A 71,661-nucleotide genomic window follows, 5' to 3' on the forward strand; every position below is an offset into this window, starting at 1 on the left:
AGGACACCATCCAGGTTGACAAACTCCTAAATTACCCTACATTCAAAAAATTGTTTGAAACAAATGGTCACCTCCTACTGAAAGATTCATGGCCCTCGGCCCCAGCAGATCTGTCTTGCTTTTAAAAACCACCAACACTGACCCAGGCCTTGAAGTTGTTGGGACAATTGGAAGACATGTCTCCTGGCTTTCTCACATTGAGACCCAGCAGGATACCTGCACGATTGAAATCCTTGCACAGTATATCTCAGCTCCCCTGCGGTTGAATGAAAGGCAGGTTAATTTGGGAGCCTGTTAGCTTTGGAAGTGTCCTCAGTAAGTACTTGAACGGCAGAGATGTAGTAGGGATGAGCCATCACCTAAGTTCTATCTGCAGTGCCGGACTGCTGCTCCCTGTAGCCTCCGACAGTCTCATTGTACATTAACACTGCATTCTCTGAGGCTTAAGCAGTCAGACATGAGAGGTAGGCGCATTCTGGGAATTTGGAACAGATCATAAACGTTGGCATAAGGCACAAAGCTGAAGGGTAAGTAGCTTTATCCACCTGAGAGGTGCACGGATTACCCTGAAATGCACAGCCCGGAGCATCTCAGTCCTACTGTGAAACTGAATTCAGATGTGAAAAACAGAGACAGACTGTGGGCAGTTCCTGGGCCTGGTTATGACATTACTGACAGCTCCCACACTGGCCAGAACTCTCCACCTATTTCATGAACTAACCGAGCCATTGGGGAAAATGTAACTTTGCACGTGGGTTTGAAAGGCAGCGAGACCAAGGCAAAGTGAGAGATCTTGAAAAGCTGAAGCAACGTGGGTGGGAAAATACCATCAGCCTCTTGCAAGAGATTTTGGGCAGGCTAGGGGAAGAATGGTCTCTCTCCCAACCTCTGGTAAGCAGGAAGAGAAAATCAGGCAGCCACCAACTACTCTCCAACTAGCGCTAGAAAGGAAGTTCAGGTTTGCTCTTGAACATCCTGCTGCAATAGAACTTAGCAACGCCCATGCGGCTGTAGCTCCTTTCTCCACTGAAACCGTTCTCTCAGTTGTAGCACTATCATTGCCTCTATGGTAATCAAATGCCCCAAAGGGGGAAGTCAGGAAGGAAACAAGCAGCAGGAGCAGAAACTAGTTTTCATGCTGTTGTCATCAAGAACAAAACCAAGACTAGAGAAATACAGAAATACTGTAAGAGGTATTGACTCTCACCGAAAGGGGCTGCATTTTCCAAGAAGTGCAAACTGGTCTAGACAGAAAAAAAAACATGCTTGCATACGTTTCTCTTCTCCCCTGCCCCTCTTAAAAAAAAAAAGTGACCTCCCTGTCTTTTCTATGTGAAATGTATGTATTTGTCTATATCGATACAATTGGTCTGGCCTTATTGCTCCATTTAAGGATGTGTTTTGCTATAAAGGAGCACAGAGTGCAAAGCAACCACTTCCTTAAGAGTAACATTTTTACGTCATGATAAACAAACCTATAACTTATACAAGTACAATTTGCATGAGCACATGAGCAATGGCAGATTACTTTTTTGGCTTGTAAAAACAAAATTTAAAAAAAGTTCTATTCCAGCAGTTTGAAGATGGACTGTAAGGTTTCTGTTGTAAGTGTATATAAATATATATATATTTATTGAACCATACATTCATGCCGATTCCAATTAAAAACAAACAAAATAAAAGTTTTCTGAAATTTGCTTTCGGTGGATTTTTAGTACCTGAGATGTCATTTTAAAGCCAGTGCTAATGGCTGAGAAATGCTGCGCTCCTTTAGTGTTTCATAGACATTTAAGTAGTAGGATCATTTTATTGTGTACTCTAGGTTTTGGGGAGGGGGGGGCAAAATCTTCTCATACTGCTTCCCTTTGAGCCTTCATCTACACTGCAGTTCTTCAAAACAATGATAGGCCTAGCATTTGCCCTTGCAGTACAGATAGAACCCAACTATCCAGATCCCCAAACCTTTTTTGCTGCTTTGGCCATAAGTAGGACTGTAGCAGTTCAGGAATAGTTTGTGATGGGATGTTAGATGGGGTGAGATCGGAGTTACCCAGGAAAGAATTTTCTGTAGTATCTGGCTGGTGAATCTTGCCCATATGCTCAGGGTTCAGCTGATCGCCATATTTGGGGTTGGGAAGGAATTTTCCTCCAGGCCAGATTGGAAGAGGCCCTGGAGGTTTTTCACCTTCCTCTGTAGCATGGGGCACATGTCACTTGCTGGAAGATTCTCTGCTCCTTGAAGTCTTTAAATCACGATTTGAGGACTTCAATAGCTCAGGCATAGGTGAGAGGTTTTTCCGCAGGAGGGAGTGGGTGAGATTTTGTGGCCTGCATTGTGCAGGTCAGACTAGATGATCAGAATGGTCCCTTCTGACCTTAATATCTATGAATATCTCTTTTACACTACACAGACCAACTCTAGCAGGTTTTAGGACAATGGCTGTTATTAGGGCCCCTACTAAAAGGAGTAACTTTTTACACTGTTGAACACAGGTGAGCGTGCCCTGTACTGTTAAGTGTCAAAATGGCTTTGCTTTTGCAACTAGCATCAACTGGTGTCCAGAGGGCAGATTGGGCACATTTTTCTTGCCTTTAGAATAGGTTAGAGCCTAAAAACAGCACTTCAGACATGATTTAGTAGGAAAGATATTTCTTTCATATTGCTCAATGCCCTAAGTTCTCACGGGAGTTGAAGTATGGTTCTTGGCACTGCAGTATGTTACCTACTTGTTCTAGGAAACCGTTTCTGCATGGGCACTAAACTCCATCGACTTGTGGGGGGAAAATCGCTTTTTAGCTACCCTTCTGAGAACTGTTGCATTACACTGCTTGTACAGAGGATTGGATGAAGTGATCCCTGCAGCACCTAAAGCTTTTTAAAAGACCCGATTCAAGCAATTTCCTCAAACTGGAGACTGGGAGAGAAACAAGACAGGAGGGACACAAAATATTCTCTTTAATGCTTGATAAGGCAACTAAGGATTGAATTTCTATTCGTCAGGCAGTACATGGTACGTGCTTAACCAAGACCAGAAATAACTGTGAAAAAGAGGGCCATGGCCAGCTCTTTATACTTCTACAATGCACTGTTGCTTCCCAATGCAGGCCATTTTCAGCCTCACCCCCCGTTTTAAAGCCTATTTACATTAAAATATATTTCTGATTAGACAAGTCAAGAAGTTCACTATTAAATCCAATTATTATGTAGCCAGCCTTAACCAGAGAATATTCAAGTAAGTTTCCCAGAAGCCCTAAGACGGTAGTTTTTCCAGTTACCAGGCAGGCTGAGAAAGGTAGTGCTGGAAAGAGAAACAAGGACAGGTGTAAGCTGGAAATGCTTTAGCAGGAAGTGATTAGGCAAGTTGCTAGTATTTTTAGCCATAGGCACCAGCATGTAGGGAGAGCTACATGCAGCTACAAAACACCAAGTCTTTACCTTGAAATTTTCTGGCTCTCTCTGAGACATGGGGAGGAAATGAATGCCCAGATACTGTAACTTTTCCATGACTAGCCATCCTGACAGAGAAATCCTTTCCATGAAGTGGAGGAGGTAAGTGAGGAATATTCAGGATCAGCTATTTCTTTCCAGTTCAGTGCTGCAGTTGTCCCGTTCCTCCCACCACCATGAACATTGGCAGCAAGAAGCATGACAGGGACTGCTGGCTGTTTACTCTCTGGAGGCTCACGCTACAAGGCGCAGACACAGGTAACAACTTTTTCTGAGCCAAGACAAATGTTAGCCAGACACATGTTGCGATTTTATAGCTCCAGCTGCCTCTCTTCAGGACAACCATTCTATTCATTCACGGCACTGCACCTTCTACAAGCAGAGGTAGCACAGCCAACATCAGTAAGAGTATCAGGGACAGCGTTTCATGCACTGAAATCCATCTCATCACTCAAGGGACCAACAAAAATTTTTGGCATACGAGAGGTGGTTAAGCCTCTTGGCTATGCTTGTCCACTGAAAACAGGGGCTGCATATTAGAGAGGGCCTTAGCACAGTTGTGGACTATAAGGTTCATAACAGCAGAATCATTTATAGGAACAGCGTTTAGCCCACTAGTTCTCAAACTTTTGTACTGGTGACCCTTTTCACACAGCAAACCTCTAACTGTGACCCCCCCCCATTATAAATTAAACACTTTTTTATATATTTAACACCATTATAAATGCTAGATGCAAAGCAGGATTTGGGGTGGAGGATGACAGCTTGCAACCCCTCATGTAATAACCTCCCAACCCCCTGAAGGGTCCTGACCCGTTTGAAAACCCCTGCTTTAGCTATTCATCAGTTCCATTCCTCTTCAGTTAGAACTCAAAGTTGAACTCAGACCATAGCTTGCTAGTTTAATAAAACGTATTATGTTTCCCCTTCAGCAGAGGGGAAAAAAAATTACAAAAGACCAAGACATTTGACTGATGTGAGAGTTTAGAGAGTTGACCGAAAACCTTTATTCTTGGGGGGGATTTACTGTTCTCCTCCCGCTACTTCTAGAAAGCTCTGATTCAGGTACATTTATGTACAGAGATTAGAACTGAAGCATGGGGACATGCCCTCCATTCCTTACAACGTGGACTTGATAATACAGTGATAAATGCGTATGGGCTAGACCAGCAGGCAGAAGGCAAAATAGGTACCTTTATACTCTTGGCACTAGTGTTAATTCTACACAAATGCCTGCTCCCTGGGAAAGTGACTATGCACTTGTTACCTCTAACCTAGAGAAAGGAAGGCTGTTTAACACCCCACTTCATTTTTGTAGCAGTCTGGAACCTCAGGAACCCTTCAGAGCAGGGCTTATGAAGGCCTGCTGCTGCCTTACTAAGCGAAGGGGCCTGTTCACTTGGAACAAGTACTTCCTCTCTACCAGAAAGGCATTGGGAGCAGACATATGTGGTCACAGTGCCACTCAGGTTTGGCACATTCACCCCGCCACAGATGAACAGAGGAGCGGACATGCCCGAACTGGGTGACACTGCAACACGTACCAGGTCGCAACACTTAGAGGGAGGAGCCGGACCCACACCCATGGGACAGAAGCCATCATGAGTGCAAGGTGGGCTCATCACAGACTTCATTCTGATTGTTACAGTGAACATTGTGACCTCCATGTGAAAATTGGAGCCTTAATCATGAATTCATATAGTTTGAGATGCTGTCGGCAAACTTTTTAAGAAGTAACGTTTCTCCGATCACAAAAACACATGAAAAAGATGCAATGGATTAATTTTTCCATTTCATTCACCTTAGACTATGACAAAAATCTGATCAGTTTTGCCTCCTGGCTTTCTTCTGGCACTATAACAATGACGTGGTTCATACCACATAAGACTGGCTGTCTAAACAGAGAGAGCAAACACAAAACCCATTTCAACTCACTTAGGCTTTGCAAGTCTTCTCCACTGCCTTCCCGAAATTATATTTTGAGTCAAAAACTAACAAAATCCATTTGAGGAAGTACTCCTTTAACGAGTGGAGAGGTGTTCACAGCTTTGGCAGGTGCAAGGCAAAGGTGCTGTTTACTGAAGCTCTGATAATCTGAAGTGCAGTATCTGTTGCTAGAGTCTGATTTCTCTTCAAAGGACGTTCTCCTTCCCCTCCAAAGTATATTATACATACCCATCATTATGGAGCTGTAGGTATGAAAAGCAAAGAACAAACACCAGCGGGGAGACTTCAGAGAAGGACTTGCACTTAACCCCTTAGCAATGGTAGACACTATGTTTTCCTGATCTGAAGTTGGGAAAAGCATTTAGAACAGACACTACCAGTTATTACCGCAAGAGGGAACTGTACATTTCCTTTATGTCTGTATACCAAGGTGGCACACTGCCAGGATAGCCATTACAGTTAGCTCTGCTCAAGTGCCAGGACATGCCTCTATACTTTTGGAAGCAGGTGAAAAAAAGTCAAGTCAGTCCGTAAAACGTTTGAGGAGAGGTGGGTTGAACAACAGTTTTTAAACAAATATTGAAGTCTCTGACAAAAGCTTCCAATGACTTTAGTGAGGTCTGGACTGTTTAATTACACCAACTACAAGCAACTTTTCTGGTATGGTTTATAGTGACCTCCCCCCAGCCACAGACAGCTCTGTTCTAGTTTGTAAAGCGGAATGTGTCAGAGGCCATGAGATATGTATATGCCATTACATCAGATCTGTACAGATCCTGCATTAGAAAACCCAGAACTTAGACACACTGAATCCTGGTTCACATGAAAGACAATTACTAATAAGCTCTCCGAGGTGCCCACTGTGATGCAGATACTGCAGGGGGCATATGAGCTTGATGTACCATCCAGTCACTTCATATCAATGCAAGGTGGTGGTGCACTGAGCTCTAATCAGACCCCAATGGCTTCTGGTATTAAACTGGACACAAGATTGCAATTTTCTTTCAGATATTTTTTCCATACAATGGAAGTTAATTATCAAAATAGTAAGCTGTTCCCTAGAATCCTTTAAGACTGCTGTAATAAAAATTGTACACACAGTCTTGCCTTTTATTTTCAATTTTAGTTGAATCTGAGAATGAAAAAGATATTTATTCAATACCAGGAGTATATACCAGCAATTGATAAGCAATCAGTACACCTCTAGCATAATTGTCAGAGGCTGCATCTGATCTAGGCAGTTTCACCTCTGGCAGAGGGGAGTTTCTAAACTAATGCCCAAACTGCAAAAGCCCCCCCCATAATAAAGTATACACGATCCTAAAAAGCTCATTTACATTTCAACAATAAAGATATCCACAACCACAGTTTTCTAGTCACAATGGGAGTTGTTACAAAAAAAAAAAATCACATAACTTTTCAGTCAGCTGGATAAAGCAAACATTCAGCCAACCACCAGCATGCTTTATAATAGACGTCTCTACCTACTGCCACAGCAGAGATTGGTTCAGTTTCCAAAGAACCTTTTGTCATTATCTTAGACAAAGGTAGTGATGGGAGGAATGGAGGGGAAACTCACCCCTCCACAAGAATTCCAACATACTCCACTTGATAAAGCAAATCTAGACTTTTTTTATTTTTTTAACAATTTGCCAAGACTGGAATGAGAGATAAATAGAAGGCACAACAATTTTGCTTTTTTTTCTTTTTTTTTTCCTTTTTTTTTTACAAATACAAACTAAAACATGAAAAAAACTCCCTATTTCAATAAAAAATTTCACAAGTTCAGGAAAAATGTTTTAAGAGTCAAGTTCTAGACATTTAAAACCTATCCCACAATCCAAAATTTGTAAGTGGTAAAACAGTAGTTAGAATTCCTTTTCGTGATCATGTATCAAAAGAAAAAAGATTCTATGGATACCCTTTATTCCACTTTACAGCGCCACAGAGAGAAGAGTGAATGTCAATTTTCCAAGTGGCAACATGGCCAGACCAGAGGATGTGCACATGACCCTCAAGGGACAAAATATTTTCTCCTGCCTTGAAATGCTTGCCAAGTGCTAGGTTTTCCTACAGGCTCTTGAACACATGCAGGTGAAAGGTTATTCCACTGACTGAAATGCACCCAATTTCAGTATAGAGAGAGGGGGGGGGGAAAAAAACCCACCAACCACACATTCCTTTAGGAAAGGCCACTGGTACCAAAAAAAAAAAAAAATCCAGTCCGTAAGTTTGCAGTGAGCAAGGAATTTCAGTTCTTTTCATTTTAAAATCCACTTTTCCTAAAATATTGTTCACAAAGCTGGAATCTGGGACAAGGACTAGGAAGAAAAAAAAAAAAAAATCACAAAACCATAACAAACAAAAAGGGGCCAAAATAGTATCAAACGTAGCAGTCTATAACAGGCTAGGGCCACATTCCAAGATACCCAAGGCTGAAATTCACAAATCTGCAGGAACAAGGGTTTGTGCCACCATGCCAACATCCTTGATGCATTCACTGACGTTGCCCGACGCCCCTTCCAGCTCCAAATCCTGGTTTCTGAGACATGCCTCCACGTGGAGGCCCTCGAATCCCACCCCCCAGCCCTCCCCGGGTGCCTCCGGGTCCACGTGGTCTGTTGTCTCTGCGGTCACCCTCCCTGGCAGCTCGTGTTTTCTTCTCCTCCACGTTCAAACGCACCTCCCCCCTGAACATGATGGGCTGCAAGAGAAAGAAAAAGATTTACCAGCATTAACAATGCAGCTCTCCAACAAACTAACTTTCCAACAAAGCCTTTCACCTGGGTAAATTTATGCTGTTCCCTTCAATGGGATTAGTATTAGGAACGGGAGCAAGACAAGAAAGAAGGAAATAAAGCTCATGGCAGCTACCTATTTACAGGTTAAAAAAAAAAACAAAACACACTACATCAGTTGTGTACTCAGCCACACGTTTTTGGGGGTGGCAGGAGAAGGCTATGGGGGAAGGGGAGGAAAGAAGTGACAGTTGATCCATCCTTCCAATTGTTTGAATAGTGACTTCTCAGGCAGTTGAACACTTTACATGCTCCGCCTTTCCTAGCAAGTGGTTAGATAAGATGAGCTTGTTTCACTGACACACTTTAATACAATGAAAAAATCATTAAGATCACTGCTACAGTGTTCCAGTTTACTTTTCTTCTGATTTGAAGCAGCTCCGAGGCCCATACTGCACTCTCCATGTTTCTGGTGAAATCCTTCACTTTCAATAAAGCAGCATTTTGTATTGCTATGATGGTGAGTTACTGAGGGTTTGTCTATATGGCAGCAAGAGAACAACCACAGTACACACAGCCACACTCTGGGATGTTCAATGTGCTGCAGCAGCGTCCACATGGTGAGTTAGCGCACAGTGCGCTGTAGATTCGCTGCCTGGCTTGCCACGCAGTAACTCGCTGTGTAGACAAACTTTGAGTTAGCAAATTTCACTGAAGGAGAGAAGAGGCCAATCAGAACACATGCCCCGTTAGCATAATAAGTAAATAAGCTACTGCCACATAAGGCTGAGGAATTAAGTCTACAAAAAGCTAAGAAATTCAAGAGTGAAGGTTCCTTCATACATATATCAATTATACCTCATTAGAGACCATGAGGTATTCTGAATGCTGTAACACATAAAGGGGGGCTTGAAAATTCCTCCTGCCAGTGACAAGCAGAAAGCTTTTCAACTAAGATTCCCACTTGATGATCAGTTCTCACGGAGCTGCCTGAGCCAATACCCTGGCATGAGGAGTACCAACACCCTTCCCAACAACCAGGTATGGGAATAAAGTTTAAGTATCTCTCTGTCACTTTACCCCTAGACTCCACTGGCAGGGCCTCCCTTTCACACAAACTGCTAGCAAGCAGGTTTAGCTCTCTGGTTGATAAAGATTACTAGTAATCTTTAAATTCTAATATGCAGTATTTGTAATGTAGCAAAGACAGTATTGTTGCAAGAACTGGTCTAGAATTAAAGGAAACGTGCTTGTGTCCAGCATACTGTGCATGATCGTTGGAGAAGATCAATACAGATAACTTAAGTTAAATTACAGATGAAAATAAGGGTTTGAATTATTAGAAGTAAAAGATATTTGAACTGTTCAGCTGTGGGTTAAATATACACATAAAGCCCCACTACTGTCTTGTATTACCAAGAAGGAGAGCATCAGTTAATTATACTTTAAGTCTGACACAAACATTCCCTAGAGTCCGCAGATTTGAGACTTGTAGAAAAAAAAAAAAAAGCACAAAATGATATAAACAGATATAATACAAAAAGGGCCAAGGACTGGCCACTCCTCTCCAAAAGCCTGTAAATGTGGGGTCACACCGAAGGTGTGAGGGAAGAAGAGAAGTGCCTGACTGCTGCGAACTACAACTCTCTAACGGCTGGCTGTACAGGCGCAGATGTGTGTAGGTGCAAAGTGTTTAGATCTACCACATACATAACAATCTCCATTGGATCACTAGCTATAGCCTTTTACATTCATAGCGGCTGTGGCCAGGCTGAAAGCAGGAGACTCTGCACCCAGCCTGTTTAGGATGTAAACTCCTTCTTCAAAGCAAACACAAACATTTTTTTTTTGTGGTCCCTACTTTTTCAAGCTTCTTTATTTGGGCTCTGTTTTCTCCATGGCAGTTTTCTCTCTCTTTTGGTTTGCTTTAGGGATGTAAATATCCATTTTAAAAGTTAACTGTTTAAACTATTAAAATTATGTCATTTAAATGGTTAACCGATTAAAGGGAGAGGAACTGCTCCCGGAGCAGGCAGCTGGCAGGGCCTGGGGCAGGCAGGCGGCCAGCTGGGTCCGGGGGCTAACAGTTAGGTTTGGTTAACCAGTAAGACATGCTTACTGGTTAACTGTTTAGGTTTGTAAAATACTAGTTTGCTTCAGCACTAAGTTTGGCCAACTGCATGTGTTAATTTCCAAACAGCGTGAACACGTAAATCACACTTATTCAGGAGTGGTTCATTTATGGACGTAAACTGGGGGCAGAGGAAGAAGAGAGGGGCTAAAAGAACATGCCTTCTCCTTAAGGGTCAGACAGACATTGCCCACCATTAACAGAGAGGAACGGATTCAAAAACATTATTTTGCAGAATCAAATCTCCGCTGGTCCAAACACCGCCACCTTACCCTATTGCTAAGGATCTTCTGAACTGGTTCAGGATCATCAAATACCACAAACCCAAAGTTAGGGAGCTTCCCACCACTGTTGATGCGGAGTTCCACAACGTTCCCATAATCTGCAAGAGAGGAGCCAAGTTCTTTGGTCACACATTAGAATGTTCTGCAGAAACAGACATGTGCTTATGGTTGCAGCCCCTAAACCGTGTGGTGAACAAAGCAAAGTCAGCAACTTACTTTGGAAGAAGTCCTTCAGTTCAGTTTTATCCACATCATGAGGAAGGTTCCCAACAAATAGCTGGTGACTGTCTGGGTACCTAACAATCCGTCTAGTTTCCATGTCACCCTGCTCACCTTCACGAACTTAAAAACAAACAAACATACTTGCTTAAAGCCAAAACAGCATGCATAATACCTGAACAGTTCTAATCATCAGAGTAACTGGCAAGCAATAAGATTCAGTCTCAAGTTTAGTGGAATTTCAATAATTTTCACAATAGCCATGCATTAGAAACTCACACTGATGAGCAAACTTAAAAACAAAAAAAAAAAAACACCTAAATACTACAATCTTTTTTATATTTGTGAAAGTTCATTTCTAAAACAGAGGTTCAGGTCCAGATCAGCTAAAAACAGCAACAGTAGCAGAAATGACTTAGAATATCTATCATTAAGAACTGAAAAACCAACACTAATCAGCACATGGTACATTGTGTGCTTCATGACTCCTTAGGCAATTAAAAGGTGGTAGAAACGGGGGAAAAAAAAAATGAAGTACTTGTGTTCTTCTAGCTTTTCTTACTTGGTCTAGGCCCTCTTTGTGGTGGGATACTTGTTCGCTGCTCCCTCACCCTCTGATCCCTCTGAGGCCTCTGTGGTGGAGTCTGGGATTCAGGCTTGGATTCAGGACGGGGCTGCAGAAATGAACAAGCAATAAGTTATATGTAAAAATAGGCAAGGCTAGTAGCAAAGTTCTTTTTTCGGAGCTTACTATCGAATTTTAGATTATAGTGAGATAATTTCCAATTTGTAAAAGATTAGCAGTTCTTTTCATCACTGACAACAGAATGCATTTCAGCTCAAGTTATACTTTTAACTTCAAAATGAAATGCTGTTCTGTTTTTACTGTGTAGCGCTAGACTTAATAGTTATCCCTCATTCAATAAAATGTACCCTGGTGCTATACACAATGTTGGAAAGGGAGATGAAGTGTATCTTGCCTAATCATGGCTGAAAGATTTTAGTACCTCTAACTTGGCAAGTTTGCCCAAGCTCTGTGGAACCGCCCTCACTAGATTTTTACATATGTTTTTCAAGGAAGATACACTCAATACACACTGTGAACACATTTGGTCCATATTGATGAAGGTTTTCTTCCCAGCTACAAGGGTTACAAAATGTGATTTTTGTTTAAAAAGGTTATTTACAAAACCCCTAACAATTCCAAAACCCCATGAAGAATCCTAAAATCCATGCTATAAGCAGGGAATTTCTACTGCATATTTTCCCCCAGGTCACCAAGTATTCTGTGATTAGTGCAGTATTCCTACTTGCGAGGCTGGTACTTTCACAACATGAGGTGGTATTCCCAATACTGGAACAGCTCCACTGGGTGGGAGGTTCTTGCTGGTTACAGACGCCCACGAAAATGTCTAAAGGAATGAACAGTGTTACTAAGTAACTCAAGGCCTGCAGTTCTACTTCTAGCAACAGGCCCAGACCCTGAGCTGTGCCTCTCAGGAGTGGCAGCTGAGGTGGTGGTAACAGCTTTAAAGCCACCTTTGAGCCTTCCAAGTTCTGGATCCAGCCCTCAGCAGTTTCCCCACAGCTGCCTATGAACCACCCCAACTCAGAAAACCAGAGTGCAGAGCATTAGAGCCACACACGGTCTCATTCCTAGGGCTACTATATTAGACCTGTGGCACCCATGGATCCCCCTCCCCTGCTGCAATGGGGGAAATCAAGCTGTTTCTAACCCCTGAACACTGCATAAATAGGCAGGGATGCAGCACAGAATTGGAGCTATTGTTAGACTCATCACTGCAGGGGTTACACCCTAATCATATTTGGAAAGATACCTTCACAGCTGTAAGTTGGCTGGGCAGAGTTTGACTTTAAAAGAAAAAAAATTCAGTGGCTATCAATGCTTATTAAATTTTCACAACTGCGCAAAATGCATTTTAAGATTCCTTGTATCCATTTAAATTTTCCCAGTTGTGGGAAATTACGAGGGGAAGACGCTTATTTAATGACAATAGACGTTGAGATTCAAAGAGTTCAACTTAATAACATACAATATTACATGTCAAAATACAAAAGTAACTATGCTGAAATCAAGTTCTAGTAAGTTCTCAAGCAGTATTTTTCTTACTTTGCCTAAATTTCGATTATTAACAACCAATAAAAACCTAATTCTTCCAAGCCTCACCATAAGCATTCAATTTAAAAAAAAAAAAAAAAAAAATTTGAACAATAAAGGACAAATTCAAGCCAATTTCTGGAGCAAACTGAACAGGTACAAAATAGAGGGCCTTAATAACGTGTCCTCATATTGAGATACCAGCAACCAGCTAATTGACCCATTGCTTTTCTGTGAATAAGCTCAATTTGAGGTGAAAAGGACAATTCAGGAGCAGGAGAGAAATCATATGCAAAAGAATTTGGATACCTCTCATCCAGCTACCCCCATCTTCCCAGAGCAAAGATGTTGGTGTGTTATACATAGTGAAGAGGAGAAAAAAAGATGAACATATTGATTAAACAATACAGTGAAAGTCACTCATTTCATTACCCTGGAGTCCTCTTGCACCACAGGAGCAGGGTCTGCAGGGACTGGAGAAGGACTCTTTTCCACCGTCTCCTCAGGAACAGTTTCCTCCAATACCGGCTCAGATTTTTCTTCCTGCACTTCTGGTTCTGGCTCCTGTTCAGGCTCTGGTTCAGGCTCAGGTTCTGGTTCCACTACTGGCTCCTCCAGCTGTTCCTCCAAGTCATTGCTATTGAAAAACATCATGATTGGGAACAATCTCTCTTTTCAATTTGGATAAAGAACCATACTGAAGGCATGCTTATAACCCAGGTATGCAAGGTACAATGCAAAGTACTGAGGCATAGCAAAATTCACTTAAATAGGCGTATACTTCCGGGGGACGCGAGTTGCAGGTTATTCGGTAGACTGTCAGTCTCAGCCTTGCAGCTAATAGTGTATCATTTAACAATGTTTATGCTACAGCTCCTGCAGCAGAAGCCCGACTTCTAGAGATAAAACATGTTCATTCCTGACTTCTCTTCACATTTGACTCCAGACCTGGTCCTTAAAGAGATCACAACGCACAAGGTTTGACTTCAGAGTAAAAGTACAGTCTTGTTACCTGACAGACTGCTCGTAGTAAGCACCGGGATCATCAACAGTCTCAGGGGTCTGCTGTCTTTCCTCAGGTTCCTCCACCTCCTCCTCAGATTCTAGAGTGGGTTAGGGAAGAAGAACTCAAGTTACACCTATTACACTGTCCAAGCTCAACAAAGGGATTCTTTCATAAACATATACATTTTTGGGAAGTTTTATTTTAATATCACTGCAAGAAGAAGGACTGTGACAGCAACTGTAATAGTGTGTATTCCACAGCCCATGCTGAAGTACCAGCAGTAGAGACGGGACAAGGGAGTAGGGGGGAATATACAGGAGATAATTTGAATTTACTGCAAATATGCCTTCTCATAACAGAAGAATCTCCTCTAGTCTGAGAATTGAGAGTTGCTTACCATGCCCACTAATGCCACAAAAGCTGCCACCGGTAGAATTCTCCAGGCTCCTGGTACTTACTTACCCTCTGGAGGCTCAGTGTCCGAATCACCAAAAACCTCATCTTGGTAGCGGAAGATGTCGTTATGGACATAAAACTTATTTGCAACAGAACCCTGGAGGCAAGCAGGAATAAGAAGTTGGTTCCATTATATTTAGTCCCAGAGCAAAACATTACATGATTATGAAGAGTTTACAGCCACAGTGACAGATCCTGGTCATAGTTCTGCCTCTCCTGTGACACTCGGGGCAGTTACTACTTCTGCACTGCCAAACAGAGGGAACCTCTGGGTGGCACAAAACCAGCAAAGTTGCTTCTACACTCAGCCCCCAAGCAAAAGGGACGTTCTTGGGCAGGCCATGAGGGGAGAATACTAGCATGTGCTGCACTCCAAAGAATCACCACACTAAGTGATGCAACTTAAGCAAATTTGTAGTTGAGGGTGTCCTAAACTATGATAGGACTGGTTTGGCCTCCCATAAAGCAGAGGATCAAGGGAGTGGAGAGGTTGCTTTGTACCACTTTTTGCCCCCCATTCCATGTACTGCACTAAGCAGTTTGGCCAAACCTAGGGATCTGGGCCACAGTGATTGGCAAATATTTCTTATTCTATGAAGAAAAACCTATAAACTCATTTCCAATATGGAAAATTCAAGTACTAGGTTCATATTTGCTTTGACATATACATTATTTTTAAAAGAATAAAGGTTTGACATGCCTGTCAAAATGGAAATACTGTTGCAATCCTAACAGCCATTCTACCATAATAGCAAGCACACACCTGTAGGCAACAGAGAGGACTATGACTTAACCCATAAAGCTCAGTAGAAAGCAATGAGACACTGTACAGCTTTTTAAATGATTCCTGAAGCAGAAAGGAAAAATGCTATTCAGTCCAAACAAGCAGCTATACCTTGCTTCATTACGGCTGACAGGATCAATAAGGCAAAATTAAAGCCAAACAAAAGGCTAGCAAATGCATCTAGGTGTGGATTTGAGAAAGTTTTTTGGAGGCAAACTTGAGAACAACAGATCACAATTACAAACAGATTTATGGGCTTGGAGCTGCTCTACAATAATTCATGAATACTGTCGGTTTACCTGGTAAATTGGAATGTTTACTGTGTTAATATACAAGGAAAACAAAGCAGGAAGGAAACAGAATGGATCAAGATAAGACACCTGTTGATAAACACACTGGGGCATTAAGAGACAATGCTAGGATGCAAAAAGTTTAGGAATCAAAGTCAAAGACTATGGAAGTTTAAAAGGGGACTCAAAAGCAACGTTCCCTCTAATTTTTCCCATGCATGTGAGGAATTAATTTTATTATGTGCACCAATATGGAGGTGATGTGTGGTGGGGGTAGGGCTGAGGGGTTCAGGGTGCAGGAGGGGGCTCAGGCAGAGGCTTGGTGTAGGGAGGTGAAGCCTCTGGCTGGGAGTGCGGGTTCTGGGATGGGGGTCGAGGATGAGGGGTTTGAGGTGCAGGCTGCCCTGGGGCTGGAAGGGAGGCAGCCACCTCTCTCCAGCCATGGCAGCTCCGGGGCTGGAGGGGGAGAAGAGCTGCCTCTCCCCAGCCATGGCAGTTCTGGGGTTGGGGCCATGGGAGAGGTGCCTCTCCCCGCTGCCGCACAGCTTAGAGGAAAGTTAGTTCAAGAGGGGCAGGCAGTTGTTCAGGGAAAGCAAACCTAACCCAGGACCGGCTGGGGTGTCTGAAGAAGATAGCCTGCCTTCACTACCATGAGGATAAGCGTATAGTAATAGAGATGTATATACCAACTATTTTGCTGCACTTTGTCAGTGTTATTTTCTACTTCTAAGGACACGACTGAGTTTTATTTCAAATAGAAAAGGGTCAGAAGTTCATTCCACTTTATAAAAGTAGTTAGCACTTGGTAATCTATCTGTATTTTGATAGCACACCATAGCTCATGTGTCTGTGACTGGACTTTAGAGAAGAAAGGGTGATCAAATACAGAAAAGCCAGCTCTTTATGAATACCAAGAGACTGATGAGTAATCTAAATGAAATCCCTGAAAGCATCCTGACTTTATGGATAAGTCTAGTGTCATATTGCCTATGTAAGCATTAAAGAATTTATTAATATGCTCACATGCTGCATAGTAATAGTTTCCCTAATGGTGCTGTATTTAAGAAGTGGTATTTGAAGCATGTCAAACATAAAAAAAGCGTATTAGATCACAAACACAAAAGCGGGATTTTAGGTCAAATAAGTCCAGTTAGGAAAGGCTGGAGACATGGAAATTAGGAGCTACCCTCAACTATACTGCCTCTAGAATGCAGAAGCAAAAGCATGTCCTCAACATAGCAAGGTACTTGTAAATAAGACGGGTGGGCTGCAATGATGCTCATCATTAACATCTCTTTCCATGCGTTAATCACGACACAGTGAAGATAATTTGTTATGAACTACCAAAGTTGTAGGGGGGGGGGGAGGAGACTGGGAGCTACAGCTTCCAAAATGTAAATTGGAAATTGCCAAGTTAAAAATAATGTCACTCAATTACCATCTCTCTTTCTTCACTCCCACTTTCAACCGTCTCATGATTTTGAAAACTGCTATTTTGAAAGCAACTGCAGCAAGAAGTCAATGCTTTATAGTATCAGAAAGCTTGGAATGCAAGTCTTCAAATGTTGGAGAGCACTGTTCTCCAACACTAGCTGTTTGAGGTATCAGCTGCAAGATGCAACTGTTAAGTGGAGATCAGCAATATTTTGAGAATACCTACCTAAGCAACATTTTAATGATACTTATTAGGCACAACTCAAAATGTTACATCCCCTCCTGATACTGTTCCATGTTAGCATAAACAAATTAAAGTAATGTAACTTCTTAAAGCATTTGCAGCACACCACTGTTGGACTCTTATGCAAGAAACACTTTCCAATTGGAATCTGAAGATTCCAGTGCTGAGCTGAATAGCTACAACTATTTTCATGTCAGTACTAGCACACGATTAAAATACAATAAAGCATACCTCAGGTGCAAGTACAAACGTCTGCATGAACCTGCGCACTGGCTGCATGTTATTGGAGAGCTCTCCCATCACCTGGACTACAACACCATCATTAAGAGTAGCATGGGCATCCACATGACGGATCTTTGTGTGGCAGTCCTTAAAGTTCAGTGACAGCACCTTCTTGTGGATGTCCTACAAAAGGCAGGGAAGAATCAGTTACCCATTTTCTAAGTTAATTCAGTTTATCAGAAAGACTTCTATAGTGCAGATTGGCGGATATAGAGAATATCGAGTTCAGGGTGAGGCTTGCAGTCTAGGGTTGCCCTCAAAGCCCTAGAGGGCATAGTCCCAAAAGCCACTCCCCCTTGGTGTAGTTCTTTATATTTAAACTTTCCTCAATACCTTCAGCCTTCACTGTTTTAATCTCTCTAGGTCAGTCTGCTGTTTGGCCTTTTTCCCCTCCCTCTCCAATTTTGGAGCCACTTGCAAATTTGATCATAAAATGAACTCACATCAAGGCAGCACCCAGACAGAAACAAAAAAACCCAGGCAATCATGCCATGTGCTTTTTCTTCTGAGTTGAGACAAGAGTCAAAGAGGACACTGGGAGTTCGCATTAATTTGCGGAAGATATTGTTGCTTGAATACCATTAAATGCTTCACCACTGCGACAGCATAGCCCAGGGCACTCAGCTCTAATGTGGTATTCTTATCAGTATTTACAAAAAAGAAAAAAAAAAAAAAAAAAAAAAAAAAAAGAGTACTTGTGGCACCTTAGAGACTAACAAATTTATCTGAGCATAAGCTTTCGTGAGCTACAGCTCACTTCATCAAAAGCTTATGCTCAAATAAATTTGTTAGTCTCTAAGGTGTCACAAGTACTCTTTTTCTTTTTGCGAATACAGACTAACACGGCTGCTACTCTGAAACTTATCAGTATTTAATATCCATCTCCAAATTTCATAGCTGTTGATAGTTTTGGAAACATGTGACAAGTTTGCCTATCAAGCACAAAAGGATGGCAAATTACTGCAAATTAATTCTCAAGTCCCAGAGTAGGTTTGTCCAAGATGTTCACATTGCACCAAGTAAAACTACGAACACCCCAGAGAGCATGAACACACATATGCTCCGTATCTAATAGACGGATCTGCTTGAAACACTAAACAAGCCAGAAGATCTTAGATCAGAAAAAAATCTAATTGTAAATATTTAATTCCCTGCAAAATTATTTTACTCAGTTTTACAAAAGCTTACAGATTGCCCATAGACAGCATCAGCTGGTTTTCCATTGGAATCCAAGCCACCATGGACGTAGGAAGAATTCTTTCCATAAAACCTGTAAAAGAGGGAATTTATACATTAAGCCTTGTATTAAAAGTCGAACCATATTACTGGTCTTCAGAAGACAGTATTTTACTATAAAAATACTATATTTGAACTAAGTCTTAGTAACAGCACATGGTCAAGATTGCTCAGTTCAAAATTTCACTGCATGTAAATCCAAATTCCTATTTGCAAGTATTTGTTCTTCAAAACCAAAGTTCTTTAGTTGTCCTACTGCAAGGTGCAGAGTTCAGCACAGAAGTTAATACTCTCACTGAACAGGCCATCAAAGTTTTCTGATCTTTTAAAAGCATTTGAGGGGTGTCTGAAGTCACCTGGCCAGTTCCAGGTTCTCTGAATAGGTTTTAGGAAGACAGTACTCTGGTATCTCTTTCTCCTTCCCAACGGAGTCATCGAAGATACTCAAACCACTGGTAGAGACTCAAAACACCAGTTTTGACATGCAACTGTACTCTGGAAAGTGGCCTCTAGAAACAGCAGCGTTCATGTTTATTGCTTCAGTGATTTCTAGATCAAAATTTGCTCATCTAAAACGCTTTTGCCTCAATTAACTACTAGCCCTGTAAACTCACCTTAGTATATAAAAAAATCAAGTTGAATTCTTTCTGGCTTAGACATTTTCAGCAAAGAATCTGTAGGTGGAACTTGGTTCTGTTGACTGCCAATTTTACAGATCTTTCCTGATCATACCTACACTATATTGGTTTTTATTACACTCTTAAGAGGAAATAGAATTATCTTAAACAAAAAACCAAACAAGTCATGCCAGCCACAGTACCACTATTTACCCAAGTAGAGCTCCACTGACCCTAAAGGAAACCAGATGACTGTAGAAAGCCTATAAAGACCGTTTAAATACCTTTTTTTTTTTTTAAACACATTTGCATACTGAATCTCAACCACAGCCTAGTGAGTACTTGAGCTGGTTGGAGAAGCTTTAACAGAACCATATTCTGCTGGAATATGCAGTTCCATGAAAATTGAAATCCTTTGTGAAATGATTTTGCCAGAACTTTGTTTTGGAAGAAAAAAAGTTCTGACAACATCCATTTCAATACGTTCAGAATGAAACATTTTGATTTTTTGTTTTCAAACAACATTGTTTTGAAATGTTTATATCATACACAAATGTTTAAAAGAAGTAAAAAAAAAATCAAACAATGTTTTAATCAACCCAGAACAATTTCAGATTTTGGGGCGGGATGGGAAGGGATTTAGAAATTGGTATCTTGAAATCCTTTGCAAAATGAAACTTCCATTTTATACATACTAAATGTCTCCACTAGAGCGATTTATTTTAATTTTGACAAGCACCACAGCTCATCTTTAATTTTCCTTCTAAAGTCAGCAACCTAGTATGCTGGAACAACATCACAAGAGTGAGAATGCAGTGATTTACAGACAGAATAGTGTGTGGGTGGGGGAACCCCCACAAAAGAGTCCTGTTTCGGTCAAAAGTACCTTGACACTTCCTATTGAAAGTGGAATCGGTGCCACAAAATACATTCACACTACAAATAAACTTTGCCTATCGTTCTCTTTGTACAGTTTGCCAAGGCTATTTCTGAGAAATACGAGTAATACTTCCTAGACACTTAGATGGCTTGACAATCCATTCAGTTAAGTGAAGAGCTTGTCCTGGCAAGTGAAGGAAATACATCAATTTCTGTAGAAATTCAGCTTTTTAAAAAAAAAAAAAAAAAAGAGTTCTTAAAATAAACCTCCCAAGTGTGAGCCAATGCAATGTAGTCTTACGAGACAGCAGCAAGCCTCACAGCTGCACGCTGCTGCCTAGAATAATTAGCAAGACGTTGGTTAGTTTAACTCCTGCTATTCAGAACCCCATGGACAGCCGTGAAACTGACAGGACCCATGCCAATATGTCGCTGCCTGTGTTTTGGAAAACTCTGAACAGTGGCACAGGCAGGCACTGAAGTATTCAGGGAAGACCTCCAAAAAACAGCTAAAGTAGCAGAAAACACCCTCCTCCACCATTAGAGCCATCAGGAGGTTCTATGATTTGGGGAGTGAAAGAAGAGTTCTTTCCTCTGCCCAATAGACAGAACCACCAGTATGGTCCACCACAGTTCGCAGATAAGAATCTTACCACCCTTTTCTAGCAGCTGGGATTGCTGCTAGGCTATTGTAGGATCTTGGTGTGCTCCTCTCCCACAAGCCCAAAGCTCATCTGCCATACCAACCTAGTCCTTTGGCTAGCAGGTGCCATCTGGCAATATTTAGTCAAGTCCTGGTTAAAAATTATAATCAGAATGATATTTCATTAACCTAGAAACTTAAAAAGATACTAGTGTGCAAACTATAGGTGAAGCTTCCATTTTATAGCTACTTCTACTATTTGATAAAATAGCAGTAGTATTACAGAGCAAAGAATTTTGCCAGCAGGTACAAGTTAGCTTAGAATAAAAACCAGAGCATATACAGTAAACTGTGTCTGAGCTAAATGAGTGGGTTAGCTATTCTGCACACTTGTGAACAATTTTAAATCATCTTCAACCAAATACCTGGTGACTTTTATCCATGAAGAAGGGTTTCAGGATTGTCGGAGTTCTGAGCTTATCTAGTGTGGCAAAGCATAGCCCTAAGCAAGCATAAGTCTCTCACTGAATTATATATTTATCATCAGGGTGCACCTAATTTAAATAATTGATTTTAAACATATTTAGCATTTGCTTTGCTTTTCCTAAAGAGAGGTTAATTTTCACTGATCGGTGTAACCATTAAAGCATGTTGATTTCCAATCAAATATACCCTTTATACTTGGCGTTTACACTTCATGTGTCTTTTTGCTAACAACATGCTAACAAAAAGAAGGTTATGGGGTGACTCTCACAGTTAATAACTAACTACATGAGAAACAAAAATGTGATTGATAGGCTTTTCAATTTAGCAGACAAAGGTGTAAAAAGATCCAAGGGCTGGAGAGTAAAGCTAGACAAATTCAGACAAGAAATAAAGCACAGATTTTTTTTTATCAGTAGGGGTAATTAGCTACTCGAACAATTTACCAAAGACTGGTGGATTCCCCATTACTGGTAATTATCTAGATGGGATGTTTGTCTAAAAGATATGCTCTAGTTCAAACAGGACTTAATTCAGGAAAATTCTAGGACAGGTGTTATGCAGGAGGTCAAACTAGATGACCACACAGCAGACTCTTCTGGCTTTATAATCTAGGAATATCCAGGATGATAAGTAATATAATTGCTTAAATAAATGTGAATAGATATACTATAACAAAGTAAAAATTAAAAATCTGAATTAATGTATGTTAGAAAATGATGAATGATGCATTTCTTATTTACTAGATAATGATTTCCCTGAGCACACGTCAAGCTGCACTTGGATAGAAATTGGAGTTCAGTTAAAAGTGTACAAAATTCAAAAGGGTCACGCTTTATCTTGAATGAACTAGTCCAAATGAAAATATTCTCTCTGTACCTGTTAGCTAACCTGAAACCCAAAGTAATCAAGACAAAAAACTTTTCTGCACAACAGAAATCAGAAGTAGACATTTTCCTATATGTAAAAACCAGCATTCATTTCATTATAAAGACTGAAAATATGGATACTTAATGCAGCATGTGACATTGTGAGTTATAAAGCTTGAGTTGATCTCAAAAGTAGAGATGTTTTCCCTCTGATTCTGCATACAATTTAAAGTTTCAGAACGCTTTAATTCCTTACACTTTTGGAGCAGCTCAATGATATAATGTACCTTTGAAAAATTATTTTAATTGATTAAATTAAGTTTAGGCCTTAAAATAGGTTGCCATAAATTTCAGATTTAATTTAAATTAAAAAAAAAAAAAAAGACCGATTTTTAACCAACCTTGTTATGATACCAAGTCTTACAAATGAGACCTGAATGAGTAAAGAAGCTTCAGGCTAACAGCGAACAGAGCAGTTCTCAAAATTTAAAGTACTGACCATTAGAAATACCTTAGACAGATAAAAAATCGTCTGCTGTAACCTTTACTTTTATTTTTGTTCTATTTGGTCGCAGCTGGGAGTGAATTAATTTAATGCAAGATTAGCATCCACTCAGCACAAGTTAATGCATTAAAAATAGCATCCAAATCTTGCATCTGGCAAGCCAAAAGGAGGGCATAGGTTTGTTACAATTTATAACATAAAAGTATTTTTAAATACCTGCAAAGAAAAACAAAGTGAAACATTGAAGGAGCGTTACCTGTGCAGGTAGTCTGGTGCTTGATTCAGCAGAGTATAATACTGCCTCACAAATTCCCGCCCGACCAGCAGGGGACTTGGCTTCTCCATCACCATTTCTTTGGTCAACTGAAAACTGAAGAACAAAAGCTCCATGAAAATTTAGCTCACTATTTTGTTGTATATATTGAAACATGAGATAAGAAGTATATAATTACAATGAAAAACAAACATGAACATCTACAATTAGTTTGAACACAATAATGTTATCCATTTAATTGATAAGGCTGTACTATCAACTTTTTTTTTTTTTTTTTTTTTTTTTTTTTTACACTGGGGGGAAAACGACAACGGGAACTCCATTTGAACAACTGGACTTTTGTCCCATTTCATCCACAAATCCTGGTAGCAAGCATACAAGTAAGGAAATCCTCTTTAAGAACCTAAGGGGTTAAGTCACAGCAGATTCAAGCTCCATTTACCTCACCTGACTTCACAATAAGAATTTCAAAACAAAAACAAAACAATAAAACCATGACACTCTAAAGTGAAGCCTATGCTACTGTGTTAAGACCATTTTAAAAAAAGGTCAGTCCAACCCATCTTTGTCAACAGCACAAAACTCCTACAGGACTCTAATGCAGTTCTGAACAATCTCAAATTTAACAGGCATACTGGACTGTATTAACGCAGCCTAACGAACAAAAACAAACTCCTTCCTTCCCACCTATCTTCCCCCACTTAGCCGATCATGTGTCAGCTAAATCCAATAGATAAGTCAAATGAGTTTCAGCGTACCCAGCCTAGGACACAGACAGTCTATTTACCTTTTATTTGATCCTGCTGGATCAATAATTATAAAAAGAAAATTTTTGCTGCTGAGAGATTCACAAAACATTCTAAATCTTAATGTCTAGTCTAAAAAAGGAATCCAAGAACACATGGTCCCTATGTGCTTCCCCTCAATTATTCACATAAAATTGGTGCAGATTATAAATCAATCAATGCCAGAGGTTTTTTTGCTACCAGTACCAGAGTTCAAGCTGAGCGATTGTTGCTTCATACATCACCATGACAGAAATGGATACTAGGATCGGTGCTTGGTTGACAGTTTTGTTGTTGATGCAAGGCAGAATACATGACGGCTGGCTCTCCTGCCAACTATACTAGCTCTGCAGTGCTGGCAGCAATAAAAAACTAGCAAAAGTTTGTAGTAAACCAAGCAGATGTTACCCAAAAGACATATGAAAGACACATTCCCCCCAATGTTCGACACCCTAATCCCTTCGCCCTGCTGCCAACCAGGGTTTTAGAAATGTGACATACTTGCCCCCACACCCATCACTCAACTTGAGCCTCACAATCAAGTAGGTCAACAGTGAATTTTAGATTGGTTTCATTCTTTTAAATTTGTGCTACTAAAAATAGCTTCAGGGCTGGAATCTGGTCTCCTCCAACAGCTTGAAGAGGCCATAACCTCCTGGGGAATTTCTCTAGCACAAAAAACAGCACAGAACCAACAAAGGCAGCCCTTCTCTGTCCTCTGGTATAATGCCAGCATGGAGGCATACACAGAGAGAGAGAGAGAGAGAGAATAGCCTTTCTGAATATTCTATGATGCATAGCAGCCTGTAGGTGGTCAAGCTAGGCTGCCCCAAATCAGAACAGCCTCTGGACCTGCTTTAACTTATTCTGGAGGCTACACCACCCCAGGAGGTAGCCCATGGTACATAGCCAACTTTGCCCTCTCTTACCTGGGCTACATCGTTAGCGCCGCACCTCTGAAGAAGTACAGCACAACATCTCAATCTTAGGCTGTGTCTACACTGCCACTTTCAGCACTAAAACTTTAGTCATTCACGGGGGTGAAAAAAACACCCCGCTGAGCAACAAAAGTTTTAGCACTGAAAAGCGCCAGGACAGACAGCGCTTTATTGCTGGGAGCCACACTCCTTGCAATACAGCTGCCACCTCTCGTTCGGGGTGGTTTTTTTTTTTTTTTTTTTTATTGCCAGGAGAGCTCTTCCCTGCTGATAAAGCGCGACTGTAACGTTGGCAGTGTAGACATACCCTTAGTTTTGTTATTTTAAAGTGAACCAATTGGAGTTCATCACAAACCAATTAATCAGAAATATTCTGAAAGTGAAAGTCAATAGCTTCAGTGTTTGACTTTAAAGACATGTTACTTCAAGTGCATCCTAAAAACTGCTTGATTCACATGTTTTATAAAAGCTACACGCAAAGAAGCAAGTCATTCACAGATGAAGAGTACAAACACAGACATAAAATTTGACCATTAAGGGATCATAATGGTCCCATTCTCAGTAGGACAAGTTATTATCAAGATGCCCTGATATTAGTCAAGCGTAAGTTTTGCACAATACTCAGTCTTCTATAAAGAGCCAGTGGGGGAGGTGGGAAGAGAGATCAAAAAGAGAAACAGCAAGAGATGATCTCGAGAGACAGAATTCTAATGAACAGTCCTGAACAGAAGTCGCTTGACTCTCACAAACAACCATCAAAATCTAATCCAAGCCTACAGAGTTTTTTACATTTACATATATAGAGTATTGCTCTTGCCTTTAATTGTATGCCATCTCATTCTGGGCCAAAGCCTCAGCTCTGCTCTGGCAATGCAATGGGGATGGAAAGCCAGCTGGGTACTCCCCATACATAGAATATCCAGGGAAACCAAGCTAAGGTAGCTGGCTCTGACACCTGCTCCTGAACTTTTCTTCCCTCCCGCCCTGCATACAGGAACATCCAGAAGCTCAGTGCAACTTGAGTCAGCAGAACTGCCCCAAATCACCTTCAGGATTCAGGAGTGAAAAAAAAAATTACTTATGTCCCCTGCCCAGATGCACTATGCCTGTTCCAGCATGCCTGAGGATTTGGCCCTATGCTGCTAGAGAAGAGTGTTTTTGCCCAAATTATAGGCAAGAAGCCCCATCAAGCTTACAACATGTGGCAGTCTAATGGTCTGTAACGAAGATAACACCAGAACAATTTAGTAAGCGACAAATATTGATGGTTTCCAGTACGCACATAGGCATGCAGAGGAAATTATGGCCACAGTGGAGGATGTAGCAGATACACAAACAGTAATTTCAAACTCCAAAAAGAAACACAGGGAAGTCCTGAATATCACAAATTCCTAAGTCTACTTTATCAGATTCTTTATACATTTCAGCTTCGTTCGTCTGATAGCCCAAAAGAGGCCTCCTTCTCTACAGTAACCAAACCATGCAGATGAGGTTTATTCTCTGTTTGGCAGGACTTATGAATAATACATTTAAGTATTATGGTAGCACCCAAAAACTCAGTTGTGATGAAGACGCTACTGGACTGGGTACTATGAAAATGTAGGAGACAATCCCTGCCCTGTAAGACAGTCAAAAAGACACAAAACAGACAAAAGTTAGGGGACAGAGATACAACATACAAGCAAACTAATATGCTAACAGCTTTGCAAGTTACACATTCAGTTGTTTAAACTGGGGTGGAGAAGGGTGAAAAACAACAAGGATTGAACATGAGGGAAATCAGAAGAGGAAAGTGGGGAAACAGCCATGCCTAACAATGACCTGCAGTGAGGATTTTGTAGACACATCTGAGGTGAATCTTAATTAAATCGGAGGATAAGAGAATTGCTGAACAGATTGTATCAGGAGTTTTGCCTACATAGGCAGTGGTGTGGGAGAGACTGCAAAGTAACAACCTTACTGATGGGCAAAGCCTGGAAACTTTTACAGACTGAAGGAGGAACATGGCTCAAACGCTGTTACTAGGTCAGCTAGGTAAAGCAGGGTTAAGTTGTGAAGGGCTATTTAAAGATGACCTACAAGAGATTAAAAGAAGATTTGTGCTCTGTTCCCCCACATGTATATAAAGAGGTCTAATTTGTGACTTAAGAAACATGTTCGTGTTTTAGCAATATCAGGAATGCCAAATCCCGGAAGATCAGATTTCACATGCCCCAGAGGATACATATTTGTGAGCTCCTGTTCCTTTCATTGAAAAGGCTGGTGTTTCAACTCTTGGAAACAAAACAAACACACATCCTTTCTTCAAGGTCCTACAGGTAATGGTGTTAAACAAGAACTAAAACTAAAACCAGGTTCTCTGAAAGTTAAATGACTCGCTTTCAGCCTTTTGATATAAATCTCAAGAGTTCTGCAAGTCACCACAGACCAAGGAAGCTACACATATCTGGCCCACAGGACATATTCCGATTCTGTAGACTCGGCTTTCATTAAATTAAAAATGAAAAAAAAAAAAAAAAAGTTTCTCACCATGATCGTGATGCAAAAAGCCTTCCAAATGTGAATCATATGTATAGATCCAGCTCCCCATCCACTATTAATTTCATTGGGTGACACTGCAAATAACCTCAAACTATTAAAGAAAGGGGGTGGGGGGAAATGCATTAAATTGGTGGAACTACAAATAATGAAAAATAGGAGTAAAGTCCTATCCAATACCCACTTAAGAAAAGAGGCAACATTTAGTTACTGCACAGATCACAGTGATGCTGTAATAAACTCATGAATGATAGATTTTTTTATGCCCATCTCATTGTTTACATTTGTAAATGAGCTGGATTCCATGTTAGTAGAGGACACAATACTTGCTTGTTTGTCCTACAAGCCTGTTTTTTGTAGCACACAAAATATTTGGGAATACCCACATATAGGGCCTGATCTAACTCCCAGTGACTCAATAGGAGACTTTTCACTCACTTCAGTGAAAGCTGAATCAGACACACAAAGGTAACCATTTTCTATTGCTTTCAGAATGGAAGTCCAATTTGGTACACTTTCATTTCACAGAGCCTTCATGACCTACCACCACAGAATTCTCCACAGAATTTGACACAGTCCCAAATCCAACAGAATATACTGTACCAAAAAAAAAAAAAAAAAAAAAAAAAAAAAAAAAAAAAAAAAAGACCATTTTATCAGAATCCTTCCCCCTTTGATTTGTATCTTTTTCCTTTCCTAGATTAATGTTTCCTAGCTACATTCAGCCACTAGGGTTCACATTACTTTGAATGCTGCTGTATTAAACTGGGCCACTACTATACTGAAGACAGATTTCTACCTCAGCTAATCAAAGATGGATTTTATCATACAAATACCAGACTAAATTAGCAAAGGGCAATTCTAATTCAATACTTGCTACTTAGTTCTGATATAGACTTTTCATATTTACTGCTGACTTGTACCATGAGAAGAGCAATAAAAGGGAGTCCAACTCTTATTAAGCAGATTTTTTTTAAAAGTGAAAAACCAACAGGACCTAATCAGTGGACAGCAATCTGTTTTTACTCCAGTTGCACCTGCTGCTTTTCTACCAGCAACCATCTGCTCATGTTCTCCAGCCAACAACCTGAACGATATAAACCTCATCTCTCCAGAAAGAATATTTGCTCCACACCACTCAAGAATATATTGCTACCATTAACCTATGTTCAAGGAACAGGATAATGTAAAAGTGTATTTTATACTGTCCACACCACAGTAGTATCCAAGTTATCACAAACCCGTCTTTTTGGCAGTGGTGATGAGGGAGAGGGTCTTAAAAAGAGAAGAGCTGGAGACCAAATTATTTCCTAACATTCATTCACCTTACTCCCAAATGTAAGGAATAACTTATTAGCTTGAGAAGCACTGAAGTAACCTAACTGATGTGGGGGACTGGCATTTTTCCCCCCCCCCCTCAATGTGCATGCAGACCAGCAACCGATGACTCGTGGATCGGCACCGGTCCACGGACCACCACTTTGAGTAGCACTGGGTTACTCTACTCCAACATAAAACCAACAGGTTAACTACATTCTGTATACTGCTACCAAAGTTTAAATCCTAGCCATTTATTAAGAGATTAAAGATTATAAGAGATTAAATTTAGACAAATACCTCAGCTAAACTGGTCTTCACTTGGTTGGTGGAATTCCCACCATCTGTTATAATGCTACAACTTTGCAGAAAATCTGTGCTAGTCACTGAGTTTCCAAAGTACAGTTATGTAAATTAAAAATTGATTTATGCAAACAGTGCATTCAACAAATTTAAGATTTAGAGTCACACCACCACATTACCATATTTGGACTGTGATAGATAGGTGGTCTTTCACCTTAATTTGAGCCAAAATTGATTAGCATTTTCCAAAAGCATTCACCCAAATTACTATATAATAAAATAAACTAACCTGTGACTTTCAATAACCGAAGACTGAAGTTATAAAATTCAATGCGAGTCCTAGTTGTGTCACATTTCCTCCAGATAGCCTTATCTCCTGTGCTCTATATGCAGAGTTCAGGTTCACAGCAAGCCCAGCTAGTGATCACTAAAGCCATTTAATCTGTCATAATGATCCCAGAGGGGTAGGTTCAACTGACATTTTAAATCAAAAGGATTCCAGACATCCCTTTGGAGGAGACTGCGGTTGTGTTTAGTACTACCAAGTGTGCTACCAGAAGGGTGCTTTACACAGCTGAAATCAAAACAGAGAGGAAGAAATGGTTTCTAGAAATATTAGGACCAGGCTATAGTTTTTCTGAATAGCCTACCTTCACAGCCCCTTGTACCTTTATCTTCCACCTAATTCATCACTAAGTCTTTTTGCCAACATGTCAACCTAAGAGAAAATATCTACCCAACTATTAAATCACTTCAAAGCATTAGTTTCTTTTGATGGGAAGATTTTGCAGCATAATGAAGTGAATAATCCTGCAGCAGTCTTTGATTCCCAATCATCTACTGTTACCATATGTAAAAATAAGGACTCCTCTGATATCTCCGTTACATCAGCCCGATTTTTATGACTTATTGTAAATTTACAGAATTGTGAGGAAAGCTGTCCCAAGCCTTTGTAACCATAAGCTAAGTGTGCGCAAGGATTCTCATGAGACCATCACACCACTTAAGTGACACCACAATAGCCTTGAGAAAATACAACACATTTTTAGTTTTTTCACCTCCATAGTCTTATCTAGTTATAGAAGGGACATTCTGGCACCATGTACTCATTAGGTTCTCTGTGTGAGGATTTTGCAAACTTCAGGGTATGACTATACTTACTATATACCCTAGCTCCTGACTGTGTTGGTAGCAGAGTAGTTCCTTAACCTCTATCAATTGCTACCTTTTGAAAGCTGAAGAATTGCTTATAAAAACCTGCACAGAAACAGAGATTTATAGAAGTTGTATATCCTATTCCATACTTGATAAATACTGAATCCAAAAGGATATTGGATATTTAAGATATAGTCATTAGTAATCACAATTGCAGTAATGAAGTGCCATTTTCAGATTTTTCCAGGTTGCTTAGTAACAGGTGAGAATGACCTGCTCGTGTGAGAATGGCTCAGTATAAACAGTGATTTGTAGACTAGCCTACACTAGAATCACAGTCCAACGTGAGTCCACAATGGGACGAATGAAAGAGAACACACACAGTAATGAAACTTAATAGAGAAAATCCCCACCTCCCCCGAAAATGGACTAAACAACAAAATGTAGATAACTATTAATAAAAGCATAAATATTCCATTCTGTTAGCTTTTGCTTCCAACATCTTTTGGATGGATCCATTCGGCTTTGTTTGCCCAAATGATGGTGGGGGAAAGCAGCAAGTAGGTACCTGTGGAAAACTATAGTGTTACAAACACTACAGATCAGATAGACAACATGGTACAAACAGGATAAACTTGCATCTCTAAGTGAAATCCAGAGCACTGGTCTCCTAGCTGGTAAAGCATATCATTAGGACAGCTTGTTCTGAAGTAGAATAAGTAATGTGAACTTTTCAAGGAAATGCATATTTAAACACTAAAAAAGGTAACAAATACTGAGCTACCAGAGATCAGAAAGAATGGGAAGGCCACTAAACTCACCCTCAACTACCCGGGGAAAGAGGCTATTAAAAGAACAGTTTTTGTTGACAAACCAGTCTGCAAGACTGCAAGCACTGGTAGGGGCCAGCACCCAGTGAGCTTCAGGTATAGAAATCTTGAAGCATTAGTTAGAATCAGTAACATGGGCAATTAATGTCAAAGTTCCATCTCCCATGAGTTGGGGAATAACTACAGTAGAACCTCAGAGTCACAAACACCTTGAGAATGGAGGTTGTTTGTAACTCTGAAATGTTCACAACTCTGAACAAAAGGTTATGGTGGTTCTTTCAAAAGTTTACAACTGAACATTGACTTAATACAGCTTTGAAACTTTACTATGAAGAAAAATTCTGCTTTCGCTTTTTTTGTTTTAGTAGTTCATGTTTAACACAGTACTGTATTTGGTTTTGGTCTCTGGTGCTGCCCGATTGTGTACTTCTGGTTCCAAATGAGATGTGTGGTTGCCTGGTCAGTTTGTAACTCTGGTGTTTGTAACCGAGGTTCTACTGTACTCGCAAAGATAAAGGGAGCCTTTAAAAAAAGATGAATACCATTTAGGCATTAAATTTCAAAAGCCAAGAACCCTAAATGAAAAAGAAAGCCTTTGTATGAAGGCAGATGGAAAGCAGAAAGCATTATAGGAAGTTACCTGTTTATAGACACTAGCACTGTTTTGTACTTTGACTGTATGGTCTGCCTGTGAGAAAATCTTACAAGCTGGCCTTCCAAGCATAGATAGTTTACAGTAAAACCAATGAACCACAGCAGCTGAATGGGCACAAACTGCTCTATTGTATCTAAAGATATCAAAAACCTCATGTCTTTGGAAGTAGGTGCACAAAACTAAGTAATGGAATGTCGGACGCAAGGTCTTTTATCCATGAATAATGGGATTTGTAATGAGTTACAGTGACTGGTATTTTAACTGTTACACTACTTTCTCCTGTGAAATAATACTAATGCAACCCATAAGTGACTGCCCACTGAAAAACAGAAGCAGGTGAACCTCAATCAACCAAGCATAGAGTAATTTTAAAAAAGTGTACAGTGTATATTAATACAATTAAGTGGATTATGATTACTAAAGGACATTTTAACTCAAAATGTAGCTGTGTAATAAAAAGTTAACCTGGATCACCAGCACACTCACACATTTTAGCCAGGCATACACTAGGTCTGCAATAAACTCTAGTCACTGCTGCAGAAGGAAAGCCACATAACTTATAGAAGGGTGGCAGCACAGTCTAGCGGACAGAGTGATCGACTGGGATTCAGGAGATCCGAGTTCTATTCCAGGCTTTGACACTGACTGCTAGATGATCCTGAGCAAATCACTTCTCTTCTCCCGTTTCCCCACCAGTAAAATGGGGATAACAACTTACCTCCTTTGTAGAGAGCACTGAAAATCTGATGAAAAAAAACATACATATATGAGTGACATACTATAGCAGCTGGGGGGCAGGGGTCTGAACCAGAGGCATATTTCCTGGTTGAAATAATATAGCCAAACCAATATGACAGGAAAAAAAAAATCTAAATTTTAAAAAGTGTCTTTGAAAAATATGCTTTGTACCACACAGAAATCTTTTTTTATAGGGATGCAATTTTTTTGCTCAATGACATGCTAAAAAGTTCATACGTAAAAAACATGCAAAACAGCTCAAAATTAAGTTTAAAGTTAGCATTGCCCAGATCAATACTGGGGGGAGGGGGGGAGGCGAGGGCGGGGGATCTAATTCACCACTTGTCAATGGGGGAGGGGAAACCTTCCCAGACAGGCCTCTATACAATATTAATAAAATAAGCCACAAGCTTCCTAAATGGACTTCTGTTCTCCAGAAGTTAGATTTTCTAGTCATCATTGTTGCTAATAAATGCTTCCAGACGCGAACCAAGAGTAAAACAGATGCAGCATCGTCTGCCAGTTTGTAGACAAAATCAAGTACCTATGCTGCTGTTCACAGTTTTGACAAGCAGCAAGAGCTAAACTAACTAGGGCTTTTCATTGCTGCTATTTAGAATCTGAGAGCAGTAGTGGCTCAAGAATGTTAATTTCATGCTATAGAGGCAGGCATAGGAGGATGTCCACAAGAGAAGAAACCCCGGAATAGGAAGGATAAGGTAGAGTAGTGGAGACCTGCTCCCCTCAGAGAAACCGAGAAGCTCTTGGCAGGAAAGAAATTAAACAGACCGAAAAAAATCCACCCCTCCACCTGCAGCTAGAGGCATGGGAGGGTGCAGCTCACACTATCACCACACGTACTAGGTAAAGGCAGATATTAAAGATGTAGTCCCACCCAAGCATGGCTCAGAGAGAGCAACCTGGTAGAAATCCCAACTTTCTCCCATTATCAGCAGCTGAGGATAGCAGCGCTCAAGATGTCATTAAGATGTTGCCCTTGGACTCCACTGACTGAGCTTCCTCATAACATTTCATAATGGGCTCTGCCTAATAGGCATCTAGTAAGTTTTTCATACCCTGGCCCAAATACCACATTGCTATATAGTGCTGCTGGAGATAGTAGTGGTATTGGAGATTATAATATTTCAGTGAAAGAACAAGGACTAACCTACATAGAGCTCATTTTTTAGAGCAATACACAATAGGTTGGAAGCTAGTTTACTATGCTAAACAGACTCTTCCCTATATTGCTGGAGTCAACAAGAATAATCAGTCAGCAGGTGAATACAAGAACCAATCTCAAAAAAGGACTAATATATTTAGTGTTATTTTCACCAGAAGGTAATAAGTTTTAAAAATTTCTCTAGCAGATCTGGATACAAGGGGTCAAATAAAGGGACACCATGAGAGTTAAGTATGCTTGGTATATAGAAGGTGGTTTGGGTTTTACTTACATTCTAGACAAAAAGTTCAGACCCAGTTTATTTCACCATTTATTTATTTTTTACTCCTGCTGGAATCCTGCACCACTGTGTAATGCATAATTTGCACAGAATTCACGTTTCCTGCAGAATTTTGTTTTTCCCCCCAGTACTCCTGCCCAGGGCTGGCAGCGGGAGTCCCATTATTCTGTGTTATTTTGATATATAAAATATGTAGAATTTTAAAATATTGTATGCAGAATTTTTAATTTTTTGGCAAATTCTCCAAGGAGAACTTTGTCCAAAATGAGATGTACCACGGACTAAGAAGTTTCACTTTCAGGTTCTCCTGCTAATAGCACAAGGTTGTACCACATGTTGCAAACACTACTGGGTAATGTCTTTTTTTTTTTTTACTGGCATATCTCCCTGTAAACAACATGAAAGCAGATCTCCAACCCTACTTGCCTTCTAAATGCCCAGAAAGAGTAAAAGAGCTTCAGAAAATTCAAAGAAATTTCAATTACCCTTAGGTTTTGTAAAGTCTTAGGACACAATCCCACCCCCCAAATGCTGGTCTTAGTGCAGGCATAGGAAACTTCTGATCTGTGGTACTGGACCAGTGCCTGCAGAATTTTACTAATCCTAAAACCATTTATACTGATTCTCTAGTGCAGGGGTGGGCAAAATTTTTGACCCAAGGGCCAAACCTGGGTGGGGAACTTGTATGCAGGGCCATGAATGTAGGACTGGGGTGCAGGAGGGGGGTATGGTATGCAGGAGGTGTGTGGCAGGGGGAGTCAGGGCAGGGGGTCAGGGTGGAGGTTCTGGCGCAGCACTGCTTACCTCAAACAGCTCCGGGGTGCCAGAAGCAGGCAGCGGGGCTAAGGCAGGCTCCCTGCTGGCCCTAGCCCCACACCAAACCTTGGAAGTGGTCAGCATGCCCAGCAATAGACCCTGGGGGTGGGACAGGTGGCTCAGCCGCACGCTGCGCTCACCTGCACATACCATCCCTGAAGCTCCCATTGGCTACAGATCCCCATTCCCAGCCAATGGGAGCCGCGAGGGGCGGTGCCTGCAGGCAAGGGCAGCACACCAAGCCCTTTGCCCCCCGACCCCACCCCAGGGGCCGAAGGGACATGGTGCCAGAAGCGGCGCGGGGCCAGGGAGCCTGCCTGAGCCCTGCTGCGCCAGAAGGCTGGCAATCCCGTGGGCCGAACTGAAAGCCCTGATGGGCCAGATCCAGCATGCAGACCATAGTCTGACCTCCCCTGATCTAGTGTTTCTAGTCCTGACAGTTCACAAGATATTTGAGCCTAGAAGCATGAGGTATCAGTTTATTAAGAGAGTCAATATTTTCTGTGTACCATGCGCTAATTAAAGTACTTCAATACTCCTATAAGTCAGCTTTTTTCTGTATTTTTACCTTTTCTGCTCTTCCCTCAACCAACCAAAGTGAGAATGGCTATTGCTATTTTATTGTCATAATAACCAGTTGTTTTGACAGTCAAGAGAAGCTACAATGGCTCAACGAAGAGAAGAAAAATCATTCATCATTAGGTTCACAATTTTTCCATCTGGATTCATTGGGACCATTGCAGCTTCTTCTAAATATAGACGGGTCTTATTTCAGTCCTGTTTTATTGTTAACACAAGTAGCCCCTCAGATTTCACTTTAAGAGGGAACTAAGTAGCAATACAAATGTTAGAGTTAAGTATGAATGCTATGAGATATTGACAAAATTAGTATTGGACAAGCATATGGAAAAAAGGTTTTAGTACGTTAGGCAACATGCACACTTTAAAAAAAGCAGGTTTTCCTGAGCATCTTGCTCTTGTCCTCACTTCAATGCTGGCATGACTTTAGACATGAGAAAAATGCTTTTGCCATTTGAAAACAGGATTCCAGAAGTTTTGAAATGGGTGAGAGACAGTCTTTACCCCATATTCACCCCTTTTACAAGATGATAAATTTTGTGCAGGGTATGCCTTGTGAGAGATTATTTGAGAACGATCATTGTTGTCCTGGTGGGATGTGTATGGCAGCATTGTGTGTACTGTTGCGGAAATCTACTCTGTGTCGTTGCTGGGACATGTTCCAGGTCTGGAGAGCAATCACAGGCCATCTCCACGGAGACAGGGGGGTGACTGACACCTCAGTCAGGTGTCAAATGGAGTCTGGTGGACCATCGCATGGTTGAGTGGCCGTTCTTTGGCAGGAAAGAAGGTGTGAGTGAAAAAAATAAATCTACGTTTTGACAAAAACAGATTGGGGCTCTCATCAACACAGACTGTATGTCCTGGACCTCAGCTGGGGATGATTCTTGAAGAAGAGAAAGAACTAAAAGAGCAGATGCCCCAAATTCTCTCTCCCTCTCTCTCTCTACCCACAGCATCGACAAGACCTGAGGAACAACAAAGCAACATTGGACTGGGGGAGGGATTCTGACTAAGACTTTCAGCCAGTAAGACTGCAAAACATAGTGAGACCCGACCCCCCTCCCCCCGCTTTGAATTCACTTCACTTGTTAAGTTAGGCATTAGTTGCATTTTACTTTTATTTTCTTGTAACCAATTTTGACTCTTTTGCCTCCTTACTTGCAGTCACTTAAAATCTATCCTTCTGTAATTATTAAACTTGTTTTATTTAAAACAGTATGTTTGGGAAACCCCATTTGGGATTACTGGATTTGTGCATATCATTTTCTATTAATAACATGACCAACTTTACATGAGCATGCATTGTCCAGGAGAGAGCTGGATAGTACAAGACATACACTTCTGGGGAAAGTCTGGGACTTGGAATTTCCTAGTGTTGTTCTCCAGTGTAATTCACGAGTGGCTGGCTATAGCACTCATACACTGTAACTAAGTAACATGCTAGAGTCTGTGAGTGAGCAGACCAGGAGTGGTAGCTCTCACAGCAAAGCAATGTAAAAGGCTCCCCATGCTGGAGAACTAAGGAGACAGCTGTTCATCAGTTCAGATTGTACCCTGGGTAATTTCACAGTGCTTAACACTGTTTTTTCCTTCATCTAATAGTCAGCACAACAGCACCAATATATTAAATTGGAACGGAAGCGGTCTGGGATATGACAGAAGTTGCAAGACAGTGACCAAAGTTTAGAGGGTGATTTTAAAGGATAATATTAAGCATATTACAAATGTGTAGGATATTGTGGGTGCCTCCAAAAATATTTGGAAAAGTTGGGGGGTCATGATTCAAAAGAGCTTGAGAACCCCTGCTGTAGTATCAGATGCATTCATTTAATAGTTTGTGTTTAATATCCGACCTCTCTTTTTTCCTAGTCAAGGCAGCTGAAGACATTTCCAGCACAGCAACTTTAGCTGAAACAATTCTGACTGATATTTTAATCCAATGCTAAAAGACTTTCAATACCAGTCAGTCAATTAAAATGCATGTCAATAACTGTACACATGCCCATACTTTGTGAAAAAAGTCTCATTACATAAATGAAACCAAAGATGAAGTGCAACAAACTCAATAGCTGACATGTATGTGCACAGGACAGCATCACTTGTTACAAGATCCGAGACCCACTCCATTTTAATCCACCTTCTGACTTCTCCTCTTCGACTTCCCACCTGCCATGTCACTTACAAATACGCAGCAAAAAAGGCTTGGGTCACGTCATTGGAAAGCTGCAGCAGTTAGTTTACAAGTGTTTCGTAACTCATCCAACAGGGCCTGTCATATGTCATTTTCAGCAGCTCTCTCTCAAAATCACTAAGGTTAAAGGCCAAAAACCAAACAATTGTCCTACAGTTTGAGAAACTAGCCCTCAGGTTTGTTTTTTTTAAAAACTATACTTTCTTTAACCACTGTTCCTCCATGTATAATTTGGTATACACACTGTGCGAGGGGAAAGAATCTCAATTAGCATGCGTTTTCAGTGGAGTTCTCAACTATCCTCAGCAGGTGACATGTGCTAACACATGGGAGGTGTTTTTCTGCAGAATGAACTGAACTGTTAATAGGAAAAGGTTTTTTGGTCTAAATTTCAACCTTAAAAATGCTGTTTGATAACACTGAGCTAAAGAAGGCAGACTCAATACAGTGAGTCTTTAAAGTAGTTCCCGTTATTTCTAGCAACCTTTGTTTGAGACTAAAATGAATATACACCGGACTCGCGCTAGAACACGGGATTTGGGATCCATGCGTGGTACCGCGATATAGCAGGGACAGCATTAAAATGAAATCCAATTAAAGTAATTAAATTTGGGATCCCTGGCCACGTTATATGCAAATTTGCATGATACAGACGTACGTTCTAGCGAGGGTTGGGTGTAGTTATTTCCCCTGAGAGAGCTTGTAGCCTGGTTTGGTACTTTAACAAACAGATAAGAACATCAGGACTACAGCTCCTAGGCAAATAATGGACTTTTCAAAAATATTTTCAGAAGTTTTAGTAGATTTTAAAAACAGATAAAAAGTTCAAATTTGTGTCATTACTGTCCTGGACAATCACCATCTAACGTGATACCATGGCTTCAGCAGAATGGACAAATAGCCAATTGCAGACTAATGAACTATTATACAAAAATATGTCCTTTTGTCACTAAGAGACATGATAAGACACTATGTTTGTACTTTTATTAGTTTTTCTGCTTTTGTGGCTGCCCAGGACCATGAAAGGGTACATACAAAGGATTCTTTGCTACGTCATTCCATATTAGGGCACCTACAAAAGATTCACGTTTTGCCAGGGAGTTTGGGAATGTCAGGAACACATGTGGCAAGTATTTTTCCTTTACTTGCTTCCATCTTTCTGCTTTCAAGTTGGTTACATTAAGTATTAATGTAAATTCACCAAGTCAGACACTGAAGGTATCCCCATCTTCCTACTAAGGTAAGACCTTATAACCTATTTAATCAAAAGAAACTTGAAATGTACTACTGCTTTCTACCAACTAAGTTCTAACACAAGAAAATAAGTAAACAGGTATATTTTGCATGCTTATATTTTATAAGATATTTAGAAATTGCTCTTAGATTAACATGCACTAAGGGATACATTTTAATGTTTAAATCACATTTCTGATACCTGGGAACATAAATGTATGAATTTCTCCTTCACACAATAGTATTACTAAGAAATGCATCCGATGAAGTGAGCTGGAGCTCAGGAAAGCTTATGCTCAAATAAATTTGTTAGTCTCTAAGGTGCCACAAGTACTCCTTTTCTTTTTGCGAATACAGACTAACACGGCTGCTACTCTGAAACCTAGTATTACTCTGTTTCAGGGAGCTCTTTAGTTATCCAAATACTTAAAGAAAACTTGCAGTTTAATATGACATTCATGTGTAACTGGACAGAACAAGTACCTGCACTTTAGACATTTTGATGCAAGTCATGACTCGATTTTACTTCAAGTCAGCAGAGAAACGCATAGTATCTTCGAAAGATGTGACTAGCGTGACAACACTGCCATATACATCTGAGAATCCTAGTCAGCAAATATGTTGTAGTCTACCCTCATCTTCCCTGAAATCCTATTTGAGAACCTGGCATGTTTTCTTAACCTCTTTTGCCCATGAATAAGTGAAAGTGACTGATTTAGTGAACAGAAGATGCTATTTTCTAGAGAAGAAAGTAAGCCTCAGTAGCTGAAACATGGTTGATAAGATGTGCATAATGGCCTAATATACACTCCAAATGATTTTATTTATACCAACTGGAGTTACTGTTCAGGGCTTGATTGCCTCTCTACATTTCCTAAAGCTGTCATTAGTTTGTGAAAGTAGAGGCCTGACAAAAATAGCAGACTGGAAACATAGCTGTTTGCTGCAAATACTCCTCAAATCTAAATAGGAAGATGCCACTTCCTTCACATGGAATACATTATAGACACAAAAAGAAAAGGAGTACTTGTGGCACCTTAGAGACTAACGAATTTATTTGAGCATAAGCTTTCGTGAGCTACAGCTCAATTCATTGGATACAAACTAACATCTGCTTCTCTGAAAGCAGTCATTATAGACACAATGCTTAATGCGGATGTCTCACCACAGAGATAACGTCCATGCACCAGTAATTCCAAGTACAATCTTGCAAACTAACTCTATGGAAGGCATCCAAAGCGATGAACAGTAATACAGGTAGGGCTTTCACAATCAAGTAGGTCTGGGGTCTCGCAAGTGACTGGGAGCTCTTCAGACGCACTATTCTATACACAGTTCTGAGTTTAATCCCAGCTCCACCATTGGCTTGCTGTGTGACCTTGGATAAATCATTTAATGCCACAGAGAGGAGAATGACAGGTTTCAGAGTAGCAGCCATGTTAGTCTGTATTCGCAAAAAAAAAAAAAAAAAAAAAAAGGAGTACTTGTGGCACCTTAGAGACTAAAACTTAGAGCATAAGCTTTCTTGAGCTACAGCTCACTTCATCGGATGCATTTGGTAGAAAAAATCTCCCCTCTGTTTTTTCCACCAAATGCATCCGATGAAGTGAGCTATAGCTCACGAAAGCTTATGCTCTAATAAATTTGTTAGTCTCTACGGTGCCACAAGTCCTCCTTTTCTTTTAGGGAGGAGAATGTTACCCCATCTGCAAAAAGGGGGGGTGAAACTTATCCTCTTTTGTACAATGCAGAGATTTACAGGCGACTAAGGCTACACAAATGCTAAGCATTATCCTCTCAGGTGGGTATTTTTCCATGCCACCTTAACCCAGGAAGAAACTCTGCAGCCTAGCTACTACATGGGGGCATTTTACATAGTTGCTGGAACACACAGGCAATGTAAAGCCCAGAACAAAGCTTGCAGCTTTGTATCCAGCCTCACACAATGAGGTTTCGTTCGCTCCTGTTTGCATCCCTCCTCTGAACTTCCCCACACGCCCGTTTAAATGTTTGCTTTCAGAGAGAAAACTATCGTCCACGGTCCCAGCCACGTTCACTCGTTTCTATAGCGCCACTCCTTTCCGTGGGGCTAGAGGAAGGGTCTTCTCACATCCCCGATACCAAACACACAAGGGCTTTCAAAGCAAAGGAACCGCTTCGTGAAACGGTTTTGCTGTTCTAGCCCAAACTGCTCGAGGTTTGCTATCCCCACGGCCAGCACAGGCAGCCCCCCGTCTCCGACGCGTGTGCATGGGGCCCGCTGAGCCTTGCGGGTCAGGAAGCTGCGGGAGCCCCGGGCCACCCCACCGTCCCGTCCCCCTCAGTGACTTACAGCCCCGGCCCCCCCCCCCCCGCTGACTTACAGCCCCGGGCCACCTCCTCCTTCCCACAGACCCCTCCCCCTCCCCGCTGACTTACAGCCCCGGCCCCCCCTCCCCGGTGACTTACAGCCCCGGGCCATCCCCTCCGGCCCCCCCTCCCCGGTGACTTACAGCCCCGGCCCCCCCCCTCCCCGCTGACTTACAGCCCCGGGCCCCCCCCTCCTTCCCACAGACCCCCCCCCTCCCCGGTGACTTACAGCCCCGGGCCACCCCCTCCGGCCCCCCCTCCCCGGTGACTTACAGCCCCGGCCCCCCCCTCCCCGCTGACTTACAGCCCCGGGCCTCCCCCTCCTTCCCACAGACCCCCCCCTCCCCGGTGACTTACAGCCCCGGGCCACCCCCTCCCCGCTGACTTACAGCCCCGGGCCCCCCCCTCCTTCCCACAGACCCCTCCCCCTCCCCGCTGACTTACAGCCCCGGGCCCCCCCCTCCCCGGTGACTTACAGCCCCGGGCCCCCTCCTTCCCACAGACCCCTCCCCCTCCCCGGTGACTTACAGCCCCGGCCCCCCCCGTCCCCGGTGACTTACAGCCCCGGGCCACCCCCTCCGGCCCCCCCTCCCCGCTGACTTACAGCCCCGGCCCCCCCCTCCCCGCTGACTTACAGCCCCGGGCCCCCCCCTCCTTCCCACAGACCCCTCCCCCTTCCCGCTGACTTACAGCCCAGGGGCAACCCCCCCCGTTCCCACAGACACACCCCGACCCCCCCCCAGCGACTTGCAGCTCCCCCACGGGGCACCGACCCCCCACCCACCTTGCCGGGCCTGGGGGGAGAGAACACCAGCCGCCCCTCCCCCTTTGTTGCCCGCCCGGCCGAGAGGCTCCGAGCCCCACGGCTCAGCCTGGCCCGCGCGTCTGTGACGCTGGGAGATGGCGCCACCGTCCCGCGACAGACGTGACGCCGTTCGAAGCCGCCCCGCTCGCGGCAGCCCGAAGGGGAGGCCGCGGCCGGCTCCCTCCCGCGTTACCTGCGGACGGAGCGGGACTGGAGCAGGAGGCTTCGCGACAGGCCGGCCAGGAAATAGAAAGACCTCACGCAACGGCGTGCTCACCCGCCGGCTACATATATCCGGCGCGCAGCCTAACCCCGCCGCAACGCGCCAGCCAATCGCTGAGCGCCGCCCTTCCCTACTCGGACGCCGTTTGGCCAGTGCTCCGAAAAAGGGGCGGTGCTTCTTGAGTGGCAGCCAAACCACCCAATCCAACTGCCTTGAGGCAGGCGGAGGTTAAAGTGAGCGACGTAAGTACCAACCAACAGACGTTGTCGTTTCAGCCAAGGCAGTGGGACAAAGCTCAACTGACTCCCCCGCTGGCCAATGAGACGACGCACCTCTCGCTATTAGATGAGAGTTGGAGGGGGTGGGGACTAAGTCTTAATAGTGTGGTTGCGTCGATCAGCGGCGCCCTTGAAATCTAGCAAGGTAAACCCCGTTTTCGATCGGGGCGGCACTCACTCCGTCACTGAGAGCGATAACCAATTAGGGAGCAGGGCTGGGCGTGACTGACAGACCGGAAATTAGAGCCTCTTAAAGGGAAACGCACCGCTAACAAAGGGGCTGCCCTTCCCCAGCCGGGAGACAGCGCCGCCCCTGCTGGAGGGAAGAGCCGCCTGCTTCCCATCTTCTCCCGGGCTGCTGCAAGCCCGCCACGGCTCTCCCTGCCTGCAGCACCAGGCCCAGGCCCAGGCCTCCCCCAGCCTCCTCTGACCCAGCAGCAGCCCACGCCATAGCCTGCTCGTCCCGACCCCAGTTCCTCTGGCTCCTGCCCCCTTGGGGTCCTCTACAGAGCCAGGGATCTGCCCAGACCCCAGCACGCCAAGCACCCGCTCGATCCCGCCGCGTACAGCCCCGTGCACGGCCCAGTCGCCCGCTCGATCCCGCCGCGTACAGCCCCGTGCACGGCCCAGTCGCCCGCTCGATCCCGCCGCGTACAGCCCCGTGCACGGCCCAGTCGCCCGCTCGATCCCGCCGCATCCAGCCCCGTGCACGGCCCAGTCGCCCACTCAACCCACCCCGCATACAACCCCATGCACGGCCCAGTCGCCCGCTCGACCCCCCCGCATACAGCCCCGTGCACGGCCCAGTCGCTCGCTCGCCCCACCGCATCCAGCCCCATGCACGGCCCAGTCGCCCACTCAACCCACCCCGCATACAACCCCATGCACGGCCCAGTCGCCCGCTCGACCCCCCCGCATACAGCCCCGTGCACGGCCCAGTCGCTCGCTCGCCCCACCGCATCCAACCCCGTGCACGGCCCAGTCGCCCGCTCGACCCCACCGCGTCCAGCTTCCGGACCCATACATGCCCCAGTCACCCGCTGGACCCCGGCCTCGCTCAGCCTCCAAATCCAGCATGGCCCAGTCACGCGCTGAACCTGCCCACCTCAGCCTCCGGAACCCTGCACAGCCAGCCTCCCGCTGGGCCCAGGCCTTGCCTGGTCTCCATTCCACAGTATGGCCCACACCAGTGTTGCCACCTGTCTTCATCTAGGCATGTGTGCTGTACTGATCATCATGGTATCTCCGTGCTTTTCCCCGCATTCCAGTCTCTCTGGAAGAGTCCTGATGCTGCTCCACTTTGTGCAAAGCACTAAACCATCTCCATTCTCATTTATTTCCTTGGGGCTGCCACAATGTGTAATGCAGTATCAAGGTTCAGTAGTGCCATCATTACTAAACCCTTGGGGCTGATACTGCATCCTCTAAATGGTTCTGACCCAGGGCCCCCTGGGTTTACAGCCCTGCCAGCTTGTGAGGCAGGAGTGCTTGATCTTCACTGCTCCCTTAACCTGTTGGGAAAGTGAAGGACCTGCTCTTAAGAATTTTCAGCATAGGAATATGATCAAATCCATTCCGATTAGACACAAAACTCCATCCTGGGAATTTCCCAGCAAACATCCCAAGTGACAAGTCCACTTGGATATCAGAGCAGTAAAGATCACCCACTATGCACAGCGAGAAAAGCACAGACTGGATATCTGTGCCCACCTCAAACAGAGTTGAATGCAGGAGCACCTGGATGAGAAGACAAATAGCTTAGTTCATCTGTTTGTACATTAGCATTCTTCTTTCACAGTCTCTTATCAAAATAAACAGAGAAATCCATCCACCTGAAACTTGCTCTTAGAGTTTTGATAAGAAACAAGTCACCAAAATGAGCCGGGGGTTCATTTTTTTGCATTGCCTTTTCAGTTCTCTACCCTAAAAATATCACTCTCCAAGTGGAAAGAGATGCCCAGGTACTGATCCATCACATAAAATCCAAGTCACATTGCCTTTAGTCACCTAAAAGGGTTAAAGAGCCCCATAAGGTAACAGCAGCTTTCATACCACATCCCTGCTTTAACAAAGTAAAAGCCGTCAGTGCTTGAGGTCAGTTTCTTAAAGCATGCGTTTGTTTTTGCTGTATCTCAGCAAGTCTGTGTGGAGGTGGTGGCCAGGAGGCAGACAATTGCTTGGCCTGAACTGACTCCTCTTCCAAAGGGCCAAAATTTCCCTTCACCTGCATCTTGTGCAAACCCAGCTAAATCAGTGGTGGTGTGGAAGCGAGGGTAACATCTGACCCTATAGCAGGGACTTAATGCCTCTTGTTCCTCTAGTGGGCAGTTTTTTAAGAAGCCATTGTGTAAACCTCCTCCCCACTTCTCTTGTTCGGAGATTTACAGCTGGCATTATGCCATCCCCAACGTTAAAATCCCCCCTCCCCCCCCTTTTTTTTTTTTGCTATTTATATCCTGAGCCCCATTGCAAGCTGCCAGCTCATAAATCAGTAGCAAGGCCCTTGCAGAGTTTAATACAAGCCAAGGGACAGCCATGTAAAATAACCCCTCTCTCAGCCCCACAGTTGGGACACTTGTGATACACATTGAGAGAGGCACAAGGCACAGTGCAGCAGCGTGGTTTCTTGGATAACCGCCCTTCTTATAAAAACGATCACATCAGCACCTACTTTTACAGCAGTGAAACAAGACAACATTTTCATGTGCAGTGAAATGGATCCACCCTGACCCCTGTGCTACTGGGCCTCAAGGCTGGTATCATCTTCCACCCTGCCTCCCTTGAAGCGGGTCCATGTCCAGCTAATTCAGGGAGAGTGAACGTCATGACTGGCAACTGGAACCTGCTGTTAAGCTTGATTCAAAGAATGACTGCTTTAAGAAGCAATTTAGCTTGCTCTGGCCAAGGGCCTGCAGGAGACGCTCCCCATTCAGATTATTTATCCAACTGTAGCTTGGTGCTCTTGCAAGAGAGTGGTGTGAGCCAGGCATACAGTGGTCAGTTGCTGTCTGTAACTCCCTCCTACACAGTACACTTCCTGTCTTGTCCCACACAGCTTTGCCAACGCACTTCATTCCTGACCTGCAGCAGGCCTGCTATTCCAGTCCTCAGCTCCCCATTCACGACTCAGACAATTCATCTAATCCGACCTGCCGCACCCCTTTCTATTCCAGTCCTGTGCTCCTCAAACAGCTCTACCAATGCATCTGAATCCTGATCCGTCACACTTTCTACAGCCGATGAAGTGAGCTGTAGCTCACAAAAGCTTAGGCTCAAATAAATTTGTTAGTCTCTAAGGTGCCACAAGTCCTCTTTTTCTTTTTGTGAATACAGACTAACACGGCTGCTACTCTGAAAACTTTCTACATCGATTATCTTGGAATCTATACCACTGCCCATACCTCTCAGTCCCACCGTGCAGCACCTCCTTCACATGACACCCTACTCTCAAATTTACAAAGCAGATTTCTTCCACTCCATTTCTTCCAAAGATTAGTTTAGTGCAGTGCATTGGAATGGGGACCAAAAACAGGAATCGCCAACTCACTAGCCAGTGCTTGGGAGATACTTGCAATTCCATAGGGGTTGGGAGATAGTGTTCCCAGGTGGATTTTTATCTGTCATTTCACCTGACCTATTCTAGAGCAGAAAAACCAGAGCACCTATCAGGCTTTCACTCAATGCTCAGCCCCATGCTGGAGGGTTCTTCTGCTCCTATACCCTTCAATAACTTCTTACAACTCATAGGCTGAAGGGTGGTTTCCTGATGCAACCAAGCCAAGCCAGCTCCCTCCAGCCATTAGGCATCTAATCCTCATTGTTATCTCCCCACCAGTGGGACCTTCCCCCAGCCACTAGCACCCTTTTTATTCCAGTGCTGAGGACTATCACTCCAGGGTGCATGTGGCTCTGTGCTAAGGATGGTGGAATTCCCCAACAGCTGTTAAGTATCCACTATTGATTCAGAACTTTCCCATTTGTTTCACCAACTTCTTCTTTTACACTCCCGCCCACATCCACAACCCCCTTTTAAATCTGCAGCAGATATTTTTATTGCTCTCACACACACATTCTTATGGAGTAGTTTGTCCAGCTGGGAGAAAGTCTCCTTTCCCCAAACCCAATCAGATTCTCAGTATCGGCACAGTTGACATCAGCTTTAATCCATTTCCTAATTAGGAGTGAAAACTCTTTCATTATTTAAAAAAAAAAAAATCACCCTTCATCCTCAATTGTACAAACCCTGATTTACTGTCCCAGTCACAGCTCTGTAGAAAAGGGAGGAGAAATGGATGGGGTGACATTTGGGTCTCACTTACACTAGAGAAATTTACCAGGGTTCCCCCCTAACCTTAGGTATAGTGTAGACATACCCTTAGGACACACTTGGTGGGAGGAATAGCTCAGTGGTTTGAGCATTGGCCTGCCAAACCCAGGATTGTGAGTTCAATCCTTGAGGGGCCTATTTAGGGATCTGGGGCAGAAATTGGGGATTGGTCCTGCTTTGAGCAGGGGGTTGGACTAGATGACCTCCTGAGGTCCCTTCCAACCCTGGTATTCTATGATTCTAATGAAACATTGGGTCCTCCACAAAAGCACTCCAAATAGTGCACATGCATCATGCCAAATATAGCTTGGATTAAATTTGCTTTCAGCAGGCCTAAATGCAGGGCAGCTCACCCTAAACCACTTTAATCCCAGCGTGAACAGAGAACTCCAATCCTCCCACAATTACCTTTTCTCTCTCAGGAGCAAATAAGTTCTAATCTCGGTCCTTGCCCTGCACTTTTTGATTTGTCCTCCCTGTTCAGTTAACCTCCCCGTAGGGTTTCTGGCTACTACCCTCTGGTGCAGTGGTGGCATTGCAAAATCTCCCAGAAGCCACTGGAAGGAGGAACCGTGGGATAGATAGGCAGAAGTCACCGCAACCTGGCTTGGCGGAGTCTAGCTTGTGAGGCTTGCACCCGGTACTCCTGGCAAGTCCCTGCTTTGCATGGATGCACATTAGCAATTATTGGGCCCCCTTAGGGTGATGGGAACACAGCCACACGCCTGTAAAGGGCCTTCCCCAAGTCTCTCCGCTGTTCCAAACCGAAAAGTAGCAATCACTTAAACATAAATAAATAACAGCATCGCCCTGTAAGTGAATCTGGACAACTGCAGGGCCCCCAAGCTCAGCAGCTCTCCATTTTCTTTATGGCCTGCCTGGGCAGGACCCATCTATTCTTCCTCTGTGTTACAAGTCCCCCTTCGGGGCTCAGCCCCAGACGCTATGGGTCTGTTATAGCCCCCCCCGTAGGAGCTCTACCAGCCCGTGCTTTCCGCTCTGGAGGTTCCCCAGTTCAATCCCCAGGGCGGCAGCCAAGAAGGCGGCTGTCACCTTTCCCTGCCGGGGTGCCCACAGCTTGGGCACAGCCTAAAATGCTGGGGGAGGAGGGGATGCTCCTGAGCCGCCCCCTACACGTCTGGGGTTAAGTAGGGATGGCTGAGCGCAGGGGGCTCAGCCTGCCTGGGGGGTTCCGCCCGGGGGCGTCATTGGAGGCGGGGGGGGCTGGAGAAAGCTCCACGGGGATTTATATTCATCCTACGAGGCGGCGGGGGGGGGGGGGGGGGGTGGAGAAGCCCGGCTGCCGCAGCGGCTGCGTGAGCAGGCGGCGCGCCCCGTGCAAGGAGGCGGCCGAGCACCGCGGCACAGAGCGGGGCGCGCTCGGGCTGGGCGAGCAGCCCGCCCCCGGGCGGGGCAGGGCAGGGCAGGGCACGTAGCGGCGCCCCGTGCCTCAGTCCGCGCGGAGCCGGGAGAGGAGCCGCCGCTGCCATGCCGGTGGGTGCCGCGGCCGCGCTCGCTGCGCCTGGCCCGGGCGGCGAGCCGCTGTTGCTGCGGGGCCGGGGCGCGAACCCCGGCGGGGCTAGCGGCTGCTTGCGGGGGCGCAGCGGGCTCGACTCGGGCTCCTGCCTGGAGTCCCGCTGGGTGGGGAGGGGCCTGATCCGAATTCGGCCCGCTGGAGAGCGGGGGGGTTGGTCCGGATATGAAGTTCAGAGGCGGATCCAGGCTTCCCCCAAACCTGGGGGGGGGGGCTGGGTCAGTGGTTCGGGTTCAGCCCCTCTCTGAGCTCAGGCCCGTGAATGCTGCGCCCAGCAGGGAGAACCGCTTCATTGGAGGCTGGGCTTTGCCTGGAAGCCAGGTCACTTGTTAGTAGTAGCTACAGTGGGGACCCTCTGGGGCCTCCTAGGGCTAGGGGGGCCCATGGGAGAGTCATCAGCGCGGGTTAACGGCACCTGCTTTTCTTACTTGTGGGGGATCCTGACCCTCACCCTTGGGAGAAGCCAAAGATCCGCAAAACTAGCTCGTTCTCCTCCTCCAGATCAACCCTTACGATTCTCTTTTGCTGTAGAGGCTACAAAACGCTTGAAAGTCAGGCTGCTGGCGTATTGAGACCACGGCTTGTCATCACGCTGGGCAATGTTCTCACGGGGTCCTTCTGCTCCCCCCTCTGTCTGTGTCGTGTGTTCTCGGTCTGTCTTGCACTTAGATTGTAAGTTCCTCGGGGCAGGGACTGCGTTTGTGCAGCGCCTGGCCCAAAGGAGGGCTTGGTCCATCACGCCCCTTATTTATACCACTTGCCGCCTTCCAGATGTTTGCACCCAGTTTAACAGAAGGGGTGGGGCCTCATCCACTAATTCTGGGGCGGGGGGGAGGGGGAATTTTCCAGAGTTTTTCATTTGGGAAAATTCTCCCAAAATCAAACTAACCTTAATGAATTTTTAAAATGTCAATGAGAACCAAAATTGTTGTCTTTCTGGATGAAAACTTTCCCTTAGAGCCTTGGGAACTCGGGCACAGTGGGAGTGAGACATAAGCTAACTACGGGCTTGTCTGTACTTAAAACGCTACAGCACTTCAGTGTAGACATGACCTACGCTGACGGGAGGGGTTCTGCTGTCATCTTAGCTAATCCACCTCTCCGGGAGGCAGCAGCTAGGTTGGCGGAAAAAATCTTCTGTTGACCTAGTGCTGTCTACACAGGAACATAGATCGGCATAACTATATTACTCAGGGGTGGATTTTTCACACCCCTGAATGATGTAACTGGGTCAACCTAATTTTTTAGGATCAACAAGCCCATGGCCTTGAAGCAGCAGTAAAATGAAGCAGATTGGTTTTATTATCTGAATATTGAACATACAGCGTTAGTGCAAAAAAAGAAATTTAGGATTCTTTTGGTTGTAATAACTGAATATGTCATTAATAACACAGGTAAATATATTTTATGTTACTGATAGAGTTTCTTTTAGTAGCAGCTAGGATCATAATTAAAAATATGTGATTTTTTTTAATAATGTGCCAGTCATGTCCCTTTAATCATGTTTTAAAAGTACAATAGTATTGTTTGTATTGCAGTGGGGTGTCTAGGAGCCCCAGGTAGGGACAAGGATCCTATTACACTAGGCCAGAGTAAGAAAAAGAAAGTCCCTGCCTCAGAGAGCTAAGAGTCTAAGACAACACAGCAGGTGAATACAAACAGGTTGTGGAGCACAAGGAAACAATGAGATAAAGTAACTAGATATGCTGGAGTTTGCAGAAAGCTTGGTTTTATGCCAGAGGACGTTTGCAGTGTTTGGATTATGATCAGTGCCTGGTAGGATTGGGGTGAGAGCATGTTTTGTATGCGACATCATGAGGATTTCAAACCCAGGTCTCCAGAGGGCCTTGGTCGGTGTATTGGGATCATTGCTAACAAAGCAAGAAGGGCTCCTGGTTCACTCCAGTCCGTCTTCCTTATTTCAGAAGCACGAGTTTTCTGTCGACATGACCTGCGAAGGGTGCTCCAACGCGGTCACGCGCGTTCTCAACAAGCTGGGAGGTGAGTGGCACTGCTTTGAGCCAAGTGTAGAATTGCACAGGGATCAGCAAGCTGCTTTCACAGATGTGGGAGTTTCCATACTAAGGGACCAACGGCTCCTGTGGCAATGAAATGGAAACTGTAGTCCAAGTGCCCCACTCATACAGGCCCCCGCCTCAAGCTAAGCGTCCTGGCAAAGTCACCCATTGCTGGGGGTAGTTTTCAATCTCCACGGGTGAGGGAAGGCCTCTCCTTTGGTAAGAGACCGTGCAAGCCCCCCAGGAAAGGAGTATTGCTATGGACTGACCAGCCGTGGCGTTTGCGTGGGAGGCTCTGGCATGCCAGACAACGCCCTCCACAAACAGGGAGCTGCTCTGTTGGCCGGTGGCATAGCCAGCATAAGCCCCTGCCAAGGCAAAGTGTGGATTGTCTGGCCTGGATGAAGAGCCATGAAATCCTGGCCCTGCTGAACCCCAGGGGAGTTTTGCCATTGACTTTAATAGAGCCAGGATTTCACCCTGTATGTTATAAATGACTTCCCTAAAGAACTGGGTCCTCACTTACAGCCTTCACCTGCTCCCCTCTCTGCAAAACCGGCTCCCGCTTTTGTTCCTAGCGTTTGGTTTGCTCTTCGCCATGTGGCACCATTTCAGGACTGGTTCTGGGGAATGTTCAGGCTACTCTTGCTGCTACCTGAACACCTGCAGGCTGGCACCTCTGGCCCAGTTGGGGCCTTTCTGTCACTGACCGGTTGCATTCCTGGCAACAGACAAGAGTCTGCCAGGTTATCTTCTCCTGAGAGAAATTTGCCTGGGCAAAGCAGCATTTCCGGGCAGCCAGGAGAAGGGGAGTGAAGCAGTGGCATTAATGCGGTACCTGTGAGGGACAGAGCCCCTGCAGGGGTTTATGCAGCTCCTCTCTGGGCAACCTTGGCAGAGAGGCGGGCGACATTTAAAACACAACCTGCCTGTGCCTTTTTAAAATCCACCCTGCCCCCCCCTTCTGGCTATTTCACAGCCAGACCCTTCTTTCTTTGTAGTCTGATGGGGCCTCTCAAGCCCATTCTCGGGGCATTTGCCTGCCCAAGCCTGGGGAAAGATTCCTGGCGGAGAGAAGCAGAAAGGACTTTGGCCGGCTTAGCATGGTGTTGCCCGACCACGCTCGCAGAGGAGCAGTTGGGGGCTGGAAGGTTGCCTGTTCCAAACTCGGTCCTGCCCTCCCCCTGCAGATGAGCTGGGAGTCAAGCCGCTCCTTGAAAGCCACCCACCCTGCTCCTGTGGGAGCCCCTGCTGCAGCTGGTTAGTCAGTAACGAATTATTGATCTGCAGTGGCAAGATGTCTAATTGGAATCTGTGACCTTTGGTGAGGCGGGGGGAGGGAAGTTGCTCGGAGCTCTCTTGTGACTACAGGAAGTTGCAGTCACCAGACTGCAGCCGTTTCTATTCTCCTTTCAGTGCTTCCTCCCAAAACCACTGACATCCCTGTCTTTCCACGGACTCCGCTGGGCTTTGGACCAGGCCCCGAGAGCAGAAGGAGCAGAGGCCTGGTGCCCCTGGTGCATTTAGCATACTCCTTCCTGTGTGCTGCGCCGCCATAGGGATCGCTGTTGTGATTCCCCTGAGGGATATTGCCAGCGTCAGAACAGCGGCCCTGCCAAGCCCAGGGAGTCAATCACTGCAGTGGCTATGGAGAAACAGGCTGACCTTCCTAGCCACTGATCAAGGAACCTGCACTTTCCCATCCAGGTGCTTTTACACCTCTTCCAAATGATAAACCCCATGCCCCATCTGTATTACAAAGGAGTGGAGTCAGCCTGGGGTGGGTAAGTTGGCAGCTGCCTTCCCCACCCAGTAGAGGAGCGACTCCTCATGGAAAGCCCAGCTTTGTTCAGCTTGGCTGAGAGTGGGCTAGCCCAAGCTTCAGCTGATGAGCTAAGACCACCAGGGAAATGCCCGGCACACCAATCGGCCTGCTGGAGCTGAACTTTTATTTAGTATAGACTTCAAAAATAAAATCAAATATTGAAACTGACGTCTGCTGAGCTGTATTTACCAAGAAAGCCACGTTGGGGTTCCCGGATAACCAGATGGCCGCTCCCTAGCAACGTGGCTAGTGGAACAATAACTGACAGGGCAAAGAAACCTCAGAGCACTCTGAATGAAAGCAAATGCACCCAGCACCGGTGGCTCATGCCAGTTCTGGTTTCTCATGGATGCCTCTCCCTCCCTCACCCTGTGTGGCCCTGCTGCCTCAGGAAGAGATCAGGGAAATGCCATTTCCAAGCAGGATGGCAGTGCTAGCACTAGATCAGTCCAGCCCTGCTACTTAGCCTCTCATTGGAATCACTGGTGGCCACGGACACTGCTTCCCTTGGAAGGGAAGGGCCAAGTGGGAGGCAGCAGGCGAGCTCTGGAGCGAATAGGTCACTGTAATGTTTTTTCCTGGTGGTGGTAATATGCTGACATGCCAGCAGGAGGCACACAAAACCTGTGTCACCAGAATATCCTTTGACTGCCCACTCTGTGCGATGTACCCCATGTATCCTGGGGGTAGTTTTTCTAGTTAACAGTGTGCCTTGAGCGTCTACGTTTTCAGACCCCAGCAGACAGAGAGGGACTTTGCTCTGGGGGGCCGCTGGAAACGAAATTCCTGTCTTTTAGCTCAGTCCTGAATCCCTGCACCCTTTGCCTGCTTCTCAACACTTTCCTCGCCAGTTGCACGTTTAAGGATTGTCCCTTTAAACCAAGGGGGCAAGGACTTCTGGTGGTTGGAGGCATGGGCAGAGAAGGAGCCCCACAAAGTGTTCTGAGACCTGTGGAGGAAAGGTGCTGAAGAAATGCAGTAGAGGGGCATTTGTGCCCTCTCCTGATGTTGCAGTGAAGTCAAAAGGCTGAGTTAGCAGCATGAGAAGCTGCATGGTTGGGGGCTGTACCGTGGGGCAGGACTGAGATGTCCGAGCGGGAGCAGTGGTTGGGTGATGTCTGAGTTTGCATCCAGAGTACACACTACCTGAGTCTCGTTTATTTTTTCAGCCTGCTCACCTGGTTCTTAACGGGATACTCAATGCATCAGCTCTAACCCATCCATAAGGGAGGGGGCAGAGTCGGGGGGGCGGTGGCCATGGCGGGTCCTCTGGTTGGAGGCTGCACGATTCCTCTCACACACGGGGTATCCTTTCACCTCCCCCAGGTGTCCAGTTTGAGATCGACCTGCCCAACAAGAAGGTGTGCATCGATTCGGAGCACAGTGTCGACACCTTGCTGGCCACGCTGAAGAAAACCGGAAAGAGCGCCTCCTACCTGGGGGAGAAATAACCCCTAAGCCGATGGGTCCGAGGGTCAGGCTTTCTCCACACCCCAAAGGTCAGTCTGCTGCCAAAGGGTCTCCTTACACAGCTAGCAGATGCAAGATGTTGAGGAGAAACCCTGAGTTTACCCGCTCTGCCCAGGGTCCCGTGGGAAGTGAGGCTGGTCAGGGCAGCCCCCACAGCGCAGTGGCAGCAGGGTTTGGGCAGGTTCCAGCATGAAGAGCTGCGCAGCAGGCTGAGCTGTGGTGCCAACGAGGCGGCTCTTGGGGAGTCACTGCCAGCGTCGAGATTGGCGCGTGAGGAAGGTGTAGCCTGAGCTCAGTTGTGCCCCGGGAGCTAAAACCACCGTAACATCCCATGCCCCTGCACTCCTTGCCACAGGGCAGCGGCACTAAGAATTCCCCTGAGCCAAAGGCACCAGCCCCTGGCTCCATCCGGGCTGGGGTCTCCTATCTGAGGAGGAAGCATTCCCAGCCAGCACAGCCAGAAGCATGACCCCTCTGAATGCTGAGCAGACATGCCCGCAGCAGTGCGTGTGTAGGGCCAGGCTGAGGGAAGTTAAAGAGCGGTTGCTGTTTCCTGGGGGAACCTTGCACAGACTTTACATTTGGAAACCTGTCGGCTTCCCTCCGCCAGGTTGACTGCCTGCAAATGTGAGCTTTGGTGCTAGCAGTTGCCCCATTGTGGTCGCATCACCGTTTGCTTCTTCAGCAGCCACATGTGATAGTTCAAAGGGCGAGCTTTGGGGGGGGGAGTTGCGTGTCCCTGGACTCTGCTCCAGTAGGGTGTCAGGGGAGCCAGAGGGTGGCTCCTTCCCTTTCCCACCCCGAGATGACCAAACGGTGTGTGTGTATAGGGGGAGGGATGAGGCTGAGAGGGGCTCTCTCCTCCTCCTCCTGATGTCCCTTCTGCCCTAGTATTAGACATGGCCCCTCATTCTGAGAGACGCCCTCCTCCATGCCAGCATGTGAGATGTGACAGGGGAATGGCCAGGGAATCTGGCATTCTCCTGGGCTGATACTCCTCCCAGGCTAGACTTTCTTCCCCGGTTAGAGGATGCCTTTTGCAGCCAACTTTTCTGCTACTGGAGCAGGAACCAGGGAGGCCTGACAAGGCCTGATCCTTCTCCTTTGAGCCTCTGCTCAGACAGAAGAATGCCTTGCACTCGCAGAGCACTTCTCACCTGTAGATCTCCAGGCACTTGACAAAAGATGCGAGTATCACTAATCCCATCTTACAGATGGAGAATCTGAGGCACAAGGAGGGGATGTGACTTGTCAAAGGTCACCCAGCGGGCCCATGGCAGAACCAGGAATAGACTGGCGCTCTCTGGATTCCTAGCCCAGGGCCCTATCCAGTAGGCCACATGAAAGAGGGAAGGCTGATTGAGCTGGTTCCAGCAAGCTCAGGGAACCCCGTCTTTGCGTTTAGCGCTTAGAGACATGACCGGGTCTCACTTTTAGTGTTGTCAGAGACCAGCTCCTTTTCCCTACAGGTCCCTGGGCCTTATTTGCTACTAAGCCCAAGTAATACTGAGCACTACTTCAGTGAGAAAAGGAAATAGTTTGAATTTCATGGGACTTTTAATTGGTTGGGCAACTTTTTCTGGGGAGGTGGAAGAACACCAGCCTAGCACTATTCCCAGCTGAATCTATGCTCTGTTGGAAAGTACCATCAATGAAAACACCACAAAACAGCCCAGCCAACAAGGTACCCGGTGTCTCGGTAGCGCTAAAAGGGAACAGAACACAGACCCAGAGAGACGATGGCTCAGGAGATTGCTCATTAACTAAAGAGGCGCCAACCTCAAGTCAGTTTTTTAACCTAGTTGAGCACTTGAATACATGAGGGTGCAGAAGATGGAGCACTAAGCTAGTGACGGTTTGGTGGACACTATGAAGGAAGACAGTGGGCTTCAGTCCGGTTCCTAGTGGGTAAATATCCAAGAAACCATCACTGCAGCTTGAACGCTTTCTAAGACCTTTAGCAGAGAGGCTACAGACTGAACTATCCTCCTGCCACAAGAGGTTGTTTCTCCAGGGTAGGGTTGAGAGACAAGTGGGGTGAGGTAGGGAGGGGAAGGTGGCATTTTTACTGCATGAGCTGTACCTTGAGTATCCCAAGCTGTTCATCTGATATCTTTAACTGATATTAAGGGCTTGTCTACATTAGCTAATTTGCACCCGTTTAATTAAGTAGATTTAAGATCTATCTGATTCAAGTAGTGCAGATCCCTAATGTAGATGCATTTAAACCAGTTTGTGGTGGTAAATTCATGCATTAAGATAAAGCAATTGAAGTGCGGATTAAACTGGTTTAAGTGTGTCTGTGTTATGGATTTGGACTGCTTGAACTCGATGGGTTTAACAAAACTGATTTTAAATCAGTGCAACTTTGCTAATACAGAGAAGCCCTGAATTCTTCTAAAATGTTGTTTGAAGAAAGATCCTGGTTTTAAGAAAATGTCATTAGTAAAAAAAAAAATGAGTAACATAAACATTTATGAAATCTCAGACTCTGTTTCTAAACATAAAATCCTAAAGAAATATTCCATGAGCAGGACGGAGTAGGAAACCAAGAACTCCTGAGTTCGTTGCTCTGCAGGTGACTCATTATATGATCTTGGGCAAGTCGCTTAATCTTCTTATGACTCAGTCTCCCTCTCACACTGTTATTTTATAGCTTCTCCCTACCTGAGCTCTGATTGGCTAAGTCCTCAAATTCTTAATATTTGTGACTCTGCCCATCCATCATTTTCTAACATACTAAATGTACAACTAATAAGAATCTGAAAATATTTACTTATATAATTGCTTAAATAAATGTACTTAATTATAGCATACCCTCCTAGGTAGCAAAAAGATGGACCAAATCTATTGTAAAGGCTCTGTTTAGTTGTAAATCAACATGCATTAGTGGTTATATCAACCAATGAGAATGCACCTGAAGGACAAATGGAAAAGTTGATTAAAATTGATTATTTAAATTGAGGCTTTCCAGTTGGTGATTTAAATCATGATTTAAATTGTCTTGATTTAAATCAATCCACCCTGGAGGACTCTTTGCTTATGGTTAAATTTTCAGGATTGCTGAGCACTGTCCCATCCTACTGCAGTCAATGGGAGCTGCACGTGCCCTTTGCCTCTGAAAATCTGACCCTTATCTTTAGTATAGCGCTCTGACAATTGAAAGCACTGGGTAGAGAGTGAACGTGGATCACGTACATTATATTTGTTGCTGTTTAAATGGGCACCGGCTACTTGAAAATCACTCTTAGAAAATCCTTTGTCTACCCTGGTTACAAGGAATCTCTTAGATAAGTGTAGCTGGAGGATTAGAGGACCCTAAATGTTTTCCTCTACTTTCAGGTAGTTTGCTTTACATCTGACGCTATGCTTTTCATACAGCCAGTTATTTCCTGCGTATATTACACACAGCAAGAAGGGAGAGGATTTTTTTCTTTAAAATGAGGATACTAGTTGTGAAACCACATGCACTGGCTGGGGGGTCCTGGGGGAAGTTAATACCTGGAACTCTTCCGTTCCTATTTTGAAATTGACTAGATGTAAGCTTGCTGAGTCTCCTTTAAGGTTTAACCAGCAGGGGGCACCCCAGTATAATTCCCCTCCACACTGTCCTTGTTTTTGCAGGAACGCTAACATGATCGCTTCAGTGAGAAGATGACCTATATACACACCTGCTGACACCCTCTGCCATTTGACCCAGGTTACCCTGCCAGATATTGGAAAGAAGAAGGCTGGGAGGAGGAAGGATCCTCAGACGGAAAGGACCATGATCTACTTGAACCATAGTTTGTAAAACTCCCCTCTTGAAATGGAGAGTTCAGGTGCGCTCTCCCTCTTTGGCCTTGCAGTAAACGAAGGAGCCGCTTCTGTTTTCAAATACATGTTCTGGTGCCTGGTGTTTTCTTCAGCCGGGAGAGGTGGCTGATGCACAGGGTTCTTAGATCAGAAGACTGCTTGTTACTTAGGAGAGGATCTCCAACTGCTTGTTCTCCAGGGAATTTGCACTGAGCCCTGTGTGCTGGCTACAGAGTCGGTTTGAGATAATGTCTCTGGAGAGCCGAGTTCAAATGCTGATTAGGTGATAAGTTACATGAGGTGGTGCCTCAATGGACCTTGATTATAGACTACATTATAGATTATAGATACAGACTTTGCAGGAGGGGCCTCAAAATGTGAGAGAAGCACAAGATTTGCTGAGTGGATCCTTTGGACAGTGGAATCAGTCCCTTCCTTTGAACAGTATCATTTTCCCCCATCCCAAGGGAACAATTATATTACAGTAGCACCTAGTGATCCCAGCTGAGATCAGGGCCCGGTACTGAACATATACGTGCTTAGAGACAGACCCTGTACTCAAGGTCACACTGCAAGTCAGTGGGTGAGACTGGAACAGAACCCAGGTCTCCTGGTTACTAGTCCAGTGTCCAATTTACTAGCCAACATTGTTTCTTAACCCACGTTAGTGTCCCCCTGCTGTTTAATTGAGATTTCCTTTGTGATTCCTGTTTCAGCACCACCTGTCTGTCCCCTCCCCACATCTGCTACCTCCCAGCTGCATTTAGTAGTATTGGCAATTAGCACCTCCCTTGTGCACCATCTTCCAGCCACTGTGGCTGAGTTCCTGACATCCGACCCCATTAGAAAGTCACCAGTGCCTATGATAGATCATGGATGGTGTGTCAGTGGCTGGTCCTGTAGCACAATGTGCCATTTTATTCATCTCCATCAGTCTTCCTGGGGCAAAGGACATTTGTTTTAGTACAGCTTCTCTGTGAGCATCACTGAATTAACCCTTATTATAGCTCTGACCAGCAGCAGAACCTCTAGTTAAGGCTGAGCCCTAGTTTCCAGTCGAAGAGCCCCTTTTCAGATGCTGATGGCATTTGCCAAGAAATTCCTCTTGGGCCGACATTTTTCCAGTCATTTCCAGCCAAAAGCTAATTCTGAGTAAAATCAGTTCTGCTGCTTTTGAGTTCTATGAACTTTGGTGCTGGGGGGTGAGTATAATAGACTGCCATGTGTTCTGATATTTAAAACAAATGAAAGGAAGTATTTCTTCACATAATGCAGAGTCAACCTGTGGAACTCTTTGCCAGAGGATGTTGTGAAGGCCAAAACTATAGCAGGGTTAAAAAAAACTAGATAAGTTCATGGAGGATAGGTCCATCAATGGCTATTAGCTAGGATGGGCAGCAATGTTGTCCCTAGCCTCTGTTTGCCAGAAGCTGGGAATGGGCGACGGGATGGATCACTTGATGATCACCTGTTCTGTTCATTCCCTCTGGGGCACCTGGCACTGGTCACTGTTGGAAGGCAGGATACTGGGCTAGATGGACCTTTGGTCTGACCCAGTATGACCATTCTTATGTTCTTATTTTTGGTTCTGGCAATTCTCTGAAGCTGGAAACGTCAAACTTGGCTTGTTTTACAGCCTTCCTCAAGGAAGGAAAATCAACTCAAGTTTGAAGGCAATCCATTTAAAATTTTAAGTCATGGACATTTTCGTTCACGCATATTTATGTCCGTTGAGTTGTGACCATGCCAAGTTTAGAGAGGTTTAGAACACTGGCTTTTCTCTAACGCACGTTAGCTCAGATCCAAGATATTCCACAGCTGTGGCTAAACTGCTATAAGCCCTCAGTTAAGGAGCATGTCTCTGATATGGATGCCCAATTTTTCCTCTTCAAAAACCATGAGAACTAAATGCAGAAAACTAATGTTAATGCAACATTAAAGTTATGATATAAAGCACCTACATGTCAGGAGAACTAAAGGGCTAGATCCCTGCCCCGTTCCTCCTGCTTTGTGCTGCTCCAGCAGCCAGAGCCCAGCTGATCTGCCTTGCTGAGGATTCCCCCAGTGCAGGAGAATCTCTAGGTGGCTTGGTGCTGGCACAGCTGCCTGTGCACCATCCCTCTCCCAGCCCACAATGAGGGGCAACTTCCCTGGGGGAAGTGGGCATAGCCAGGTGACTCCTGCACTCCGGCAATCACTGTGTTGGTCTGACTTCCTTGGGGCCAGGGGTAGCCTGTGTAATTTAGAGCTGTCCTAGAATTGGGGAAATGCAGAGGTGAGTGAAAGCCACTTTTGCCATCCTAACTTCCACCTCCAGCTCCGCTGCCACCAAGGGTATGTCTACACAGCAAAAAACAAACAAACCACCCTCCTCTTTCCTCATCAATTACGTTCCTCCCCCCACTACAGAAAGGATGTGGACAAATTGGTGAGAGTCCAGCGGAGGGCAATAAAAATGATTAGGGGGCTAGAGCACATGACTTATGAGGCGAGGCTGAGGGAACTGGGCTTATTTAGTCTTCAGAAGAGAAGAGTGAGGGGGGATTTGATAGCAGCCTTCAACTATCTGAAGGGGGGGGTCCAAAGAGGATGGAGCTCGGCTGTTCTCAGTGGTGGCAGATGACAGAACAAGGACTAATGGTCTCAAGTTGCAGTGGGGGAGGTCTAGGTTGGATATTAGGAATCACTATTTCACTAGGAGGGTGGTGAAGCACTGGAATGGGTTACCTAGGGAGGTGGTGGAATCTCCATCCTTAGAGGCTTTTAAGGCCCGATTTGACAAAGCCCTGGCTGGGATGATTTAGTTGGGGTTGGTCCTGCTTTGAGCAGGGGGTTAGACTAGATGACCTCCTGAGGTCTCTTCCAACCCTAATCTTCTGATTCTATAATTGATGCTTTGATCAACTGCAAACACTGCTAGTATTTATGGAATCTTTCCTAAGAACTACACAAGATGTGCATTGGAGCCACGTTAACGGAGTGGGTGTGAACCTAATCTTCTGGAATTTCCTTCCCGTTACGCACCCAGTTTCTTCACCTCACCGTTGGGTTTACGTTAACTAGCTTTATTTATTGACTCGATGTTCTTTGCTTTGGATTTCCTTCCTGCCTAGTTTCAGAGTAGCAGCCGTGTTAGTCTGTATTCGCAAAAAAGAAAAGGACTACTTGTGGCACCTTAGAGACTAACAAATTTGTTAGTCTCTAAGGTGCCACAAGTACTCCTTTTCTCCCCGCCTAGGTATGGCAGACGTGGCTGGGCATTCATTTTGCAGCCAGTCATAATGTACATGTGTTGGCTATTTCTTTTTTGAGGGGGCGGGGAAGTCTGGCGTTAGCTTGGCAAGGAGGTGAAGGGAACGGTGTGGCACGGAGGCACAGCTACCAGCTCTGTCTCGGTTTTAGTTAAGTGGAAACAGCAGTCTTTAAGGAGCTAGCCCTCCCTGCCAAACCAGCAGGCGCTGCGGCCTTGCTGCTTTTGGAGAGGAAAGTCACGGGCGTTCCCATTATAAAATAAGAGAATTTTCCCTCATGTCTTTGCTCATGGCCACAGAATCCACTCCCCAGCTCTTCCTTTGTTTTCCTCTCCCCTTGGTGTTTCCCAGAGATGCCGGCACCCTCACTCCCATCAACTTCAGTGTGGATGGAGGCGTCTAACTTTGCCCTAAGCTCTTGCCCACCATGAGAAGGGCCATGAACCTAGGGGTCCCATCTACACTACCGATGCCACAGCAGTGGATCTCAAAATGCACAAGGCATAGTAAGGGCTTGACTGTGCCATGGTGCCCCATGCCATTGGGGCAGTGGGCAGGTTCAGTGCTGCCCAGAGCTCATCTGAGGCAGTTGCTGTGCAACCCTGATGTGCCACTGTAGTTGGTAGCTTGGTATAGCATCCTCACTCACTCCCATGTGCCCAGCCCCTACCCACGGAGAGATGGGCAGCTCCTTGGGCCCCCATTTGCAAACGTACATAGAAGCCAGGTGCAGAGCACCTCCAGTTACCTGGAAATGAAGTGGGAGCCTCCCCCTGTGGATAAAACAGGTTCAGAGGGGCAAGGGGCTGGGTGAGTGGTAGCTGAGCACAGCATGGCTGTGACATATGTCAGCCCAAGTATTGGCCTGTCTTACAGAGCACTCTGGGGTGCCCTGCATACAAAGGGCTCTCTGACTACCCAGCTTTCTGCAGCACTTCATAATCCCCCCAGATGCCATTAACATCTGCCCCTTAGGCCTGCCTCTCATTTGCTAAAAACACAGGCAAGCGGAAGCCGGTTTATTCCTTAAACGCCAGTAGGCTTGTTTGGGGCGGGAGATAAGGCCTGGACTGGGGTTAAGCTGCTGTGTGTGTGTGAAGCTGGGAACAACTCCTTGACTCCCCCGGACTGTGCAGACTTATCGCTATCTGTCCGGGGAGCGTCGGCTGGGAGTGGCGGGTGCATGATGGACTCAGCATTGGTGTCTGGATGCAGCTGACATAAAATTCACTGTAGTGAACTGATGTCCCAGGGCTGATGCCCATCCCCGGCCCCTATCTGCTTTGGAGTTTGATAAATGCCACTGGATGTGTCTAGCAACAGGCGATGGTTATCCTCGGACCCTGCTCTGTTCCCCCTGCCATTATCTCATAAGGAGAACAAAACCCTGTCATTACGGCCTCTATAACTTTCCTGTTGCACTCAGCCTGGTGGCTTCCAGCAGCAGCCTCTGTGCTCAGTGCAGATGACAGTAACAGCAGCTTGCTATGGAGACAAACCCTCCCAGCCCCTTGGTGGGTGGGATTGCGTTGCACAGCGACGTGCTTTTCTGTGTTAAACTTAGCTGGCACTGGAGGTTGGCGTCTTCTCGTGCCTGGGTAGGCACTGAGCGGGCAGCGGCAGTACATTCTCCCCAGGGCTATCACCCCTCCTACACCACTGGAGGGCCCAAGAGAGAGGGGTGGGGTGTTCATGCCCAGCGAGAACAGACCCTGCCAACGGTGATGTGTGCTCCTGGCTGGTTGGAACTGGACAGGCATCCGTCACTCATTTCCCGTGCACTTCAGATCCTGCCAGGCACTGGGGTCTCTCCCTGGCCCCGCGTGTAGCCTGCGCCAAGGGGCTGTGTGATGAGCAGGTCAGGCAAGGAGTAACCTGTTCTTTGCCTAGCTGTGGCTGAGAGGGGGCATGGGGCTGCACATCCCCACTCTCACAGTCCCTTCGCTGCAATACGTGCCCTTCGCTGGTGGAGGAGCAAAGGGATAGATCCTCCCACTGCTTGCTCCCTGCCCCCCTCTCCTTCTGCTTCCAGGGAGCAGAACTTGGAGGGCTCGTTGTTCCGTAACCCCTTCTGCCCCGGCGGGGGCTTGCTGCCCAGCAGGCCTTCCCCCCAGCACAGAGCGGCTGTGGCCGTTAACTCATGCTGCAGCACGGCGGCATTCCAAGCATGTTCATGTGAGAGCAGAGCGAGTGGCGCAAGCCTGGTTCACTGCATACCCCTACCCCGAGCTGAGCCTTGGCCTTGCGGGTCAATGGAAGGCTCCCGGGGTCCTACAACCTTGCTAGCTTATCAAAGGGACAGAGCATTTCATCCAGTCCTCACAACAACCACAAGGACACCCTCTTCCTCGCGGCCTTGCGTCCTTTCTGATAAGATAATAAGCTTTTGTGAGAACCTAGTTTTCTCACTGTCTCAGTTACCAGCAAACCACTGTATTTTATAACCCACTACTCTAGGGATTCCCGGGATTGCTCATGCAATACCCGTCCTTCCCCAAAAGTGTAGTCTAAAGATATACTATGATCATCCTGGCGTCAGCGGGTGGATAACCTTTTACCTTTCAGCCTTAAAACAAGAATTTGTCTTTGTTTGTTTGATGGAAATGTGTGCGGGGCTCAGTCGTGCATTGGCAAAAAACAGCCCCACTGGCTATTCTGTAACCGTTTAAGGAACACTGGAGTTTCCACTCTTTGTTATTAACAAGTGACATTGTGGGTCTGGTGTAGGGCAAAGAACAGTTAGATCATGTGGAGCAGGCAGGAAATGAGAGAGTTTCCAAAATAACATTGCCCTGTGTGTAAAGCAAAGGAAGGAGACACACAGACAAATGGTCCTTCTGATAGGTCTGGAAGTGAAAACATGGGGCGAACTGTAAACTCTTAATGATCTTTTTGAAAGAGGAGCGTTGGTTTGGCTTATGGGAATCTCAGGCTTTCTTCCTTTGGTAACAATCCAACTGGCACGTGGTGTGAAGGGCAATGAGTGTCAGCCTTTTACAATGGGGGATTCATCAAACCGAGACAGGGATTTTCTGGCATTTGGCTATTAAAATTTCACTTTTAAATTTATCCTGTAAAACAACATGCTCAGTGCAACACACAGGCAGGCTCACACCTTCCAGTTTGTCCTCACAGCTCCACCCCCCTAGTGCTGCTCCGGAGCAACCATGGTGGATGATGCTCGACATGCAGGCAAACACACAAACCCCCCTGCCTCTCCACTTTGCTTCAGCATTGCCATGTATATCGGTACTCTGGCAAGTTGGCTCTGGAACTGGAGCAGTGTTCAGCCAGGCCAGATGTGCAGCCGGAGGCACGTATTTCCCTCTGCTGACTATTGTCATAATTTATAAACACCAGTCCAGGTTGCTCTACAAAACCTGAGAAAACACACATGTCCATGTTCCTCCACCTGGATCTTCCACCGAGGGGGTTCAAACAGGGAAACTGGCTGGAAAACGTTTGGGTGCCTCTCTGAGCTGAACCTGAACTTCACAGCCTTCAGGTTCTCCCATTCCTACAGGGGGGAACCCAGGGCTTAAGAGAAGGAGGAGTACAAAGAGCCAATCCAAGGGCAGGACAAGGCTCAGAATATTCTCTACCTGCCATCAAACAAATAAAAGTATTTCTTCACACAAGGTACAGTCAACCTGTGGAACTCCCTGCCAGAGGATGTTGTGAAGGCCAAGACTATACCAGGGTTAAAAAAAGAACTAGACAAATTCATGGAGGATAGGTCCATCAATGGCTGTTAGCCAGGATGGGCAGCAATGTTGTCCCTAGCCTCTGTTTGCCAGAAGCTGGGAATGGGCGACGGGATGGATCACTTGATGATTACCTGTTCTGTTCATTCTCTCTGGGGCACCTGGCACTGGCCAGTGTCAGAAGACAGGATACTGGGCTAGATGGACCTTTGGTCTGACCCAGTAGGGCCATTCTCATGTTCTTATCATGCTGGCCTGGTCAGTTATCTCCCTGCACCTGATGCTCACACGAATCCCAGATGAGATTGCCGGCATACCAAGATGCCAGGGCACTGTCTTCTGACCATTCCAGGCAGCTTTCTGTGTTATGAATGGTAGCACAAGAGGGGAACGAGGACACAACTTCACAAACATCTCTTACAGGCCTGCCCCCAAACAGATGCTAAAATCAGTAAAAGAACATCTATTAAACAAGCTTAATTAATGGGGTCAGAATATGGAAACACACACACCAGTGAAGCCAGTGTGCAAATATTTTATTTCAGAGTGATTCTATAAAAGGCTTAGGAAACGTGGTCAAGGCCATGTTAAAAATAAAGAGCAGAAATCACGTCTCCCAGCCGCTGTGGAATGTAGAAGCACCGCGAAGAGCTGTTGTTTTGCTTCTCTTTTCTCTGGCAATTTGGCCTGGTCTAGCTCAGGGCTTTGACTTCAGGTTCCCACTGTGGAAACTGAAGCTATTCAACCATTTTGCTGCGAGCAGATGGGGAGGGAAAGAAAACAAAGTCAAAATGAGATGCAGAAATGTAGCTCTTGTGGCAGGACACATTTGTAAAAGCCCCGTACCTCTTTGGTCCTTGGTCTGACAGAGAATGTATCTGACTCCACAGGTGCTGATTAGCGTGGCTGCTTTCACAGCCAGGCAGCTGCTGCAGGAAGTGGCATTTCGGGTGGTAGTGGATAGCAGATTGGGAGACGTCTCTCATGAATGATCAATACAAATGAATGGCACGAAAGCCTTGGACGCTCTGCCAAGCATCCTGCTCTTCCTGACTCACAGAGATGGTTCAGTTCTCTGGGAGGCTTCACAGGATGCAAGGAACGTGCTGAGCTTTTGCTGCTGTGCTAGGAAGGAAATTCACCACTGCAACCAATACAATACATAGACTGACTATCTATCTAGCTATGTTTCAGGGCACAAGACAGTCTCTCTCTAATGTAACTTAGGAAGAAACTTTCTCTGTGGATAGCCTGTTCCATAGCTACCTACAGCAGGGTTTCTTGCACCTTTATAGCTGCCTGAATGCATCCGATGAAGTGAGCTGTAGCTCACGAAAGCTTATGCTCAAATAAATTTGTTAGTTTCTAAGGTGCCACAAGTACTCCTTTTCTTTTTTCTTGGAGACAGGACGCTGGACTCAATGGATCACGAGTCTGAGCCCATCTGACAATTCCTATGTTACCATCTATATGCATACACATCGCACTCATTACTGTAGCACTTTCCGGTATGTGGGGAAGTTGCTTTAGAACAATCTCTGACACTACAGATAAGTAGGGCTACATTTTGCCCTTACTTCCACCCAGGCAATCCTAATAGAAGTCAGTGGAGCTGCGGTGGGTAGCTCAGGGCAAAATTTAGCCAACGGTACGTGGAATGTTGCAACGCAATACTTAAAACAAAACCATCCAGCTTCCCTGCTGTTATAAAATTCCCAGGGCAATACAATCTCTTCCATACAATCTCAGAGTTCGAGATCCAGTCACATATTTTAAACAGATAGAGAGTTGGCAAATGCATGGAAAATACAGCTTGTTCCCCTGCAGAAGAGACGAAGAGGAATCTATTGCATCTGACATTATGCCCTCCCTATTAGATCCCAGGGCTAAATTCCCTGCTCAGCTGCTCTTGTGCGGCTCTTACTGAAGTCCCATTTTGCCATCCACAGGCCTCTTAGGGCAGAGTTCGGCCCATAGAACCTGTTGTCAGCATCATGCAGGCTGGGATTACATGCACAATGCCCAGTAATCAAAACAGGAGTCGCTTGTTTAATCCATCACGTACGACACTAACAAAGCCTGCAGCTATTGTCAGAATCATTCCGTTGATTTGGTCAGAAATGTGTTAAAAAGCCTGGGCGATCTGACCGCAGCCTTAACACAGACAGTGACTAGTGCAGAGCAGAGGATAACAGCACAGATTGCTCGGGATTGGGCTGTGTGGAGCGGCTCTGAGAGCCTTGAAAATGACAGGAGCCAAGTGAGATGTAAATTTCAACCTCCCTAAGTGAAAAGAGGTCTTTGTTATCAAGGTTCTCCATACAGATAGCTTGGAGACACTGTACAGTATGTTATTGTTATGGCTAAGATGATTGGTGCCTCAAGATAATAGCCAGAAATAAATAAATATGCCCTGCTTCTAGAAATGGCCGTGTTGCATTGTTTTCCCTTTACATATTTTGCATGAATAAAGGGCATGAGATAATATTAATAGACTTTACCAAACCATAGAGTTTGGGAGATACCAGCAGCAGCATGCAGAGCAAATGGCTGAAGCCAAACCTAGCCAAAAGAGACGTGGGGCAAAATTGCTAGAAAACTTGTCACCAATCCAAGATCACCCTCACTGAGGGCATCTGGCCTTTGATCATCAGAATGGTCCATGGCCCTAGGGTCCTTCAGGACCCATCATTGCTAGTGGTTACTCAAATAGCTACCCATGGCTGCTAAAAAGGCCTTCTTCAGCCTAGGGCTGGTCAGGAGGCTGCAGATACAGACATGCCCATGGTGATCCTGACATCCGGGATCTCCAGGCTTCTCTGTTGCAGTAGGTTATTTTTAGGATACTGACAAAAGTGCCGATTGGGGGTTCAGAATGTGGCAGCCCATCCAGTAAATGATACACACCACTCAGAGCTCTTCACCCTGGCACTCAGCTCGCTGCACAGAACAGGGAGTCAAATTCAAGGTCATGGTGCTAATCCTCAAAACCATCTAAGGGGCCAGCATGACTCACCTAAAAGACCCCTTCTGTTTCTACCACCAGGACAGGAGGAATGGTGCTGTTAACAACAAGGGTGAGGCTAATGAATGCAGGAATGAGAGCTCCTTTGGTAACTGATCCTGGTCTGTGGAACTCACTTCCACAAGAGATTAGCGTGACCACAAATCTTGCCTCACTTCAAAAAAATTGTAGAACCCACTTTGATATAATAATAAATAATAATAATAATAATACATTAAATGCTGTCTCTATAGGAATGGAGGCCAAGAACCATAGACAGCAGTGTGGTCTGGTGGATATGACAGTAGAGCGGGACTCAGGAGACCTGGGTTTAATTCCTGGCTCTGTCGCTGCTTTGCTGGCTAGCCTTGGGTGAGTAATCTCTCTCCTGTGCTCCACTTCCCCCAGGAGGGTGGTAGGGATAAATATATTAACAATGATGCAGTATTCAAGTGTTACAGTAGTGAGGACCATACAAATAACTTTGCCAGCTGTCTTTTTACTAACAGGGGCATCCAGTCTGTAACTGCAGGGTCATCTCATGTCAGAATCTTCTCTGCAGGTCTCCTCTCTAACATCAGAGAAAGGGAGAATTTTCTAAAAGAACTTTTGTTATTAACTAAAAAGGCCTTTTGAAGCATTTAAATCATCTGAGGGAGCTTCGCTCAGAGTGAGAGCACTGGGCTGGGGATCAGGATTTCTGTGTTCTCTTTCCAGCTCTCTCACTCACGTGATCTGTGACTTTGGGTAAGTCACTGACGCTCTCTGGGCCTTGTTTTCCCAATATTGAAAAACTGTGATTTTCACATCCACCTTTCCGGGAGCTGAGTAAAGCAAAGAGATTGCAAAGTGAGTGCAAATTGTGACCACAAAATCACTTTTCTATTAGCCGGAGCCAGACAGAGGAGAATGAAAACAATTCCCTGAGCTGAGCAGTTCTTATCTTCTGTTTGTTTTGGGAGGGCACAGTTGGGCCTCTCCTGCCTGCATTCCAGCCCGGCCTGCTTTCAGCTCTGAAACAAAAACAAGAGCTTGGGCTAATAAGTGCTAAGATGGGAATAGTGAAATCTCAGGTTTCAGGCCATCAGCTGATTGCCACAGGAAGCAGGGAGGCATTTTCCCCTCATGTGCATCATTGCATTTCTGTCCAGAGACATGATGGGACTTTTCACCTTTCTCTGAAGCATCAGGCACTGCTGGAGTGATATTCTGGGATCCTAGATGAGCAATTTCTTTGGATCTTGGTGAATCATTTTTAAAATGCCCCAAAAACCTGCAAAATGGATATATGCCTAAATCCTGCCTTCCTGCCAGCCCTTTACCCCCATTAATGAGGTTCCTTTCTCAGGCTTGCTACCATCCAGGGTGCGGGAGCACACTAGCACCTCTCCCAAGTGCCGTCCTGTGCTGCAGGATCTCACCTTTCACTTAGAAAAACCAAGCCAGTCTCCAGTTGCCATGGCTCCAAAAAAAATCTTGAAAATGTGAAGGGAGTGTAACCAATGCAGTCAAGTCTGCCTGCAGAGAGCCTGAAACAAGGCCCTGGCTCTGAAAGGAGTGAACAGCCCCATCCATCTCACCTCACCAGGCAAGCCCTCCGAAGCCCAGAGAGCCTGTGTGATCATATTTTAAACAGGTTTCAGAGTAGCAGCCGTGTTAGTCTGTATTCGCAAAAAGAAAAGGAGTACTTGTGGCACCTTAGAGACTAACAAATTTATTTGAGCATAAGCTTTCGTGAGCTGTAGCTGTAGCTCACGAAAGCTTATGCTCAAATAAATTTGTTAGTCTCTAAGGTGCCACAAGTACTCCTTTTCTTTTTGCATATTTTAAACATCTATATAACCTACCCTGAGCCTCGTCTCCAGCAGGTGGGGCTTATTTTATAGGCAGAGCTTGGAAAGGTACTACCATTTTTTGAATCCCTTCTGCTATGGGGGAAGCTGAACGCTATGGCACCAAGGGTGGAAAATTTTAGGACAGAAAAATGCTTATTTTAGTACAGACAGTCTGTTTCCACCCTGGTGATCCATTTACCTCTTTAATCCTCTCTCCCCCCACATCCAATGACTCATGTCAAGCCAGGCCTAGGTAGACAAGCCCTGATCGACTCGTGCCAGGTACTAGCTGTAAGCGTTCTTGCAAGTCTTTCTGTCTCAGGGGGATTCTGCATTTGTTACACTTGTGTCTCTTGTGAAAGTGAAACACATAGCAGGAGTGTCTGGAAATGAGATTGTCCTGCAGTCAGGGAACAGATGCAGGCGGATTTAGGGACCCTTCCTGGTGTTTCTCACTGTAATCCCTTTGGGGGGGCACTAGACATTGGGAAAGTGCAGAACAGGCAAAGCCACCTATTATTCATTGGTATTGTGGTAGCACCTAGGAGCACCTGGACCCTATTAGACTAGGCGCGGTACAAATGCAGAACAAAAAGATGCCCCCTTCCCCAAAGAGCTTTCTACGGTTTCCTCTTCTTGCAGGATAATAGTAATTCATTCAGCTCTCTGGCCTCACTGTCAAAGTTCATGCCTACGAGGATCTTGGCAGCATATTGCCCTGCGATTTCCTTCCCCCTTCCCACATGGAATGAAGGAAGTGGGATGTTGTTGGGGCAGGGGAGAGGGGGCTCCAGGCTTTGATCTGGTGTTTTTTCAACACAGCCCATGTTTGGCTGGAGGGGGTCTGCTCTATTCTCAAACAACTCAGATGAGACTCATCCAGAAAAACCATCATTCCCTTTCTTACCCCCAGCACCCACCCGAGCTGGGGGGTGTAGAGCTAGCTCCCCCTGCTTTATGGCAGCCAAGGAATCCCCCATGCTGAGGAAATCTTGAGATGCCAATTTAGGGCAGCCTTTCTACTGGCACAAAGGAACCTTAGCATGGACTGGACCAGGATCCAGCCCCATAGCCTTTTCAAAGTCCTTCTCTGGGCTACTAATAGCAGCTGGGCTTATTAACACGGACATCTTTTGAAAAAAGGCAGCACACGAGGGGCTGAGAAACAGTGCTCTGCAGGGAGTGGTCTCTCTTACCTGGTGTCTGGCAATAGCTGCAAGGTTGGGCCGTGTTACCAACATACAGAGAGAGGCTAACGCCATTTCATTGTGTCACTGCATGATAAAAGACTAGTAAGCAGGTGAGTGGGGTTTAGGCTGGCCTTCCATGCCATTGTATTGTCCCGCAGCACCTAACTCCACCCCACTAGGCTTTATTCTACAAGTGAAAAAAGAGGTTGAAGTTTCTCTTTGATGGAGAAAATTCCTGGACGTATGTTGGAATTAACATAATTTCCCCTTATTTACGTTGTCCCCAGGCCCGGTGTTAAAACACCTGTGCCCTCCAAACTGCAGCCAAACGATTACAAAGCAGGCAGCTCGTGGAGAAAAAGCTAATTTCCAGGGCTGTATTCAGTGGGATGAATGCTTGTATCAGGCCCGTCCTGGACAAGTCTGGGGCTCCTTTCACAGCGCCACTGTTATTACTTCATGGTTTCCTCTCTGTTTGGTTTCTTAATTCAGCTGCTGGGGAGAAGCCAAGGAAAGCAGACACACAGCTGACAGAGGCGAGGGTGGATTTTCTTGGGGGAGCGTCAATTGCTTTTGAAGGGGCAATCCAGCCCGCCTTGGGTTGTTTGCGTAGTGAGGGTAAGAGGTGATAGACTGAACATGTTGGAGAGTGAAGCTCGGCACAGGGCAGGTTCAGCGATATCAATATCAACCCCAAGCTGCGCCATCCTGCCAACAGCCCTCAGTCCTGGTCAGAAGACGGCAGTTCAGACTCTGTGACCCACTGAATCTTTGGTCTCCAGCAAGGTGATGGAGAAGTGGACACCTGTCCACTACTGTACATGGCTGTCGTAAATTAGGGACCTGGCCCTTTCCACCCTGTCTGGCTTCTCCAATCTCCAGCACCAAGTCTTGCCAACTCCTCCTGCCCCTGTAGCTGCTTCCCTTCTCTGCCCCATCACCGAGACCTGCATCATCTACACAACAAGATGTCAGCATCTCCACTGGGGCAGGTATCCACTGGGGCTCAGAGTGTCAATGGGAACAGTGGGTGCCACTCTGAAAACCAAGCTTTTATTATATAGCATGAGAGGGTTGCATTCAAAGAAGACAGCAAACAGCAACGGCAGAGATGCAAACTCTTGCCTGGCTACAAGCACATTGGTTAATGGATGGACTGTGTTAAAGGGACAGATGCCGGAAGAAAGAGAGAACATGGGCAGGCCCTATTAGAGAATCATCTATTTTCTCTGGGTGGAAAAGAATTAGGGACACTTGGGTGTGTGATTTGAAAACATGTCCCTAGTGGGGGCATTGCAAAAAAAAACCTCTCCAGCTCTTCTTTCCAGGCCTAGGATGGCAATAAGCTGGGAGCTGCTGATTAATGGAAAAATCAAGGCCAGAAAAAAAAAGCCACTCAGCGCCCTGCAGAATGGACGGGAGACTCAGAGCCTGGAACACGCAGGGATCTCTCAGCTGGCTCCTCGTTATCACTGATGCGTTGTCAGAAAGTTTGCAGGGTAGAACTTGCCTTTGGGAGCAGAAGGAGGTTGGGAGCCAACCCCCGACACGTCAGCCTGTGATCATAGGGATCTGCTTTCATTCAGATGCAAGTTATCACTAGGCACACGCAAAGAGATGA

General features: G+C 45.2%; 2 protein-coding genes across 3 annotated transcripts; one reads left to right on the plus strand and one right to left on the minus strand.

Moving 5' to 3' along the window:
* Positions 1–7,007: 7,007 nt before the first annotated feature.
* Positions 7,008–42,060, minus strand: G3BP1 (G3BP stress granule assembly factor 1). Of its 2 annotated transcripts, none has more exons than XM_038412911.1 (12): positions 41,780–42,060; positions 22,871–22,984; positions 18,571–18,652; positions 17,332–17,505; positions 14,355–14,445; positions 13,899–13,989; positions 13,319–13,523; positions 12,078–12,179; positions 11,330–11,441; positions 10,765–10,890; positions 10,537–10,646; positions 7,008–8,099 (listed from the first exon to the last, which is right to left on the minus strand). In XM_038412911.1, the coding sequence occupies exons 2-12, from the start codon at positions 22,963–22,965 to the stop codon at positions 7,893–7,895; spliced, it is 1,395 nt and encodes a 464-aa protein (XP_038268839.1). In that variant the 5' UTR covers positions 22,966–22,984; positions 41,780–42,060; the 3' UTR covers positions 7,008–7,892. The 2 variants fall into 2 exon arrangements, with proteins under 2 accessions (XP_038268839.1, XP_038268836.1); XM_038412908.2 differs by having other exon boundaries at positions 10,537–10,667; positions 41,780–42,000.
* A 5,695-nt stretch (positions 42,061–47,755) lies between these two features.
* ATOX1 (antioxidant 1 copper chaperone) lies at positions 47,756–57,142 on the plus strand. Its single transcript, XM_038412912.2, has 4 exons — positions 47,756–47,908; positions 49,874–49,949; positions 53,118–53,290; positions 56,886–57,142. The coding sequence occupies exons 1-3, from the start codon at positions 47,903–47,905 to the stop codon at positions 53,240–53,242; spliced, it is 207 nt and encodes a 68-aa protein (XP_038268840.1). The 5' UTR covers positions 47,756–47,902; the 3' UTR covers positions 53,243–53,290; positions 56,886–57,142.
* The last annotated feature ends 14,519 nt before the right edge of the window (positions 57,143–71,661 follow it).

Source organism: Dermochelys coriacea, chromosome 8 (genome assembly GCF_009764565.3).
Source record: "Dermochelys coriacea isolate rDerCor1 chromosome 8, rDerCor1.pri.v4, whole genome shotgun sequence".
NCBI lineage: Eukaryota > Metazoa > Chordata > Testudines > Dermochelyidae > Dermochelys > Dermochelys coriacea.

Bases quoted from the DNA above. Each gene is read 5' to 3' on its own strand.
- ATOX1 (XM_038412912.2), top strand. The intron at 49,950-53,117 runs GTGAGTGGCACT...CACCTCCCCCAG, and splicing joins CGTTCTCAACAAGCTGGGAG to GTGTCCAGTTTGAGATCGAC.
- G3BP1 (XM_038412908.2), bottom strand. From the start codon at position 22,965: ATGGTGATGGAGAAGCCAAGTCCCCTGCTGGTCGGGCGGGAATTTGTG. The intron at 14,446-17,331 runs GTATGCTTTATT...GCTTGCCTCCAG, and splicing joins CGTTTGTACTTGCACCTGAG to GGTTCTGTTGCAAATAAGTT. The intron at 12,180-13,318 runs GTAATGAAATGA...TCATTCCTTTAG, and splicing joins TGGTGCAAGAGGACTCCAGG to ACATTTTCGTGGGCGTCTGT.